This window comes from Salmo salar, chromosome 18 (genome assembly GCF_965601325.2).
Source record: "Salmo salar chromosome 18, fSalSal1, whole genome shotgun sequence".
NCBI classification, from domain to species: Eukaryota; Metazoa; Chordata; class Actinopteri; order Salmoniformes; family Salmonidae; genus Salmo; species Salmo salar.
This window is the reverse complement of record NC_138308.1, coordinates 98,255,202-98,323,660: the sequence shown is the minus strand read 5'-3', so window position 1 is coordinate 98,323,660 and position 68,459 is coordinate 98,255,202. Positions and strand designations below refer to the sequence as shown.

The 68,459-nt window shown below is 44.9% G+C and overlaps 3 protein-coding genes across 3 annotated transcripts in view; 2 read left to right on the top strand and 1 right to left on the bottom strand.

Annotated features, from left to right (window-relative positions):
- LOC106578188 (type II inositol 3,4-bisphosphate 4-phosphatase) overlaps positions 1 to 279 on the top strand; it is a 58,762-nt gene extending 58,483 nt beyond the window's left edge. Inside the window, exon 22 of the mRNA XM_082964604.1 lies at positions 1 to 279. This exon is cut by the window's left edge and continues 1,401 nt beyond it. The gene's annotated coding sequence lies outside the window, so the exon portion shown is untranslated.
- An 8,050-nt stretch (positions 280 to 8,329) lies between these two features.
- On the top strand, positions 8,330 to 32,365 carry rnf150b (ring finger protein 150b). The gene is made up of 6 exons (XM_045711381.2): positions 8,330 to 9,173; positions 16,718 to 16,968; positions 20,486 to 20,640; positions 22,663 to 22,759; positions 24,423 to 24,660; positions 24,947 to 32,365. The coding sequence occupies exons 1-6, from the start codon at positions 8,726 to 8,728 to the stop codon at positions 25,069 to 25,071; spliced, it is 1,314 nt and encodes a 437-aa protein (XP_045567337.1). The 5' UTR covers positions 8,330 to 8,725; the 3' UTR covers positions 25,072 to 32,365.
- A 2-nt stretch (positions 32,366 to 32,367) lies between these two features.
- Positions 32,368 to 53,471, bottom strand: LOC106578192 (protein phosphatase methylesterase 1). Its single transcript, XM_014156826.3, has 13 exons — positions 53,093 to 53,471; positions 51,674 to 51,842; positions 51,245 to 51,302; positions 50,886 to 50,937; positions 50,632 to 50,786; positions 50,038 to 50,128; positions 49,648 to 49,713; positions 45,852 to 46,005; positions 38,336 to 38,453; positions 36,578 to 36,622; positions 35,231 to 35,295; positions 35,089 to 35,159; positions 32,368 to 34,218 (listed from the first exon to the last, which is right to left on the bottom strand). Exons 1-13 carry the CDS (start codon positions 53,332 to 53,334, stop codon positions 34,194 to 34,196), a joined length of 1,311 nt encoding a protein of 436 aa, XP_014012301.1. The 5' UTR covers positions 53,335 to 53,471; the 3' UTR covers positions 32,368 to 34,193.
- Positions 53,472 to 68,459: the final 14,988 nt, after the last annotated feature.

Here is a 68,459-nt window from a genome sequence, read left to right as displayed (position 1 = left end):
AATGAAGTTGTAGAAACATCTCAAGGATGATCAATGGAAACAGGATGCACCTGAGCTCAATTTCAGGTCTCATAGCAAAGGGTCTGAATACTTATGTAAATAAGGTAGTTCAGATCTTTAGTTTTTAATACTTTTACAAAGGTAGTTCTGTTTTTTATTTCGAATAAATTTGCACAAAAAAATTTGAATGTTCTGAATATTGTACTATAAAATAATGAATGAATAAAAATAATTAAATAATATAAAAAAATGTGTAATAAAAGTCTACACCCGCTTGAACGTTTTTCACATTTTGTTGCAAAGTGGGAAATAGATTAGATGGAGAATAGATTTCATTAGTAATGTTTTGATCTACACCACAATACTCTGTCAAAGTGAAAAGAAAATTCTACAAATTGTTAAAATTAATAAGAATGTTACTAAAATATCGTTGTTGCATAAGTATTCACCCCCCTTTTTGTTTAGGCAAACCTAAATGAGTTCAGAAGTAAAATAAGTTACGTAATCAGGGGTTGCCATGACGACCCCTTCCTCTGCCTCCTTTTTCCTCCAAACATAACGATGGTCATTATGGCCAAACAGTTTTATTTTTGTTTCATCAGACCAGAGGACATTTTTCCAAAAAGTATGATCTTTATCCCCATGTGCAGTTGCAAACCGTAGTCTGGCTTTTTTATGGCGGTGTCATGACGTTGGCCTGTGGGTAAGGTTTATGACCCCCCCATAAATACCTTTCTCCCTTCCCTCTCTCTCTTGACTCTACTGAAGGACTCTTGAATAGCCTTTGTTAAACATAGAGAGTCAGGGAACATCAAAAGGTGGGGGGAAAGGAACCATATTTCGGTAATAGAACCAGTTGAGAATATGCGTTGGTACTTAATGAATATGATGCCAGATCGGTTGTCATCTGAGACATTATGACTGATGACAGGACGACATAAACTGTACCTGGGAAAGTCTACACATTCTAGTTATCAGATTCACATGGATTTGTTGTGCAATTTAAATGTTTAAATATGAAACTATTTGGAATTTTAGCTTCTTAATGAGAGAATTGGGTTTTCATAAGGTTAGAGCTCTGCTCAATCAGTGGCCCGCCCCTGTGAAGAGACATTGGTTATAAACTATGAAACACACCCTTCTCTCCCCTCCACTATATACGAAAATATAACTTGCTGTTCTGGGTACATTAGGGCGACGGTTCGATGTCAGAAGGATTCAGATAATAAGCTGTTCTGGGGACGTGAGGACGACGGTTCCACGTTAAAAGGACTAACATGTCAACTATAGAACTAAGCCAACCTCAGCGTGACCTTTGGTTGCGAATGGTATGAACTTTGAACTCTTATTCACTACAGAAGTGATACCTCCTAGCCGTTGAGTTAGCAGTGGCCACTGTAAACGTGGGCTAGGAAAGGACGGACTACGTATCCAGTCTAACACACAATTACGATACTACAACGTATCCAGTTTACCACCAGAGACATTCTTCCGAGGACAGGAAGATCTGTTGGCCAACCCGGCCAGCATCTACGACCAACCTACCGAAGCGCAGCTCAGAGTAAATATTTATAGCGTTTTCCTTTTCCAAACGGGCGGTAATTTAGAATCCATATGATACTGTATTTACGAGATACTGTATCTCCCTTTGTTCCTCAGTCAAACCCAACCCCCTTTCCTTTGTGTAACCAGCCGTCATGTCGGCTCCGTCCACCAGGGATGTTTTCTGTATGACATCATTTGCATTCTGTGTATATGTAATTCTGTGTGATTAGTTAGGTATTTAGTAAATAAATAATTAAACCAAATTTTGTATTGCTGATTCAACTTGTTAGCCAGGGTTCGTGAAGATAACCAAGAATTCTACGATGTTCAGATGAGACTGAAATAAGGTGATGATTAATATTGACTGCTATTGATGTAAAATATTACTAGGTCTTTAAGAGTTTATTCGGAAGATAACAGCTCTATAAACACTCTTTCGTGGTGCCCCGACTTTGTAGTTAATTATCTACCTGATTAGCTTAATCAGGTAATATTAATTACAGAGAAAGGATTTTATAGAATAGCATGTCATATCACTTAATCCGGCATAGCCAAAGACACGACAGCGGTTTTGGAGCAGCAGCTTCTTCCTTGCTGAATGGCCTTTCAGGTTATGTCGATATAGGACTCATTTTACTGTGGATATAGATACTTTTGTAACTGTTTCCTCCAGCATCTTCACAAGGTCCTTTGATGTTGTTTTGGGATTGATTTGCACTTTTCACACCAAAGTACGTTCATCTCTAGGAGACAGAACGTGTCTCCTTCCTGAGCGGTATGACGGCTGCGTGGTCCCATGGTGTTTATACTTGCGTACTATTGTTTGTACAGATGAACGTGGTACCTTCAGGCGTTTGGAAATTGCTCCCAAGGATGAACCAGGTCTACAATTTGTTTTCTGAGGTATTGGCTGATTTCTTTAGATTTTCCCATGATGTCAAGCAAAGAGGCACTGAGATTGAAGGTAGGCCTTGAAATACATCCACAAGTACACCTCCAATTGACTCAAATTATGTCAATTAGCCTATCAGAAGCTTCTAAAGCCATGACATCATTTTCAGGAATTTTCCAAGCTGTTTAAAGGCACAGTCAACTTAGTGTATGTAAACTTCTGACCCACTGGAATTGTGATACAGTGAATTTTAAGTGAAATAATCAGTAAACAATTGTTGGAAAAATTACTTGTGTCATGCACAGAGTAGATGTCCTAACCAACTTGCCAAAACTATAGTTTGTTAACAAGAAATTTGTGGAGTGGTTAAAAAATGAGTTTTAATGACTTCAACCTAAGTGTATGTAAACTTCCGACTTTAACTGTATATTACGGTTTTATTTTTCATTCTTTTAAAGAAAAAATTAGAATTTTTGACAATGACAATTCAATTCTATTTTAATCCCACTTTGTAACACAACAAAATGTTAAGAAAATACAAAGTGTAGACTTTCTATATTTAACGTTACCCTCCTCTACACACCGAGACAGAGGGGAGCTGTTCAAATCAAACGTTTTTGTCACATGCGCTGAATACAACAGGTGTAGTAGACCTCACAGTGAAATGCTGAATACAACAGGTGTAGACCTCACAGTGAAATGCTGAATACAACAGGTGTAGTAGACCTCACAGTGAAATGCTGAATACAACAGGTGTAGTAGACCTCACAGTGAAATGCTGAATACAACAGGTGTAGTAGACCTCACAGTGAAATGCTGAATACAACAGGTGTAGACCTCACAGTGAAATGCTGAATACAACAGGTGTAGTAGACCTCACAGTGAAATGCTGAATACAACAGGTGTAGTAGACCTCACAGTGAAATGCTGAATACAACAGGTGTAGACCTTACAGTGAAATGCTGAATACAACAGGTGTAGTAGACCTCACAGTGAAATGCTGAATACAACAGGTGTAGTAGACCTCACAGTGAAATGCTGAATACAACAGGTGTAGTAGACCTTACAGTGAAATGCTGAATACAACAGGTGTAGTAGACCTTACAGTGAAATGCTGAATACAACAGGTGTAGTAGACCTCACAGTGAAATACTGAATACAACAGGTGTAGACCTCACAGTGAAATGCTGAATACAACAGGTGTAGACCTCACAGTGAAATGCTGAATACAACAGGTGTAGTAGACCTCACAGTGAAATGCTGAATACAACAGGTGTAGTAGACCTCACAGTGAAATGCTGAATACAACAGGTGTAGTAGACCTCACAGTGAAATGCTGAATACAACAGGTGTAGTAGACCTCACAGTGAAATGCTGAATACAACAGGTGTAGACCTTACAGTGAAATGCTGAATACAACAGGTGTAGTAGACCTCACAGTGAAATGCTGAATACAACAGGTGTAGTAGACCTCACAGTGAAATGCTGAATACAACAGGTGTAGTAGACCTTACAGTGAAATGCTGAATACAACAGGTGTAGTAGACCTCACAGTGAAATGCTGAATACAACAGGTGTAGTAGACCTCACAGTGAAATGCTGAATACAACAGGTGTAGTAGACCTCACAGTGAAATGCTGAATACAACAGGTGTAGTAGACCTCACAGTGAAATGCTGAATACAACAGGTGTAGTAGACCTCACAGTGAAATGCTGAATACAACAGGTGTAGTAGACCTCACAGTGAAATGCTGAATACAACAGGTGTAGACCTTACAGTGAAATGCTGAATACAACAGGTGTAGTAGACCTTACAGTGAAATGCTGAATACAACAGGTGTAGTAGACCTTACAGTGAAATGCTGAATACAACAGGTGTAGTAGACCTACCAGTGAAATGCTGAATACAACAGGTGTAGTAGACCTTACAGTGAAATGCTGAATACAACAGGTGTAGTAGACCTTACAGTGAAATGCTGAATACAACAGGTGTAGTAGACCTACCAGTGAAATGCTGAATACAACAGGTGTAGTAGACCTACCAGTGAAATACTGAATACAACAGGTGTAGTAGACCTTACAGTGAAATGCTGAATACAACAGGTGTAGTAGACCTCACAGTGAAATGCTGAATACAACAGGTGTAGTAGACCTCACAGTGAAATGCTGAATACAACAGGTGTAGTAGACCTCACAGTGAAATGCTGAATACAACAGGTGTAGTAGACCTCACAGTGAAATGCTGAATACAACAGGTGTAGTAGACCTCACAGTGAAATGCTGAATATAACAGGTGTAGTAGACCTTACAGTGAAATGCTGAATACAACAGGTGTAGTAGACCTTACAGTGAAATGCTGAATACAACAGGTGTAGTAGACCTCACAGTGAAATGCTGAATACAACAGGTGTAGTAGACCTCACAGTGAAATGCTGAATACAACAGGTGTAGTAGACCTTACAGTGAAATGCTGAATACAACAGGTGTAGTAGACCTCACAGTGAAATGCTGAATACAACAGGTGTAGTAGACCTTACAGTGAAATACTGAATACAACAGGTGTAGTAGACCTTACAGTGAAATGCTGAATACAACAGGTGTAGTAGACCTTACAGTGAAATGCTGAATACAACAGGTGTAGTAGACCTCACAGTGAAATGCTGAATACAACAGGTGTAGTAGACCTTACAGTGAAATGCTGAATACAACAGGTGTAGTAGACCTTACAGTGAAATGCTGAATACAACAGGTGTAGTAGACCTTACAGTGAAATACTGAATACGACAGGTGTAGTAGACCTTACAGTGAAATGCTGAATACAACACTGTTCTCTCTCTGTCCTGTCTGATCTCCTCTCTCTCTATGTTCTCCTGTGTTCTCTCCCTCTCTGTTGCTTTAGCAACAAAATCGACTAAATGTGCTATAGTAATAGCAAAAATCTGTGGTAAATAGCAAGCTAACAAAGTTTACCTCCAGTTCTCCTTCTCATCTTTACACTCTGAGCTCGCTGAAATAGAATTTCTTTGGACAAATCAAAAGTGCCACTGTACACAGACATGCTGCTTCTTCTTCTTCGGTGGTGTTTATCGGCGGTTGGCATCCAACGTTATGGTGCATTACCGCCACCTACTGTACTGGAGTGTGGGCCAGAGACATGGAGAAACAAAATCCTACCTGCCAGCACCGTTGCTCTTAAAAAAAGATTATCAAATATATGAGACTATATCTAACGATGTTCTACTCAATATATAATCTTTAAATAATCTATTATTATTTAAATATTATTAATAATCTATAATCTTTAAACTAATTTCCTGTTTCCCCTTCTCCCTCATACTAGATCTCAGCCTCTCTCTTTCCCTCTGATAATATCCACACTGTAGCAATACCTGCTCCACTGTCTCTATTTCCTGGCAATAACCACACTTTCCTGTTGGATGCTTTCCTATCACATGTAAAATCTTATTCAAACTGGCTGTGTCCCATCCCTTCATCTTGTAAATATAGCTTCCTCTCTTCTGTCCCTTCCTGCCGTCCTCCCCTCTCCGACTTTCCTCCGTACTTGAAATAAATGTCTGCCCTTAGTATCTCTATTCCACTGCTCCTACCATCACTGTCCATATCAGGCTTTTAACCTGCTCCTGCACCATCACTGTCCATAGTCAGGCTTTTAACCTGCTCCTGCACCATCACTGTCCATAGTCAGGCTTTTAACCTGCTCCTGCACCATCACTGTCCATATCAGGCTTTTAACCTGCTCCTGCACCATCACTGTCCATAGTCAGGCTTTTAACCTGCTCCTGCACCATCACTGTCCATAGTCAGGCTTTTAACCTGCTCCTGCACCATCACTGTCCATATCAGGCTTTTAACCTGCTCCTGCACCATCACTGTCCATATCAGGCTTTTAACCTGCTCCTGCACCATCACTGTCCATATCAGGCTTTTAACCTGCTCCTGCACCATCACTGTCCATATCAGGCTTTTAACCTGCTCCTGCACCATCACTGTCCATATCAGGCTTTTAACCTGCTCCTGCACCATCACTGTCCATATCAGGCTTTTAACCTGTTCCTGCACCATCACTGTCCATATCAGGCTTTTAACCTGCTCCTGCACCATCACTGTCCATATCAGGCTGTTAACCTGCCATCTCTGCACCATCACTGTCCATATCAGGCTGTTAACCTGCTCCTGCACCATCACTGTCCATAGTCAGGCTTTTAACCTGCTCCTGCACCATCACTGTCCATAGTCAGGCTTTTAACCTGCTCCTGCACCATCACTGTCCATATCAGGCTTTTAACCTGCTCCTGCACCATCACTGTCCATAGTCAGGCTTTTAACCTGCTCCTGCACCATCACTGTCCATATCAGGCTTTTAACCTGCTCCTGCACCATCACTGTCCATATCAGGCTTTTAACCTGCTCCTGCACCATCACTGTCCATAGTCAGGCTTTTAACCTGCTCCTGCACCATCACTGTCCATAGTCAGGCTTTTAACCTGCTCCTGCACCATCACTGTCCATATCAGGCTTTTAACCTGCTCCGGCACCATCACTGTCCATATCAGGCTTTTAACCTGCTCCTGCACCATCACTGTCCATAGTCAGGCTTTTAACCTGCTCCTGCACCATCACTGTCCATAGTCAGGCTTTTAACCTGCTCCTGCACCATCACTGTCCATAGTCAGGCTTTTAACCTGCTCCTGCACCATCACTGTCCATATCAGGCTTTTAACCTGCTCCTGCACCATCACTGTCCATAGTCAGGCTTTTAACCTGCTCCTGCACCATCACTGTCCATATCAGGCTTTTAACCTGCTCCTGCACCATCACTGTCCATATCAGGCTTTTAACCTGCTCCTGCACCATCACTGTCCATAGTCAGGCTTTTAACCTGCTCCTGCACCATCACTGTCCATAGTCAGGCTTTTAACCTGCTCCTGCACCATCACTGTCCATATCAGGCTTTTAACCTGCTCCTGCACCATCACTGTCCATAGTCAGGCTTTTAACCTGCTCCTGCACCATCACTGTCCATAGTCAGGCTTTTAACCTGCTCCTGCACCATCACTGTCCATATCAGGCTTTTAACCTGCTCCTGCACCATCACTGTCCATATCAGGCTTTTAACCTGCTCCTGCACCATCACTGTCCATAGTCAGGCTTTTTGCCTCTGCCTTGCTCGTTGAAACGACAACATCAATATCCCCACTACTTATTACCCACCCACCCAAAGCTCATGTTCCCAGCATGCCTGTAAAATCCCTTTCCGCAAGGATGAGATAACCCATGTCCCTGTAGGTTGACTCAATAATTCATTGCCAGCTTAGCTTTCCTCCTAAATCTGCAATGGATGGCATTTTTCCCCCACCTCCAGTGCAGTCACTGGGGGACGTCCTAAAACGCCCCACTACATATTCTGAGACCACAGACAGACATGTTGGTTTTAGGCAGCACTTAAAAAGGCCAGGGCTTATGATTTGGAGTATTTATCGGCAGTGTGTAATGAATGCAGTGTACCCGAGTTTGTTTCACATCATCCCAGTAGGGTAAAAGACTCAGGGCTGAGACAAAATCATTCCCAGCATGCCTGTAAAAATCGGAAAAGCCCGGGTCTAGTGACGTCAATGGTATTATAAATACCGTTATTTGTTCTTGAGGATGGGACTGTTTTTACTGTAACACAATGTACAGATCATGTTGTATTATATTATAGGAGTACACATACAAAACAAAATACATTTACAAAATTACATCTTAGAAATACGTTAAATTATTCTTTGTATGATAACTAGAAAACAATATATCGATAATTGTGCACATTTTTCGCCCCTAATTATTCATTTACGAAGTGTACAGGAAGAGACTTTTATTGTGAAAGTGGACAAAAAAAGGAACAGAGAAACACTTCGTGGACCCGTTACCGTTTATAACCAAAACAAAACTTTATAACGTCTCTGCAGAGGGTCAACTGGGGTCTCAAGGTAGCTCGGTACCGTTTCGTCGCGGTAGCTGGGAACAAACTATTAGTCTTTTGGTTTTTGTCGGATGTCTTCAACCCTACATTATCTAGTAGAGGAGGTGTTGTTGTGTTTACACAGAGAGACCGGGGGGAGGATGGAAAACAACCCACTCCTTATGGACCCGTTTACTAACAGGATCTACTTTTAGGTGTGGACGGTACCACAGAACATTTTACCGGACAGACAGAGAGACACAGAGAGACATATATATATATATATATATATATATATATATATATAATCATAAACCCAGATAGTCATGTCGCTGATCCAGGCCTGCCGCAGTTTAGCCCTGTCTACATGGCTCCTGTCGTTTTGTTTCGTTCACCTCCTGTGTTTGGACTTTACCGTGGCCGAGAGAGAGGAATGGTACACCGCTTTCGTTAATATCACCTACATAGACCCGGTCACGTCTGAAGTCCGGACGGAGAAAGCAGAATACGGGCGATACGGGGAACATTCGCTGAAACGCGAAGCGAAAGGAATCGTTGTACTTCCTTCTCTCACCCAGGATAGACAAGCCTGTGATCCCGGTACCCGGTTCACTGTTCCGGTCCAAGACAGTGCGTGGATAGCTCTGATTGCCAGGGGAAACTGCACATTTAAAGATAAAATACGAAATGCATCGAGTCAAAACGCATCGGCCATCGTTATATTCAACGTTGGATCGAGCAACTCCAACGATACAATCACAATGCCACATTCAGGTATTGTCCCGTCGGTCGGCCAGACCGTCATATGATTTAACGGGTTGTTATGCATAGATCAATGACTTGTTTACTGCGATCATCCAGGGCGTGGGTGTTATGTCTCGTCTTGTCTTGTGTGTAACTAGCTGTGTATAATTATGTCAAAACCATTTTAGAATCAGGACCCAGACAATCACGAACTTAGTATAATCTGGAAATCAGAACAATAGCAGATCCTTGATTCAGGTGTTGGTTTCATACACTACAGTTACTTTCAATTCTATTGAGTCTACGGAAAGCCAGAAGTTAAATACATTTACGTTTCAACTTACTGTGCCAGTGGACGGACACACACACACACACACACACACACACACACACACACACACACACACACACACACACACACACACACACACACAGCATCCTCTACTCTCTACAGACACACAGCATCCTCTACTCTCTACAGACACAGAGCATCCTCTACTCTCTACAGACACACAGCATCCTCTCCTCTCTACAGACGCACAGCATCATCTACTCTCTACAGACACACAGCATCCTCTACTCTCTACAGACACACAGCATCCTCTACTCTCTACAGACACACAGCATCCTCTACTCTCTACAGACACACAGCATCCTCTACTCTCTACAGACAGACACACAGCATCCTCTACTCTCTACAGACAGACACACAGCATCCTCTCCTCTCTACAGACAGACACACAGCATCCTCTACTCTCTACAGACACACAGCATCCTCTACTCTCTACAGAAACACAGCATCCTCTCCTCTCTACAGACACACAGCATCCCCTACTCTCTACAGACACACAGCATCCTCTACTCTCTACAGACAGACACACAGCATCCTCTACTCTCTACAGACCGACACACAGCATCCTCTACTCTCTACAGACAGACACACAGCATCCTCTACTCTCTACAGACACACAGCATCCTCTACTCTCTACAGACACAGAGCATCCTCTACTCTCTACAGACACACAGCATCCTCTCCTCTCTACAGACGCACAGCATCATCTACTCTCTACAGACACACAGCATCCTCTACTCTCTACAGACACACAGCATCCTCTACTCTCTACAGACACACAGCATCCTCTACTCTCTACAGACACACAGCATCCTCTACTCTCTACAGACAGACACACAGCATCCTCTACTCTCTACAGACAGACACACAGCATCCTCTCCTCTCTACAGACAGACACACAGCATCCTCTCCTCTCTACAGACAGACACACAGCATCCTCTACTCTCTACAGACACACAGCATCCTCTACTCTCTACAGAAACACAGCATCCTCTCCTCTCTACAGACACACAGCATCCCCTACTCTCTACAGACACACAGCATCCTCTACTCTCTACAGACAGACACACAGCATCCTCTACTCTCTACAGACCGACACACAGCATCCTCTACTCTCTACAGACAGACACACAGCATCCTCTACTCTCTACAGACACACAGCATCCTCTCCTCTCTACAGACAGACACACAGCATCCTCTACTCTCTACAGACAGACACACAGCATCCTCTACTCTCTACAGACAGACACACAGCATCCTCTACTCTCTACAGACAGACACACAGCATCCTCTAGTCTCTACAGACAGACACACAGCATCCTCTACTCTCTACAGACACACAGCATCCTCTCCTCTCTACAGACAGACACACAGCATCCTCTACTCTCTACAGACAGACACACAGCATCCTCTACTCTCTACAGACAGACACACAGCATCCTCTACTCTCTACAGACAGACACACAGCATCCTCTAGTCTCTACAGACAGACACACAGCATCCTCTACTCTCTACAGACAGACACACAGCATGTGTGTCACTGCAGGGAGTATAGAATGCTGTGTGTCACTGCAGGGAGTATAGAATGCTGTGTGTCACTGCAGGGAGTATAGAATGCAGTGTGTCTGTCACTGCAGGGGGTATAGAATGCAGTGTGTCTGTCACTGCAGGGGGTATAGAATGCAGTGTGTCTGTCACTGCAGGGAGTATAGAATGCAGTGTGTCTGTCACTGCAGGGGGTATAGAATGCAGTGGGTCTGTCACTGCAGGGGGTATAGAATGCAGTGGGTCTGTCACTGCAGGGGGTATAGAATGCTGTGTGTGTCACTGCAGGGGGTATAGAATGCTGTGTGTCTGTCACTGCAGGGGGTATAGAATGCTGTGTGTCTGTCACTGCAGGGGGTATAGAATGCAGTGTGTCTGTCACTGCAGGGGGTATAGAATGCAGTGTGTCTGTCACTGCAGGGGGTATAGAATGCTGTGTGTCTGTCACTGCAGGGGGTATAGAATGCTGTGTGTCTGTCACTGCAGGGGGTATAGAATGCAGTGTGTCTGTCACTGCAGGGGGTATAGAATGCAGTGTGTCTGTCACTGCAGGGGGTATAGAATGCAGTGTGTCTGTCACTGCAGGGGGTATAGAATGCAGTGTGTCTGTCACTGCAGGGGGTATAGAATGCAGTGTGTCTGTCACTGCAGGGGGTATAGAATGCAGTGTGTCTGTCACTGCAGGGGGTATAGAATGCAGTGTGTCTGTCACTGCAGGGGGTAAAGAATGCAGTGTGTCTGTCACTGCAGGGGTATAGAATGCAGTGTGTCTGTCACTGCAGGGGTATAGAATGCTGTGTGTCACTGCAGGGAGTATAGAATGCTGTGTGTCTGTCACTGCAGGGAGTATAGAATTCTGTGTGTCACTGCAGGGAGTGTAGAATGCTGTGTGTCACTGCAGGGAGTATAGAATGCTGTGTGTCTGTCACTGCAGGGAGTATAGAATGCTGTGTGTCTGTCACTGCAGGGAGTATAGAATGCTGTGTGTCTGTCACTGCAGGGAGTATAGAATGCTGTGTGTCTGTCACTGCAGGGGGTATAGAATGCAGTGTGTCTCTCACTGCAGGGGGTATAGAATGCTGTGTGTCTGTCACTGCAGGGGGTATAGAATGCTGTGTGTCTGTCACTGCAGGGGGTATAGAATGCTATGTGTCACTGCAGGGGTATAGAATGCTGTGTGTCACTGCAGGGAGTATAGAATGCTGTGTGTGTCACTGCAGGGAGTGTAGAATGCTGTGTGTCACTGCAGGGAGTGTAGAATGCTGTGTGTCACTGCAGGGAGTGTAGAATGCTGTGTGTCACTGCAGGGAGTGTAGAATGCAGTGTGTCTGTCACTGCAGGGAGTGTAGAATGCAGTGTGTCTGTCACTGCAGGGGGTATAGAATGCTGTGTGTCACTGCAGGGTGTGTAGAATGCTGTGTGTCTGTCACTGCAGGGAGTGTAGAATGCTTTGTGTCACTGCAGGGTGTATAGAATGCTGTGTGTCTGTCACTGCAGGGGGTATAGAATGCTGTGTGTCTGTCACTGCAGGGAGTATAGAATGCTGTGTGTCTGTCACTGCAGGGAGTATAGAATGCTGTGTGTCTGTCACTGCAGGGGGTATAGAATGCTGTGTGTGTCACTGCAGGGGGTATAGAATGCTGTGTGTCACTGCAGGGGGTATAGAATGCTGTGTGTGTCACTGCAGGGGGTATAGAATGCTGTGTGTGTCACTGCAGGGGGTATAGAATGCTGTGTGTGTCACTGCAGGGGGTATAGAATGCAGTGTGTCTGTCACTGCAGGGGGTATAGAATGCAGTGTGTCTGTCACTGCAGGGGGTATAGAATGCTGTGTGTGTCACTGCAGGGGGTATAGAATGCTGTGTGTGTTCACTGCAGGGGGTATAGAATGCTGTCTGTCACTGCAGGGAGTATAGAATGCTGTGTGTCACTGCAGGGGGTATAGAATGCTGTGTGTCACTGCAGGGAGTATAGAATGCTGTGTGTCACTGCAGGGAGTATAGAATGCTGTGTGTCTGTCACTGCAGGGAGTATAGAATGCTGTGTGTCACTGCAGGGGGTATAGAATGCTGTGTGTCACTGCAGGGAGTATAGAATGCTGTGTGTCTGTCACTGCAGGGAGTATAGAATGCTGTGTGTCTGTCACTGCAGGGAGTATAGAATGCTGTGTGTCTGTCACTGCAGGGAGTGTAGAATGCTGTGTGTCACTGCAGGGAGTATAGAATGCTGTGTGTCACTGCAGGGAGTATAGAATGCAGTGTGTCACTGCAGGGAGTAGAGAATGCTGTGTGTCTGCAGGTAGTATAGAATGCAGTGTTTCACTGCAGGGAGTAGAGAATGCTGTGTGTCTGCAGGGAGTATAGAATGCAGTGTGTCACTGCAGGGAGTATAGAATGCAGTGTGTCACTGCAGGGAGTATAGAATGCTGTGTGTCACTGCAGGGAGTATAGAATGCTGTGTGTCACTGCAGGGAGTATAGAATGCTGTGTGTCACTGCAGGGAGTATAGAATGCAGTGTGTCACTGCAGGGAGTAGAGAATGCAGTGTGTCACTGCAGGGAGTAGAGAATGCTGTGTGTCTGCAGGGAGTATAGAATGCAGTGTGTCACTGCAGGGAGTAGAGAATGCTGTGTGTCACTGCAGGGAGTAGAGAATGCTGTGTGTCACTGCAGGGAGTATAGAATGCTGTGTTTCACTGCAGGGAGTATAGAATGCTGTGTGTCTGTCACTGCAGGGAGTATAGAATGCTGTGTGTCTGTCACTGCAGGGAGTATAGAATGCTGTGTGTCACTGCAGGGAGTATAGAATGCTGTGTGTCACTGCAGGGAGTATAGAATGCTGTGTGTCACTGCAGGGAGTATAGAATGCTGTGTGTCTGTCACTGCAGGGAGTATAGAATGCAGTGTGTCACTGCAGGGAGTATAGAATGCTGTGTGTCACTGCAGGGAGTATAGAATGCTGTGTGTCACTGCAGGGAGTGTAGAATGCTGTGTGTCACTGCAGGGAGTATAGAATGCAGTGTGTCACTGCAGGGAGTAGAGAATGCAGTGTGTCACTGCAGGGAGTAGAGAATGCTGTGTGTCTGCAGGGAGTATAGAATGCAGTGTGTCACTGCAGGGAGTAGAGAATGCTGTGTGTCACTGCAGGGAGTAGAGAATGCTGTGTGTCACTGCAGGGAGTATAGAATGCTGTGTGTCTGTCACTGCAGGGAGTATAGAATGCTGTGTGTCACTGCAGGGAGTATAGAATGCAGTGTGTCACTCCAGGGAGTATAGAATGCTGTGTGTCACTGCAGGGAATATAGAATGCAGTGTGTCACTGCAGGGAGTATAGAATGCTGTGTGTCACTGCAGGGAGTATAGAATGCAGTGTGTCACTGCAGGGAGTATAGAATGCTGTGTGTCACTGCAGGGAGTATAGAATGCAGTGTGTCACTGCAGGGAGTATAGAATGCTGTGTGTCACTGCAGGGAGTATAGAATGCTGTGTCACTGCAGGGAGTATAGAATGCTGTGTGATACAGGGAGTAGAGAATGCTGTGTGTCACTGCAGGGAGTGTAGAATGCAGTGTGTCTGCAGGGAGTAGAGAGACCCTACCACGCAGTTCAATCGAGTAGTACAGTCTTAACCGAATGACAGCAGACGAAATAATACAATCTGGATGTTTATTGAATAGTTTGTGTTCGGTCTCGTCTCCGAGGAATGCTCCTCAGAGACAGATGTTGATGACGGGCTTTCAGGTTATTATGCCGGTGGTGGGAAGGTGAAAGGTCATTGGAAGACTGTTGCAGAAAAACATAAAGTGACAGACGTGGGATGAGTTGACATAAATAACTCCCCTAGATTTATGCCCATTGGTTGACAGAAAGGGGAGTGATTATTGCATAATTGAGCCCATAGGTTAATCAGCGAGCGTTCCGGAATGTCCTCAGTGTGCCGTGCTCATAGGCTGAACTTAAATAGTGATTGGCATTCTGCCTGCTTGCTATTGGTAAAGAGGAGGAGAGACTTGACACTATTCTGATGAGGTAACATTCTAACCTCTACCCTGTTAATACCAGGGTCTACAGAGAACAATAGGAGAAACTCCCCAAATACAGGTGTGCCAAGCTTGTAGCTTCATACCCAAGAAAACTCGAGGCTGTAATCGCTGCCAAAGGTGCTTCAAACAAAGTTTTGAGTAAAGGGTCTGAATACTTATGTAAATGTGAGATTTCCATTTCTTAATTTTTTAAAAATAAATTTGCAAAAATTTCTTAACCTGTTTTTGCTTTGTCCTTATTATGGCGTATTGTGTGTAGATTGATGAGTAAAACATATTTTAATAAATTTTAGAATAAGGTTGTAACCTAACAAAATGTGGAAAAAGTCCAGGGGTCTGAATACTTTCAGAATGCAATGTCTAGTGTATGTATGCATGTCCATCACACACACTCACACACACACAGGGACTTAACGTGTACCAGGGAAACATTATTACACCTCCGCCACCCGCCTGTACCGTTGACACCAGGCAGGATGTGGCCGTGGAGCCTCTTCTTTCTTTAACTGAGAGGAGTGGAACCCGGTGTGGTCGTCTGCTGCAATAGCCAATCCGTGACGAGGATCGAGGTGTCCTGAGATGCCGTTCTGCACCACTGTTGTACTGCGCCGTTGTCTGTTTGTGGCTCCGCCTGTTAGCTTGCACCATTCTCCTTCGACCTCTTACATCAACGAGCTGTTTTCACAGGACAGCCGCTGACTGTATGTGTGTTTTGTTTGTCGCGCCCTTCTCGGTAAACCCAAGACACTGTACGTTTTTTTTGTTTGTCGCGCCCTTCTCGGTAAACCCTAGACACTGTGTGTGTTTTGTTTGTCGCGCCCTTCTCGGTAAACCCAAGACACTGTACGTTTTTTTTGTTTGTCGCGCCCTTCTCGGTAAACCCTAGACACTGTCGTGCGTGAAAACACCAAGTGGCCGGCCCGTTTCTGAGATACTGCATTCGGCGTGCATGACACCAACGATCATACATCGCTCAAAGTCTCTTAGGTCACTAGTTTTCTAACGTTCAATCAAACAGTAACTGAATGCCTGGATGCCTGTCTGCCTGCTGTATATAGCAAGCCACGGCCACGTGACTTACTGTCTGTAGGAGCGAACCATTTTCGTGAACGGGCTGGTTTACCTAATAAACTGGCCATGGTGTATGTGTGTGTGTGTGTGTGTGTGTGTGTGTGTGTGTGTGTATGCCTTGCTGTTTGTGTCTATTATCAGACTGTGTTCTCTATCTGGTCTGGGGATCAATAAGTGTGTGTGTGTTCAGTGATGATAAGTGTTGGGTAGTCCAGGCCCCATGAATACACCTGGAACATTCCTCTCTGCGTTCTTGACGTTCCGTGGTGGAGTCAGGAATTTCACAAATGGCCCTGTCGCACTCCTTCTTCACGCCATTTAGAGAGACTAATGAGGTTTATGTTAGGATGGAACACTCAGGAGTTCTGTTTACAGTCCCAGTGTTCTTAGAATCTACGTGGAGGTTCTAAATTCTGCCACAGGAGACGAGTCAGGTCCCAGACCAGACAGTCACAAGGCTTCTTCTGCTGAGCAGTGAAGACACACACACACACACACACACACACACACAGAGAGTCTGTTTTATTTCTATTCCTGTCCTAAAATCTCCCCTCCCTCCTTCTCAGGTATGGGTGATGTGGTCGCCATCATGATCCCCGAGCCTAAAGGTCGCGAGGTCGCTGCTCTGCTAGAGCGGAACGTCACGGTAACCATGCACATCACCATAGGAACGCGTAACCTCCAGAAGTACGTGAGCAGGACGTCGGTGGTGTTCGTCTCCATCTCCTTCATCATCCTGATGATCATCTCTCTGGCCTGGCTCGTCTTCTACTACATACAGAGGTTCAGATACGTCAACGCACGAGACCGCTACCAGGTACACACAGGGCTGGTACAATTACCCTAGAACCAGCCAGGTACACACAGGGCTGGTACAATTACCCTACAACCAGCCAGGTACACACAGGGCTGGTACAATTACCCTAGAACCAGCCAGGTACACACAGGGCTGGTACAATTACCCTAGAACCAGCCAGGTACACACAGGGCTGGTACAATTACCCTAGAACCAGCCAGGTACACACAGGGCTGGGAACCTGTAACCCTGGTAATATGACTGGTAAATAGACCAGGCTGGGAACCTCTAACCCTGGTAATATGACTGGTAAATAGAACAGGCTGGGAACCTCTAACCCTGGTAATATGACTGGTAAATAGACCAGGCTGGGAACCTCTAACCCTGGTAATATGACTGGTAAATAGAACAGGCTGGGAACCTCTAACCCTGGTAATATGACTGGTAAATAGACTGGGAACCTGTAACCCTGGTAATATGACTGGTAAATAGAACAGGCTGGGAACCTGTAACCCTGGTAATATGACTGGTAAATAGACCAGGCTGGGAACCTCTAACCCTGGTAATATGACTGGTAAATAGACTGGGAACCTGTAACCCTGGTAATATGACTGGTAAATAGAACAGGCTGGGAACCTGTAACCCTGGTAATATGACTGGTAAATAGACCAGGCTGGGAACCTCTAACCCTGGTAATATGACTGGTAAATAGAACAGGCTGGGAACCTCTAACCCTGGTAATATGACTGGTAAATAGACCAGGCTGGGAACCTCTAACCCTGGTAATATGACTGGTAAATAGAACAGGCTGGGAACCTCTAACCCTGGTAATATGACTGGTAAATAGACTGGGAACCTGTAACCCTGGTAATATGACTGGTAAATAGAACAGGCTGGGAACCTGTAACCCTGGTAATATGACTGGTAAATAGACCAGGCTGGGAACCTCTAACCCTGGTAATATGACTGGTAAATAGAACAGGCTGGGAACCTCTAACCCTGGTAATATGACTGGTAAATAGACTGGGAACCTGTAACCCTGGTAATATGACTGGTAAATAGACCAGGCTGGGAACCTGTAACCCTGGTAATATGACTGGTAAATAGACTGGGAACCTGTAACCCTGGTAATATGACTGGTAAATAGACCAGGCTGGGAACCTGTAACCCTGGTAATATGACTGGTAAATAGGCTGGGAACCTGTAACCCTGGTAATATGACTGGTAAATAGACCAGGCTGGGAACCTGTAACCCTGGTAATATGACTGGTAAATAGACCAGGCTGGGAACCTGTAACCCTGGTAATATGACTGGTAAATAGACCAGGCTGGGGACCTCTAACCCTGGTAATATGACTGGTAAATAGACCAGGCTGGGGACCTCTAACCCTGGTAATATGACTGGTAAATAGACCAGGCTGGGAACCTGTAACCCTGGTAATATGACTGGTAAATAGAACAGGCTGGGAACCTGTAACCCTGGTAATATGACTGGTAAATAGAACAGGCTGGGAACCTGTAACCCTGGTAATATGACTGGTAAATAGAACAGGCTGGGATCCTGTAACCCTGGTAATATGACTGGTAAATAGACTGGGAACCTGTAACCCTGGTAATATGACTGTTAAATAGAACAGGCTGGGAACCTGTAACCCTGGTAATATGACTGGTAAATAGACCAGGCTGGGAACCTGTAACCCTGGTAATATGACTGGTAAATAGAACAGGCTGGGAACCTGTAACCCTGGTTATATGACTGGTAAATAGAACAGGCATTGTATTAAATGAAATGTAGTATTATGGCAGCAGTATGCAGTCAAGAGTGGAGGAGAGGAGAAATGTGTGTGTTTGCTATTTGAACGGTTATTATGGAGACAGCGAAATAATCCCCAAATCCTAAATTCCATGGCCGTCACAGCCCTACACACATTACAGCCTGATTCTAAAATGTATTAAATGTTTTTGCCTCCCCTCATCAATCTACACACAATACCCCATAATGACATCACAATACCCCATAATGACATCACAATACCCCATAATGACATCACAATACCCCATAATGACATCACAATACCCCATAATGACAAAACATTTTTGCAAATTTATAAAATAAATATAGACATTTACATAAGTGATCAGACCCTCTCTCTCTCTCGTTTCCCCGCCCCCCTCTCTCTCGTTTCCCCGCCCCCCCCTCTCGTTTCCCCGCCCCCCCCTCTCCTCTCTCTCTCTCTCGTTTCCCCGCCCCCTCTCTCTCTCGTTTCCCCGCCCCCCCTCTCCTATCTCTCTCGTTTCCCCGCCCCCCTCTCTCTCCCCCTCTCTCTCGTTTCCCCGCCCCCCCCTCTCTCTCGTTTCCCCGCCCCCCTCTCTCTCGTTTCCCCGCCCCCCCCCTCTCTCTCGTTTCCCCGTCCCCCCCTCTCCTCTCTCTCTCTCTCGTTTCCCCGCCCACCTCTCTCTCATTTCCCCGCCCCCCCCCTCTCGTTTCCCCGCCCCCCCCCGCCCCCCCCCTCTCTCTCTCTCTCGTTTCCCCGCCCCCCCTCTCCTATCTCTCTCGTTTCCCCGCCCCCCCTCTCTCTCGTTTCCCCGCCCCCCCCCCTCTCTCTCGTTTCCCCACCCCCCTCTCTCTCGTTTCCCCGCCCCCCCCTCTCTCTCGTTTCCCCCCCCTCTCTCTCCCTGCCCCGCCCCCCTCTCTCTCCCCCTCTCTCTCGTTTCCCCGCCCCCCCCGCTCTCTCGTTTCCCCGCCCCCCCTCTCCTCTCTCTCTCGTTTCCCCGCCCCCCCTCTCCTCTCTCTCTCGTTTCCCCGCCCCCCCCTCTCTCTCGTTTCCCCGCCCCCCTCTCTCTCCCCCTCTCTCTCGTTTCCCCGCCCCCCCCTCTCTCGTTTCCCCGCCCACCCCCTCTCTCTCGTTTCCCCGCCCCCCCCTCTCTCTCGTTTCCCCGCCCCCCCCCTCTCTCTCGTTTCCCCGCCCCCATCTCTCTCCCCCTCTCTCTCGTTTCCCCCCCCCTCTCCTCTCTCTCTCTCTCGTTTCCCCGCCCCCTCTCTCTCTCGTTTCCCCGCCCCCCCTCTCCTCTCTCTCTCGTTTCCCCGCCCCCCTCTCTCTCCCCCTCTCTCTCGTTTCCCCGCCCCCCTCTCTCTCCCCCTCTCTCTCGTTTCCCCCCCCTCTCCTCTCTCTCTCTCTCTCGTTTCCCCACCCCCTCTCTCTCTCGTTTCCCCGCCCCCCCTCTCCTCTCTCTCTCGTTTCCCCGCCCCCCTCTCCCCCCCCCTCTCTCTCGTTTCCCCACCCCCCCCTCTCTCTCGTTTCCCTGCCCCTCTCTCCCCCTCTCTCTCGTTTCCCCGCCCCCCCTCTCCTCTCTCTCTCCCCCTCTCTCTCGTTTCCCCGCCCCCCTCTCTCTCCCCCTCTCTCTCTCGTTTCCCCGCCCCCCCTCTCCTCTCTCTCTCCCCCTCTCTCTCGTTTCCCCGCCCCCCTCTCTCTCCCCCTCTCTCTCGTTTCCCCGCCCCCCCTCTCCTCTCTCTCTCCCCTCTCTCCCCTCTCTCCAGAGGCGTCTGGGAGATGCAGCTAAGAAGGCCATTAATAAACTGCAGGTCAGGACCATCAGGAAAGGAGACGGGGAAACGGAGTCAGATTTTGATAACTGTGCTGTGTGTATCGAGGGCTACAAGCCGAACGATGTGGTCAGGATTCTACCCTGCAGGTAAATAAGACCGTTAGAAACACTTAAAGGGTAATGAGGCCTTTTATTCTACTTATTGAACTGTTGGATACCACTTTTAGGTCTGTGTCCAGTATGAAGGAAGTTGAGGTAGTTTTGAGATACCAATATTTTTTTAAACATTTTTTTTTTTAAATGTAACCTTTATTTAACTAGGCAAGTCAGTTAAGAACAAATTCTTATTTACAATGACGTCCTACCCCGGGCCAACGCCAGACGACGCTGGGCCAATGGTGTGCGCCTCCCTATGGGACTCCTAATCACGGCCGGTTGTGATGCAGCCTGGAATCGAACCAGGGTCTGTAGTGATGCCTCTAGCACTGACATGCAGTGCCTTAGACCGCTGTGATACAGCCTGGAATCGAACCTAGTTAGTTAGCGACTTCCCCCAAACTGCACAACGCTAGTTAGCGACTTCCCCCAAACTGCACAACGCTAGTTAGCGACTTCCCCCAAACTACACAACGCTAGTTAGCGACTTCCCCCAAACTACACAACGCTAGTTAGCGACTTCCCCCAAACTGCACAACGCTAGTTAGCGACTTCCCCCAAACTGCACAACGCTAGTTAGCGACTTCCCCCAAACTACACAACGCTAGTTAGCGACTTCCCCCAAACTACACAACGCTAGTTAGCGACTTCCCCCAAACTGCACAACGCTAGTTAGCGACTTCCCCCAAACTGCACAACGCTAGTTAGCGACTTCCCCCAAACTATACAACGCTAGTTAGCGACTTCCCCCAAACTGCATTCAGAGACATAAGACTGTAAAAACACCTGGAAATCAGCTCCAAGTGATTTTTGATTGAAGAAATTTGTTCCAACGCACAATAGAAAGACATGATCGTATACAAAAGTAAGTAAGGTTTGAAATAATTATGTTTTACTAAAAACATCTGTTTTGGTGGATTCTTGTTTTGGTGGATTCTTGTTTTGGTGGATTCTTGTTTTGGTGGATTCTTGCGGTCAAACTTTTTCTTCTTTCTCTCTTGAGCGGATGGTCGGGGTCCAGAACATAATTTGTAGACTGCAAATTGACCGCAAGAAGCCCCGAAACAGATATGTTTTACTAAAACATAATTATTATTAAAACATAATTATACTTTTGTATAAGATCATGTCTTTCTATTGTGCGTTGGAACAAATTTCTTCAATCACAAATCACTTAGAGTTGATTTCCTGGTGTTTTTTTACAGTCTTATGTCCTCAAAAAATAAATACAAATGTTTTTTTGAATTTATTTTTTTTTACTTGGGGGCAGGGCAAATAAAACCACACGTGGGCCAAATTTGGCTCGCAGGCCGCCAGTTGGGGAACACTGTACTATAAAGGGTAAAAAAAATACATATTGATTAAATTCTTTTTACACAACTGCAAACTTCACGTCGGGAATCTGTGATGTCATCGGCCTCCCCACTTGCTTGAGGAACAATCGAGAACTAAAGAAGAAAGGCTCCACCCCCTTGTGATGTCATGACCTACCTGGAACACCTCTGGAGATGTGCCTTCTGTTAAGTAACTCAGGTGTCAAACGAGGCTAAAAGGAGACTGGCTTGTCACTTTATCACACCTGTTTTATAACACATTTGTAAACCCTTTTTTATAAACACTTGGGAAACTGTTATAAACACTTTACCCTGCTGGTAAACCTACCTTAGCACTCGTGTTGTAAACCACCTGTTATAAACATGTTACAGACCCGTTATAAACTGTTTTATAAAGCCATGTTTGTGTTTCTCCTCTCAGACATCTGTTCCATAAGAACTGTGTGGACCCCTGGCTGTTGGATCACAGGACCTGTCCCATTGTTATAGACCTGTTATAACCTGTTATAGACCTTTTTATAAACATGTTATAACCTCTATCTCCTCTCAGACATCTGTTCCATAAGAACTGTGTGGACCCCTGGCTGTTGGATCACAGGACCTGTCCCATTGTTATAGACCTGTTATAACCTGTCATAGACCTTTTTATAAACATGTTATAACCTCTATCTCCTCTCAGACATCTGTTCCATAAGAACTGTGTGGACCCCTGGCTGTTGGATCACAGGACCTGTCCCATGTGTAAGATAGACATCCTCAAAGCCCTGGGCATCGCTGTGAGTCATTTCAGAATCAAAGTCACTCATTCAAACGAATCAAAAGCTGCTTTTTTTCTTCTTCTGTTTGTCACCATCAGAATTGAATTGACTCAAATGAATTTAAACTTCACTCCCTCGCACCAACACGATTTGAATATGTTTGAACTGAACCCACATATACTGAACTGTTTCTCTCTCTGCTCTTCCTCTCCTCGCTACCCCTCTCACCCCCTCCCTGTCTCTCGCCCCCTCCCTGTCTCTCGCCCCCTCCCTGTCTGTCATCCCCTCCCTGTCTCTCACCCCCTCCCTGTCTCTCACCCCCTCCCTGCCCCTCCCTGTCTCTCGCCCCCTCCCTGTCTCTCGCCCCCTCCCTGTCTCTCGCCACCTCCCTGTCTCTCGCCCCCTCCCTGTCTGTCATCCCCTCCCTGTCTCTCGCCCCCTCCCTGTCTCTCGCCCCCTCCCTGTCTCTCGCCCCCTCCCTGTCTCTCGCCCCCTCCCTGTCTCACCCCCTCCCTGCCCCTCCCTGTCTCTCGCCCCCTCCCTGTCTCTCGCCCCCTCCCTGTCTCTCGCCCCCTCCCTGTCTCTCGCCCCCTCCCTGTCTCTCGCCCCCTCCCTGTCTCTCGCCCCCTCCCTGTCTCTCGCCCCCCTCCCTGTCTCTCGCCCCCTCCCTGTCTCTCGCCCCCTCCCTGTCTCTCGCCCCCTCCCTGTCTCTCGCCCCCTCCCCGTCTCTCGCCCCCTCCCCGTCTCTCACCCCCTCCCTGTCTCTCTCTCTCTTCCTCTCTCTCTCTCTTCCTTCCCGTCTCTCTCTCTCCCTGTCTCTCTCTCTCTTCCTCTCTGTCTCTCTCTCTCTTCCTCTCTGTCTCTCTCTCTTCCTCTCTGTCTCTCTCTCTCTTCCTCCCGTCTCTATCTCTCTTCCTCTCCGTCTCTCTCTCTTCCTCTCCGTCTCTCTCTCTTCCTCTCCGTCTCTCTCTCTCTCTTCCTCTCTGTCTCTCTCTCTCTTCCTCTCTCTCTCTCTCTCTCTTCCTCTCTGTCTCTCTCTCTCTTCCTCCCGTCTCTATCTCTCTTCCTCTCCGTCTCTCTCTCTTCCTCTCCGTCTCTCTCTCTTCCTTCCCGTCTCTCTCTCTCCCTGTCTCTCTCTCTCTTCCTCTCTGTCTCTCTCTCTCTTCCTCCCTGTCTCTCTCTCTCTTCCTCTCTCTCTCTTCCTCTCTGTCTCTCTCTCTCTTCCTCTCCGTCTCTCTCTTCCTCTCTGTCTCTCTCTCTCTTCCTCTCTGTCTCTCTCTCTTCCTCTCTGTCTCTCTCTTCCTCTCTCTCTCTCTCTCTCTCTCTCTTCCTCCCTGTCTCTCTCTCTCTTCCTCTCTGTCTCTCTCTCTTCCTCTCTGTCTCTCTCTTCCTCTCTCTCTCTCTCTCTCTCTCTCTTCCTCCCTGTCTCTCTCTCTCTTCCTCTCTCTCTCTCTCTCTCTTCCTCTCCGTCTCTCTCTCTCTTCCTCTCTGTCTCTCACCCCCTCCCTGTCTCTCGCCCCCTCCCTGTCTCTCGCCCCCTCCCTGTCTCTCACCCCCTCCCCGTCTCTCACCCCCTCCCCGTCTCTCTCTCTCTTCCTCTCTGTCTCTCTCTCTCTTCCTCTCTGTCTCTCTCTCTCTCTCTTCCTCTCCGTCTCTCTCTCTTCCTCTCTCTCCTCTCCAGTTAAATGCAGACTGTCTGGATGACCTGCCCTTGGACTATGAGATGGTGGGTGGGGTTGGGGTGGAGGGCCTGGTCCTGGAGGCTGTGGTGTCGGCGGGGTCCAGTGACGGGACCCTCAGTGAGGGGGGGTCGGTGGTTCTAGACCCGGGGATGCGGAGGGTGGGGCTACCACAAGACTACCACAACCCAGACCCTCTGAGGGATAGTCCCATTACTGTTACTACTGATACCCACACAGGTGAGAGAGAAAGGGTGGGGGTGCTGCACTCATAGTGCCAACTTTATGAATTGCACCCTCTCCCTCATCTCACCCCTCTCTCTCGCATCCCCCCTCTCTCTCGCATCCCCCCCTCTCTCTCGCCTCTCCCCCCTCTCTCTCGCCTCTCCCCCCTCTCTCTCTCCTCTCCCCCCTCTCTCTCTCCTCTCCCCCCTCTCTCTCGCCCCCCCCCCCTCCCTCCCCCTCTCTCCCCTCTCTCTCGCATCTCCCTCATCTCCCCCCTCTCCTCTCTCATCCTTCTCTCTAGGTGAACTCCTGCCCATGACGAGCAGTGCATCTGTGGCGTCCCTGGTGATCGCTGTAGAAACAGGGCTGTCGGACGAAGACCTTTCACTGGAACAACCAGCCCCTACTGGGGACAACAAGTCCTGAGACCCGGGCCACACCAGGACCAGAACAAGGTCTTACCGGGGTAAGTCTGGGTTACCTTGGTTCTCTATTGTCTTGACTATACCTGGGACAAATCTAACTTGGGACAGAGGACAGCGATATACCTGTAGGCTGGAATGGGCCTACCTGGATTAACCAGCCTGGAATGGGCCTACCTGGATAAACCAGCCTGGATTGGGCCTACCTGGATAAACCAGCCTGGAATGGGCCTACCTGGATAAACCAGCCTGGATTGGGCCTACCTGGATAAACCAGCCTGGATTGGGCCTACCTGGATAAACCAGCCTGGAATGGGCCTACCTGGATAAACCAGCCTGGATTGGGCCTACCTGGATAAACCAGCCTGGATTGGGCCTACCTGGATAAACCAGCCTGGAATGGGCCTACCTGGATGAACCAGCCTGGATTGGGCCTACCTGGATGAACCAGCCTGGAATGGGCCTACCTGGATGAACCAGCCTGGATTGGGCCTACCTGGATAAACCAGCCTGTGAGTGATTCCAGATGAAACCAGGACAAAAAAAGAACCACAATTTATGGGATTTTCTAGAAATTGTATCCATAGAATGGACCTTTTTCTGGAAGGATTATTGACATATTTAACATTTTGTATCTAAAAGCATAATAATAAATAAAAAAATACGATTTAAAAAAAAGTATTAATCAAATGTGGCATATTTCTGACATTTTAACCTTTATCCAGTCCTTCTGGAAGACTCTATAGTGTTTAATCCAAAGCAACAATTGGTGTGTTTTGTAATACGAGTCGTACCTACCTGGATAAACCCTATATGGGATGGGACACCATGGACAGTGTACACTAGAGATTCAACTCTGCGGCTTTGCCTACGTAGAGAATAGACTCACCTGGTTATGAAGCGATCTGACTGTTTAGTTCCTGTTACCTGGTGGAGTATTCTGTGTCAATGGACGGTACCTGTCACCTGGAGCCCAGGAAATGTTTCACAATAAGAGTTCTGATCTCACACACACACACACACACACACACTGAGCAGTATGGAATCAACGGAACCTTTTTGTGAATCTATAAACCAGATTTCTAAAACTACCATTTTGAAACAGAACTTCAAGAACTGGACCATATATGACAGGGACATTTTTGTTTTGAAAAAGCCTCAAAGACCTCTGGGAGATGTAGTCAGTGAACTGTGCAGCATCTTCCCTTTACTAAGTGTTTCAGTCTGGAATGACACGGTCTCTACTACTGTAACCATGGATAAGGTCACACCACTACATAGTGCAGTATTGTTGTAGTAATGCTATTTTAAAAGTAGAACTTCAGTATTCTCTCTTTCAGTCTACCTGTGTATATTCTATGGTCATATATCTGGAAGAAGTACATTCCTTTAGCCTCCGTCTGTCCGTCCATCTGTCTGTCTGTCTGTACGATGATCTCACAGTAAAGCATTGTTTTATTTCCTGTTTGTTTTTTTACTACCTATTTCTGTCTTAACTGGCCAATCAGTTGGTTGTGTTATTTATGGTGTTGCCAATAACTCCACTTTTTGACAATCAGATGTTACAGCAATGCTCTGGAACCTCCTCCGGAACATTCTAGAATCCTTCTCAGAACCTCCTCCGGAACGTTCTAGAATCCTTCTCAGAACCTCCTCTGGAACGTTCTAGAATCCTTCTCAGAACCTCCTCTGGAACGTTCTAGAATCCTTCTCAGAACCTCCTCTGGAACGTTCTAGAATCCTTCTCAGAACCTCCTCTGGAACGTTCTAGAATCCTTCTCAGAACCTCCTCTGGAACGTTCTAGAATCCTTCTCAGAACCTCCTCCGGGAACGTTCTAGAATCCTTCTCAGAACCTCCTCTGGAACGTTCTAGAATCCTTCTCAGAACCTCCACTGGAACGTTCTAGAATCCTTCTCAGAACCTTTCTTCAACATTATATGTTGGGTGTTTTGGGTGGGAGGGACTGGCTGCAAAATAACATGTCTGTGTAATCTCAATGGCACCATATTCCCTATATAGTGGTACTACTTTAGACCAGAGCCCAATGCTCCCTGAATAGGGAATATGATGCAGACTGACTGACTGATAGGAAAGAGAAATAGAGTCAACTATTTTGATTAAAAACATACTTTTTTTTTTTAATATTTGTAACGACACAAAGAGAGAGTGACAGTATCACTGACCTGAAACAAACAGCTCGAGGATGAATCAATAAAATATATTCTATATCGAGTAGACAAACGATCGAAAAACAATTTGTGTGTGTGTGTGTGTGTGTGTGTGTAGATAGATAGATAAATAGCCAAGCATGAGTTGGACTCTGCACTTGTTCAGTCCCCTCGGGATTCTGAAGGTATTGGAGGCGTCTGAACATGGGTTGGAAGTAGTTTCCAATGAGAGGAGATACAGATCTGATACGCTCCAGTGTTTTGCAGCAGCAGGAATGAGATTCTATATTTATTATGGCTCAAGTGAACCGACTCACCGGGACACTGCAGCTGCACTGCAGGGGCTGTGTGTATAACGATAACCAGTTCGGTTAAGAGCACACATACAGAGAGAGGTCCCTCCCCTGAGGAACAACCATATTGAGGTTATACACACAGAGAGAGAGACTAGACGAAAGATGTGTAGAAAAAGGCCTGTTTCAGTGTGGAGATCCCCCATCTCTCTGAGGGCCCCTGTACCTCCTCTCTGTGCTCCGGCCCCCATCTCTCTGAGGGCCCCTGTACCTCCTCTCTGTGCTCCGGCCCCCATCTCTCTGAGGGCCCCTGTACCTCCTCTCTGTGCTCCGGCCCCCATCTCTCTGAGGGCCCCTGTACCTCCTCTCTGTGCTCCGGCCCCCATCTCTCTGAGGGCCCCTGTACCTCCTCTCTGTGCTCTGGCCCCCATCTCTCTGAGGGCCCCTGTACCTCCTCTCTGTGCTCCGGCCCCCATCTCTCTGAGGGCTGCTGTACCCTGTACTTCCTCTCTGTGCTCCGGCCCCCATCTCTCTGAGGGCTGCTGTACCCTGTACCTCCTCTCTGTGCTCCGGCCCCCATCTCTCTGAGGGCCCCTGTACCTCCTCTCTGTGCTCCGGCCCCCATCTCTCTGAGGGCTGCTGTACCCTGTACCTCCTCTCTGTGCTCCGGCAGTGGCCCATGCCGGAGCACAGAGGGTGCGATGGGTGCTGTGTCGTCACACACTAGGGGCTGGGGGATTTATGTCAAGTTCATTTCAATTGTATGTTTTTTTTTGTGTGATATTCCAAATGCCTGTATTGCCAGAATCAAATGTTGCTGGGGTTTTTTTTTTTTTCATTTTTTTTCTTCATTTTTTATTTTCTTTGGTCTGAGCGTTTGTCAGCTTGTTCTCATGTTGTCTTTTTTTTAGTCTTGTCTTCGTCGCTCCTTCTGCTGTGTGCACCTTCGCTCATTTTAGCCAAGTACTGTTCTACTTGCTGTTTAGTCTTTTATTTTTTATTTTTATTAAAATGTGCAATAAGCATAAAGCACTATTCTATAAGGAATTGGCAACTCGTTCTCACTCTCGAGAAATAAGGTAGGCCACTCGATTTTCAACGTGACCGTGTGGACAAGCTCGCGTGCTGTTCCAACAGTCCAGCGTGTTTTCATAACAATTCAGTTGAGTTTTACCTTGTTAACTAACAACTTGTTTTTTCAAGTTGGATGAACTTTTACATGTTTAAAGATTAGCTGGCACGTAGGATTGTACTTGAGAGATTGTTTACGAGACCTGTTGTTAATTTTCTATAATGCCTGCTACCAGAAGTTAGTCATTATGCATGGTACTGGTTACATTTCTAATAAAAAGGATGTTTTCATAGACTTACAAGCTAGATCATTGATTATTGCAACAACAAAACTAAACTAAAAAGCAGTTTTAAACTATTTTGATAAAATAATACAGTTATTAGTGGGTTTTATGCTTGTGAAAGGCTTATATTTAGTAATTATAATTTCACAAGACCAGAATTTATAAGACTATTGCTGACTGTTTGTATTTGTACAGTGTATTTGAAAGAAAACCATAAAAAAAAAAATGTTTAGGTATTATTTTTAGGTCGTATTACCACAGCCTGGTCACCCGTGACAGAAGTCATTATTCGACGTCCATCCATGTCTGAGGATGTTGGGAAATGATGTGGGAACCGACCACTAGGGGGCAACAGTGAGCACATCTAGGATGATGGGAAATGATGTGGGAACCGACCACTAGGGGGCAACAGTGAGCACATCTAGGATGATGGGAAATGATGTGGGAACCGACCACTAGGGGGCAACAGTGAGCACATCTAGGATGATGTGAAATGATGTGGGAACCGACCACTAGGGGGCAACAGTGAGCACATCTAGGATGATGTGAAATGATGTGGGAACCGACCACTAGGGGGCAACAGTGAGCACATCTAGGATGATGGGAAATGATGTGGGAACCGACCACTAGGGGGCAACAGTGAGCACATCTAGGATGATGGGAAATGATGTGGGAACCGACCACTAGGGGGCAACAGTGAGCACATCTAGGATGATGTGAAATGATGTGGGAACCGACCACTAGGGGGCAACAGTGAGCACATCTAGGATGATGTGAAATGATGTGGGAACCGACCACTAGGGGGCAACAGTGAGCACATCTAGGATGATGGGAAATGATGTGGGAACCGACCACTAGGGGGCAACAGTGAGCACATCTAGGATGATGTGAAATGATGTGGGAACCGACCACTAGGGGGCAACAGTGAGCACATCTAGGATGATGGGAAATGATGTGGGAACCGACCACTAGGGGGCAACAGTGAGCACATCTAGGATGATGGGAAATGATGTGGGAACCGACCACTAGGGGGCAACAGTGAGCACATCTAGGATGATGTGAAATGATGTGGGAACCGACCACTAGGGGGCAACAGTGAGCACATCTAGGATGATGGGAAATGATGTGGGAACCGACCACTAGGGGGCAACAGTGAGCACATCTAGGATGATGGGAAATGATGTGGGAACCGACCACTAGGGGGCAACAGTGAGCACATCTAGGATGATGGGAAATGATGTGGGAACCGACCACTAGGGGGCAACAGTGAGCACATCTAGGATGATGGGAAATGATGTGGGAACCGACCACTAGGGGGCAACAGTGAGCACATCTAGGATGATGGGAAATGATGTGGGAACCGACCACTAGGGGGCAACAGTGAGCACATCTAGGATGATGGGAAATGATGTGGGAACCGACCACTAGGGGGCAACAGTGAGCACATCTAGGATGATGTGAAATGATGTGGGAACCGACCACTAGGGGGCAACAGTGAGCACGGTTACCTTCAGGTAGGTAACGGCCGCCTCTGATTCCAAAGGTTGCATGTTCTAATCCAGCAATAATGTTGTTGTTTTTTAAATAAATGTTTTGTTTTAAGTCTATCCCAAACCTTGACCCTTACCTTTTTTAAGCTAACCATTCAGAGTTAATGCCTAAATGTTTAAGGTTAGCCACTAACTCTGAATGGTTAAGGTTTAGGAACGAACTGTGAATGGCTAGCTTAAACACTTTTTTTTTAAAACGTTTTTTAACGTTTGGAACAACTTCAACATTGTGACATTTTGAGAAACATGGATGAACATCCAATTGCGACGTGAGACTGAGAGAGTTTGTAAATCACCCCGCCCTACGTCACAGGCCGGGAGCGAATCACACGCTGGAGACGCATCTCCTGTGATCAGAAGGGCTCTGGCTTTTGACAGGACAGGTAATGAAGCTTGCCTGTGCTTGGCGATCATCAGCGAGACGATAGACGGCTAATTACGGCACGTCTCAGCATGTGTCTCCCCGTCAAATGAGCTTCATAGACATACAGATCCTTGGGAATGTCTTTCATTCTAAACAGCTGGGCTCAGCTGCGTAAGCTCCTATGTTCTCCGCCCCCCCTGCTTTTCAAATGACTTCACTCCCAAAGGATTTGACTGTGAGATCAGAGAATAGACCTGGTCACCTGTCAGGCAGAGCGCCAACAGCAATCTTCACACAGACACACTACTGCACGGATGTGGAATCGTATATCAGGGCCAGTAGTCATAAAGCCTCTCCGAGGAGGAGTGCTGATCTAGAATCAGGTTAGTATTTTAGATCACGATGGCCTGCGTTTACACAGGCATCCCAATTCTGATCTATTTGGCAATAATATATATGTATATATATTTTTTTTTACTTATCAAATCTTTCACCAGTAACTGGAGAAAAAAAATCTCAGAATTGGTCTGCCTGTTTTTAATGCAGACAATGAACAAGATGATATAAACAAACGGGGACCTGATCCCTGATCAGCACTCCTCCTAGGAGAGGCTTTATGAATACAGGCCCAGGACATGTTGGCTGAAGCACAATCTGATCCCAGATCAGCACTCCTAGTCTGAAACGATTGATACATGCCACCTCTGGACATTTGATTTTTTTTAACCTTTTATTTAACTAGGCATGTCAGTTCAGAACAAATTCTTATTTACAATGACGGCCTACACCAGCCAAAGCCGGACTACGCTGGGCCAAATTGTGTGCCCAGCGTCTATGGGACTACCAACCACGGCCGGTTGTGATTCAGCCTGGATTCAAACCAGGGTCTGTAGTGAAACCTCTAGCCTGAGATGCAGTGACTTAGACCGTTGTGCCACCCGGGAATCCCGAGGGGGGACCTGACGAGAGAGATTATAGGAGCCCCGAGGGGGGGACCTGACGAGAGAGATTATAGGAGCCCCGAGGGGGGGACCTGACGAGAGAGATTATAGGAGCCCCGAGGGGGGGACCTGACGAGAGAGGTTATAGTTCCCTCCTTCCTCAAGTACTCCCTTTTAGGATTCTGAAAGTATTGGAGGGGGTCTAAACATGGGTTGGAATTAATTTTCAATGAGAGGAGTGGGTACGTTTCCACCGTGTTTCTTGCCTGAATCCGTTACATTCAAATCGATGAGGGAGAGGGAACAAGTGCAAGTTTAGAGAATTGGGTAGGCATCCCTAGAGTCATTCATATATAAAGGGGAGCGGATCATCAAGGCTCCCTGCGATCCGAGAGGCTGAGAGTTAGTGACGACCCCCCCCCCCCCCCCCCCCCCATGGTGTTTGTAACCATGGTAACGGCACGGTTGGTGTTTTGGGGGCATCCAGAATTAGTAGTATGGATGTTACACACACACACATACACTTACCCTCTGTGTGTATTGTATGTAATATACAACAGCTGTGGGGTATTTTTGATTGTCTGTAAAATGTTACACGTGTTCCAATAAATTGTATGGCATGTTTTGTTTTTTTGTTCACGTCTCTCTTTTAATGAATAAAACCTTAGAGGAACATTACAGATTAACAGGAATAAACCCTTAGTGAGACATGACAGATTAACAGGAATAAACCCATAGTGAGACATTACAGATTAACGTGAATAAACCCTTAGTGAGACATGACAGATTAACAGGAATAAACCCTTAGTGAGACATTACAGATTAACAGGAATAAACCCTTAGTGAGACATGACAGATTAACAGGAATAAACCCTTAGTGAGACATTACAGATTAACGTGAATAAACCCTTAGTGAGACATTACAGATTAACAGGAATAAACCCTTAGTGAGACATTACAGATTAACAGGAATAAACCCTTAGTGAGACATGACAGATTAACAGGAATAAACCCTTAGTGAGACATTACAGATTAACAGGAATAAACCCTTAGTGAGACATGACAGATTAACAGGAATAAACCCTTAGTGAGACATTACAGATTAACGTGAATAAACCCTTAGTGAGACATTACAGATTAACAGGAATAAACCCTTAGGGAGACATTACAGATTAACAGGAATAAACCCTTAGTGAGACATTACAGATTAACAGGAATAAACCTTTAGGGAGACATTACAGATTAACAGGAATAAACCCTTAGTGAGACATTACAGATTAACAGGAATAAACCCTTAGTGAGACATGACAGATTAACAGGAATAAACCCTTAGTGAGACATTACAGATTAACAGGAATAAACCTTTAGGGAGACATGACATGACAGATTAACGTGGAAGGACAGTACAAGCGAAATGAGCCAGGTTTCTATTTGCAACAGCACACCGGTTTCCAAAACAGATTCAGCCCATATTCCAGGACTAGGTTTATCAGAAACCAGTCTGTATTCTAGGACTAGGTTTATCAGAAACCAGCCATATTCCAGGACTAGGTTTATCAGAAACCAGCCATATTCCAGGACTAGGTTTATCAGAAACCAGCCATATTCCAGGACTAGGTTTATCAGAAACCAGGCCATATTCCAGGGCTAGGTTTATCAGAAACAAGACCATATTCCAGGACTAGGTTTATCAGAAACCAGTCCGTATTCCAGGACTAGGTTTATCAGAAACCAGCCATATTCCAGGACTAGGTTTATCAGAAACAAGACCATATTCCAGGACTAGGTTTATCAGAAACCAGTTCGTATTCCAGGACTAGGTTTATCAGAAACCAGCCCACATTCCAGGACTAGGTTTATCAGAAACCAGTCCACAGTCCTGCTACTGCATGTTATTGTTGTCTTTCTAGCGTCCTTTAAAACATGGCTTCCTTCACACAACAGGAAATGCAACCTTTATGGAAATATCATCCCTCCCCACCTGAATCATATTACTGTGTGTGCCTGCTTTCCTTAGTGTCTGTGTGTGTGTGTGTGTGTGTGCGCATGCCTGCTTTCCTTAGTGTGTGTGTGTATGTTTGTGTGTTAGTGATCGTTACATTCCTCTCCCATGAGAGCTGTTTACCCACACATGTTTGAGTCACAGTTCAACTAAACATTTTATTACATACGTTGAGTCACAGTCCAACTAAACACATTTTACTACATATGTAACACCATCCCGCTGCCCATACTACTGGGGCTTCTACCTTAAAACACTGCAATATGTTTACTGAACTACACTACGACTGTAAACGATGGAATTCTAAGTGACTAAGATGCTAAAATAATGTAACCAAGGTTAATACTAAAACATTCTAAACTGTTGGAAAGTAAAATATGAAAATTATTGATTAAAACATTTGTTGTTCAGGACACAGAAAGACTGGATGTTCTCTGTAGGCCTGCTGACTTCACCGCGTGAAAGGGTAGGAAGAGCTGAAAGAGAGTGAGTTAGCATGTTTCTATAGGTTTACAATAGGTTCAGGGTCAGTTAGCATGTTAGCATGTTTCTATAAGTTTACAATAGGTTCAGGGTCAGTTAGCATGTTTCTATAGGTTTACAATAGGTTCAGGCTAAGTTAGCCTGTTAGCATGTTTCTATAGGTTTACAATAGGTTCAGGGTCAGTTAGCATGTTTCTTTAGGTTTACAATAGGTTCAGGGTCAGTTAGCATGTTAGCATGTTTCTATAGGTTTACAATAGGTTCAGGGTCAGTTAGCATGTTTTCGTTAGATTCACTATAAGTTCAGGGTCAGTTAGCATGTTTCTATAGGTACAGGGTCAGTTAGCATGTTTCTATAGGTTCAGGGTCAGTCAGCATGTTTCTATAGGTTCAGGGTCAGTTAGCAGGTTAGCATGTTTCTATAGATTCACTATAGGTTCGGGGTCAGTTAGCATGTTTCTATAGATTCACTATAGGTTCGGGGTCAGTTAGCATGTTTCTATAGATTCAATATAGGCTCAGGGTCAGTTAGCATGTTTCTATAGATTCACTATAGGCTCAGGGTCAGTTAGCAGGTTTCTATAGGTTCAGGGAGAGTTAGCATGTTAGCATAATTCTATAGATTCACTATAGGATCAGGGTCAGTTAGCATGTTTCTATAGATTCACTATAGGATCAGGGTCAGTTAGCATGTTAGAATGTTTCTATAGATTCACTATAGGTTCAGTTAGCATGTTAGCATGTTTCTATAGATTCACTATAGGTTCAGTTAGCATGTTAGCATGTTTCTATAGATTCACTATAGGTTCAGTTAGCATGTTCACTATAAGTTCAGGGCCAGTTAGCGTGTTAGCATGTCTCACCTCGTGCGCTGACCTCTGCTGGCCTCAGCAAACTTGTGTCTGAACAGAAAGCTGGCCAGAGCATCTGCAACCTGCACAACAGACAACATGCATGTTAGTGTGAGTGTGTGTGCGTGCGTATGTGCATGTGTGTGTGTCTTACTTTGTCTGGTGTGTCCTCGTGCACTGCGTGGCCACTAGGGGGCAGCACCTGCATCATGAATTTGCCTGAGGAGAATAATATAACAGGTGGTCTTCAGTCAGAGAGCACACACTCCACTCTCTTTCTCACACACACACACTCCACTCTCTTTCTCACACACACACACACACACACTAGCTCTCTCTATCACACACAGTCTTGTACAGCTAACCTTGTACAGCTAACACACAATTTAGTCCCATTCAAAATACTATTTTCCCTATCCCTAAACCCAACCCTAGCTCCTAACCCTAGCTCCTAACCCTAGCTCCTAACCCTAAAACTAACCCTAGCTCCTAGCCCTAAAACTAACACTAGCTCCTAACCCTAAAACTAACCCTAGCTCCTAACCCTAAAACTAACCCTAGCTCCTAACCCTAAAACTAACCCTAGCTCCTAACCCTAAAACTAACCCTAGCTCCTAACCCTAAACCTAACCCTAGCTCCTAACCCTAGCTCCTAACCCTAAAACTAACCCTAGCTCCTAACCCTAGCTCCTAACCCTAAAACTAACCCTAGCTCCTAACCCTAAAATTAACCCTAAAACTAACCCTAGCTCCTAACCCTAGCTCCTAACCCTAAAACTAACCCTAGCTCCTAACCCTAAAACTAACCCTAGCTCCTAACCCTAGCTCCTAATCCTAGCTCCTAACCCTAAAACTATCCCTAGCTCCTAACCCTAAAACTAACCCTAAAACTAACCCTAGCTCCTAACCCTAAAACTAACCCTAGCTCCTAACCCTAGCTCCTAATCCTAACCCTAAAACTAACCCTAAAACTAACCCTAGCTCCTAACCCTAAAACTAACCCTAGCTCCTAACCCTAGCTCCTAATCCTAACCCTAAAACTAACCCTAAAACTAACCCTAGCTCCTAACCCTAGCTCCTAATCCTAACCCTAATTCTAACCCTAAACCTAACCATAAACCTAATTCTAACCGTAGCACTATTTTTAACCCTAAACCCCTTAGAAATAGAAATCGTATTTGACCTCATGGGGGACCAACAAAATGTCCCCAGTTGGTCACATTTCTGTTCATATACTAATCTTGTGGGGACTTCTGGTCTTAAAGTATAGTTTAAACACACACACGCACACACGCACGCACGCACGCACGCACGCACGCACGCACGCACGCACGCACGCACGCACGCACACACACACACACACACACACACACACACACACACACACACACACACACACAGTAGTTTGGTTGTACACTGTGGGGCAATCTGTATAAGGCTGTGTAGACCCACCTTGTACACTGTGTTGCTCTACAGTTTGTTTAATGCTGTTTAGACCTACCTTGCATTTGGCCTATAGTCAGGTCCCTGTCCAGACGATCTACACCTGGTGACAAACACACATCCTTCGTCATTATTTTACCTCGCGGGTTTCTTTTAAAGGGAAACACACTCCAGACATACAAACTACCTCTAACTTCCTTCATACTGGACACAGAGACATACAAATGGTTTCCAACAGTTCGTCTGACTCTCTGGGAATCAGACGGTGCACTATCGTTTTAAGATTACAGCTCTATGACGTATGGCCAAGGTGCAGCCAAAATGGACAACAAATGAGAAATGCAGGCACGATTCCTGCCTATGGAGTAGGATGTACCCAGTAGGTTACCCAGGTTACCTGGGGTAAAGGACGGATTAGACTGTAGTGTCATGTACCTGGGTACCTGGGGTAAAGTAAGGACGGATTAGACTGTAGTGTCATGTACCTGGTTACCTGGGGTAAAGTATTATAGTACCTGGTTACCTGGGGTAAAGGACGGATTAGACTGTAGTGTCATGTACCTGGGTACCTGGGGTAAAGTAAGGACGGATTAGACTGTAGTGTCATGTACCTGGTTACCTGGGGTAAAGTATTATAGTACCTGGGTACCTGGGGTAAAGTAAGGACGGATTAGACTGTAGTGTCATGTACCTGGGTTACCTGGGGTAAAGGATGGATTAGACTGTAGTGTCATGTACCTGGTTACCTGGGGTAAAGGATGGATTAGACTGTAGTGTCATGTACCTGGGTTACCTGGGGTAAAGGATGGATTAGACTATAGTGTCATGTACCTGGGTTACCTGGGGTAAAGTAAGGACGGATTAGACTGTAGTGTCATGTACCTGGTTACCTGGGGTAAAGGATGGATTAGACTGTAGTGTCATGTACCTGGTTACCTGGGGTAAAGGATGGATTAGACTGTAGTGTCATGTACCTGGTTACCTGGGGTAAAGGATGGATTAGACTGTAGTGTCATGTACCTGGGTTACCTGGGGTAAAGGATGGATTAGACTGTAGTGTCATGTACCTGGGTTACCTGGGGTAAAGGATGGATTAGACTGTAGTGTCATGTACCTGGGTACCTGGGGTAAAGATGGATTAGACTGTAGTGTCATGTACCTGGGTTACCTGGAGTAAAGTAAGGACGGATTAGACTGTAGTGTCATGTACCTGGGTTACCTGGGGTAAAGGATGGATTAGACTGTAGTGTCATGTACCTGGGTTACCTGGGGTAAAGTAAGGACGGATTAGACTGTAGTGTCATGTACCTGGGTTACCTGGGGTAAAGGACGGATTAGACTGTAGTGTCATGTACCTGGGTTACCTGGAGTAAAGTAAGGACGGATTAGACTGTAGTGTCATGTACCTGGTTACCTGGGGTAAAGGATGGATTAGACTGTAGTGTCATGTACCTGGGTTACCTGGGGTAAAGGATGGATTAGACTGTAGTGTCATGTACCTGGGTACCTGGGGTAAAGTAAGGACGGATTAGACTGTAGTGTCATGTACCTGGGTTACCTGGGGTAAAGGACGGATTAGACTGTAGTGTCATGTACCCAGGTTACCTGGGGTAAAGACGGATTAGACTGTAGTGTCATGTACCTGGTTACCTGGGGTAAAGTATTATAGTACCTGGGTTACCTGGGGTAAAGGATGGATTAGACTGTAGTGTCATGTACCTGGGTTACCTGGGGTAAAGACGGATTAGACTGTAGTGTCATGTACCTGGGTTACCTGGAGTAAAGTAAGGACGGATTAGACTGTATTGTGACATACCTGCTAACAGGAGCAGTTTGGGCAGGTTACATCCTAGGAACAGATTAGAGATTCCTCTGAACCATCCGTCCCAGTACTTCTCTGCTTTGGACAGGTCTATACGCCAGCTATACACACCCTGATAACACACCAAAGGGTTAAAACCGTCACCAGGTTTAACTAGAAGAACACACTTGAATGCATCGGTCACTTCTGCCTCTCCTGGAGTGTGTAAACTGAACAGAAAATCGAAATACTGGTCACACTGAAATGTGAGACCAGCGACATACATGTTCACAGGAGGAGGATTTTACAGACCTTGTAATAAGTATACACAACGCTGTGTTGAGAATGGATCATTGAACTGTAAAGAGAATATCACGCCCCTTTAAAAAGAACATCTCACTCTGAACAAGGTGGACTTTAAAGCTGAATGCTGCTTTTGATGCCACACTGTTAAACTATCACTATCACTGACCGTCACTGGCGCTCGACGAGACTGGAGTCCTCTACATTAGCTGCTGTGGATTCTATCATGAATATGGACCAGGAGACTGGAATCCTCTTTCTGTAGCTGCTGTGGATTCTATCATGAATATGGACCAGGAGACTGGAATCCTCTTTCTGTAGCTGCTGTGGATTCTATCATGAATATGGACCAGGAGACTGGCGTCCTCTTTCTGTAGCTGCTGTGGATTCTACCATGAATATGGACCATGAGACTGGAATCCTCTTTAAGGTAGCTGCTGTGGATTCTTCCATGAATATGGACCAGGAGACTGGCGTCCTCTTTAAGGTAGCTGCTGTGGATTCTTCCATGAATATGGACCATTTTCCCGGGTTGACACTTCCATCCGACGAGAGCTGGAGATCTCCTGCTTTTTACTCTACTCCTTCGGAGTCAAGTTGGAGTCGAGATGGAGGTAGGAGAGTAAGATATTCCCAAAGCATCCTCCCCCTGCCTTCTCGTACAGACCTGCGGCTATCAAACCATTTTGCGGGCCCAGACCCCTCTGTCTTTTGCGGCAGCAGGTAGCCTAGTGTTTAGAGTGTTGGGCCAGTAACCGAAAGGTTGCTGGATTGAGCTGACAAGGTAAAAATCTGTCATCTGTCCCTGAACAAGGCTGTAGTAGGCTGTAGGCTGGATCTCACTGTAGTAGGCTGTAGTCTGCATCTCACTGTAGTAGGCTGTAGGCTGCATCTCACTGTAGTAGGCTGTAGGCTGCATCTCACTGTAGTAGTCTGCATCTCACTGTAGTAGGCTGCATCTCACTGTAGTAGGCTTCATCTCACTGTAGTAGTCTGCATCTCACTGTAGTAGGCTGCATCTCACTGTAGTAGGCTGTTGGCTGCATCTCACTGTAGTAGGCTGTAGGCTGCATCTCACTGTAGTAGGCTGCATCTCACTGTATTAGGCTGTAGGCTGCATCTCACTGTAGTAGGCTGCATCTCACTGTAGTAGACTGCATCTCACTGTATTAGGCTGTAGGCTGCATCTCACTGTAGTAGACTGCATCTCACTGTATTAGGCTGTAGGCTGCATCTCACTGTAGTAGGCTGTAGGCTGCATCTCACTGTAGTAGGCTGCATCTCACTGTATTAGGCTGTCGGCTGCATCTCACTGTAGTAGGCTGCATCTCACTGTAGTAGACTGTAGGCTGCATCTCACTGTAATAGACTGCATCTCACTGTAGTAGGCTGCATCTCACTGTAGTAGGCTGCATCTCACTGTAGTAGGCTGCATCTCACTGTAGTAGACTGCATCTCACTGTAGTAGACTGCATCTCACTGTAGTAGGCTGCATCTCACTGTAGTAGGCTGCATCTCACTGTAGTAGGCTGCATCTCACTGTAGTAGGCTGCATCTCACTGTAGTAGGCTGCATCTCACTGTAGTAGGCTGCATCTCACTGTAGTAGGCTGCATCTCACTGTAGTAGGCTGCATCTCACTGTATTAGGCTGCACCTCACTGTAGTAGGCTGCATCTCACTGTAGTAGGCTGTAGGTTGTATCTCACTGTAGTAGGCTGTAGTCTGCATCTCACTGTAGTAGGCTGTAGGTTGTATCTCACTGTAGTAGGCTGTAGTCTGCATCTCACTGTAGTAGGCTGTAGGCTATATCTCACTGTAGTAGGCTGCATCTCACTGTAGTAGGCTGCATCTCACTGTAGTAGGCTGTAGTCTGCATCTCACTGTAGTAGTCTGCATCTCACTGTAGTAGACTGTAGGCTGCATCTCACTGTAGTAGTCTGCATCTCACCTTAGTAGGCTGTAGGCTATATCTCACTGTAGTAGGCTGCATCTCACTGTAGTAGGCTGTAGTCTGCATCTCACTGTAGTAGGCCTACAGGCTGCATCTCACTGTAGTAGGCTGCATCTCACTGTAGTAGGCTGCATCTCACTGTAGTAGGCTGCATCTCACTGTAGTAGGCTGCATCTCACTGTAGTAGGCTGTAGGCTATATCTCACTGTAGTAGTCTGCATCTCACTGTAGTAGGCTGCATCTCACTGTAGTAGGCTGCATCTCACTGTAGTAGGCTGTATCTCACTGTAGTAGGCTGTATCTCACTGTAGTAGGCTGCATCTCACTGTAGTAGGCTGCATCTCACTGTATTAGTCACATGCTAGTCACATGCTAATGTAAAAAGCTGGTTTTTGATATAAATATGAACTTGATTGAACAAAACATGCATGTATTGTATAACATAATGTCCTAGGGTTGTCATCTGATGAAGATCATCAAAGGTGAGTGCTGCATTTAGCTGTCTTCTGGGTTTTGGTGACATTATATGCTGGCTTGAAAAATGGGTGTCTGATTATTTCTGGCTTGGTACTCTGCTGACATAATCTAATGTTTTGCTTTCGTTGTAAAGCCTTTTTGAAATCGGACAGTGTGGTTAGATTAACGAGAGTCTTATCTTTAAATGGCTGTAAAATAGTCATATGTTTGAGAAATTGAAGTAATAGGATTTTTAAGGTTTTGAAAATCGCGCCACAGGATAGCCGTGGCTGTTACGTAGGTGGGACGAATTCGTCCCGCCTAGCCTAGAGAGGTTAAACTCAAGAGAAATAAAAACAGACTGTCGTTTTACTATTAAACTCAAGAGAAATAAAAACAGACTGTCGTTTCACTATTAAACTCAAGAGAAATAAAAACAGACTGTCGTTTCACTATTAAACTCAAGAGAAATAAAAACAGACTGTCGTTTCACTATTAAACTCAAGAGAAATAAAAACAGACTGTCGTTTTACTATTAAACTCAAGAGAAATAAAAACAGACTGTCGTTTCACTATTAAACTCAAGAGAAATAAAAACAGACTGTCGTTTCACTATTAAACTCAAGAGAAATAAAAACAGACTGTCGTTTCACTATTAAACTCAAGAGAAATAAAAACAGACTGTCGTTTCACTATTAAACTCAAGAGAAATAAAAACAGACTGTCGTTTCACTATTAAACTCAAGAGAAATAAAAACAGACTGTCGTTTTACTATTAAACTCAAGAGAAATAAAAACAGACTGTCGTTTCACTATTAAACTCAAGAGAAATAAAAACAGACTGTCGTTTCACTATTAAACTCAAGAGAAATAAAAACAGACTGTCGTTTCACTATTAAACTCAAGAGAAATAAAAACAGACTGTCGTTTCACTATTAAACTCAAGAGAAATAAAAACAGACTGTCGTTTCACTATTAAACTCAAGAGAAATAAAAACAGACTGTCGTTTCACTATTAAACTCAAGAGAAATAAAAACAGACTGTCGTTTTACTATTAAACTCAAGAGAAATAAAAACAGACTGTCGTTTCACTATTAAACTCAAGAGAAATAAAAACAGACTGTCGTTTCACTATTAAACTCAAGAGAAATAAAAACAGACTGTCGTTTCACTATTAAACTCAAGAGAAATAAAAACAGACTGTCGTTTCACTATTAAACTCAAGAGAAATAAAAACAGACTGTCGTTTCACTATTAAACTCAAGAGAAATAAAAACAGACTGTCGTTTTACTATTAAACTCAAGAGAAATAAAAACAGACTGTCGTTTTACTATTAAACTCAAGAGAAATAAAAACAGACTGTCGTTTTACTATTAAACTCAAGAGAAATAAAAACAGACTGTCGTTTCACTATTAAACTCAAGAGAAATAAAAACAGACTGTCGTTTCACTATTAAACTCAAGAGAAATAAAAACAGACTGTCGTTTTACTATTAAACTCAAGAGAAATAAAAACAGACTGTCGTTTCACTATTAAACTCAAGAGAAATAAAAACAGACTGTCGTTTCACTATTAAACTCAAGAGAAATAAAAACAGACTGTCGTTTCACTATTAAACTCAAGAGAAATAAAAACAGACTGTCGTTTCACTATTAAACTCAAGAGAAATAAAAACAGACTGTCGTTTCACTATTAAACTCAAGAGAAATAAAAACAGACTGTCGTTTCACTATTAAACTCAAGAGAAATAAAAACAGACTGTCGTTTTACTATTAAACTCAAGAGAAATAAAAACAGACTGTCGTTTTACTATTAAACTCAAGAGAAATAAAAACAGACTGTCGTTTCACTATTAAACTCAAGAGAAATAAAAACAGACTGTCGTTTCACTATTAAACTCAAGAGAAATAAAAACAGACTGTCGTTTCACTATTAAACTCAAGAGAAATAAAAACAGACTGTCGTTTCACTATTAAACTCAAGAGAAATAAAAACAGACTGTCGTTTCACTATTAAACTCAAGAGAAATAAAAACAGACTGTCGTTTTACTATTAAACTCAAGAGAAATAAAAACAGACTGTCGTTTCACTATTAAACTCAAGAGAAATAAAAACAGACTGTCGTTTTAATATTAAACTCAAGAGAAATAAAAACAGACTGTCGTTTTACTATTAAACTCAAGAGAAATAAAAACAGACTGTCGTTTCACTATTAAACTCAAGAGAAATAAAAACAGACTGTCGTTTCACTATTAAACTCAAGAGAAATAAAAACAGACTGTCGTTTCACTATTAAACTCAAGAGAAATAAAAACAGACTGTCGTTTCACTATTAAACTCAAGAGAAATAAAAACAGACTGTCGTTTCACTATTAAACTCAAGAGAAATAAAAACAGACTGTCGTTTTACTATTAAACTCAAGAGAAATAAAAACAGACTGTCGTTTCACTATTAAACTCGTTTTACTATTAAACTCAAGAGAAATAAAAACAGACTGTCGTTTTACTATTAAACTCAAGAGAAATAAAAACAGACTGTCGTTTCACTATTAAACTCAAGAGAAATAAAAACAGACTGTCGTTTTACTATTAAACTCAAGAGAAATAAAAACAGACTGTCGTTTCACTATTAAACTCAAGAGAAATAAAAACAGACTGTCGTTTTAATATTAAACTCAAGAGAAATAAAAACAGACTGTCGTTTTACTATTAAACTCAAGAGAAATAAAAACAGACTGTCGTTTCACTATTAAACTCAAGAGAAATAAAAACAGACTGTCGTTTTACTATTAAACTCAAGAGAAATAAAAACAGACTGTCGTTTCACTATTAAACTCAAGAGAAATAAAAACAGACTGTCGTTTTAATATTAAACTCAAGAGAAATAAAAACAGACTGTCGTTTTACTATTAAACTCAAGAGAAATAAAAACAGACTGTCGTTTCACTATTAAACTCAAGAGAAATAAAAACAGACTGTCGTTTTACTATTAAACTCAAGAGAAATAAAAACAGACTGTCGTTTTACTATTAAACTCAAGAGAAATAAAAACAGACTGTCGTTTCACTATTAAACTCAAGAGAAATAAAAACAGACTGTCGTTTCACTATTAAACTCAAGAGAAATAAAAACAGACTGTCGTTTCACTATTAAACTCAAGAGAAATAAAAACAGACTGTCGTTTCACTATTAAACTCAAGAGAAATAAAAACAGACTGTCGTTTCACTATTAAACTCAAGAGAAATAAAAACAGACTGTCGTTTTACTATTAAACTCAAGAGAAATAAAAACAGACTGTCGTTTCACTATTAAACTCAAGAGAAATAAAAACAGACTGTCGTTTTAATATTAAACTCAAGAGAAATAAAAACAGACTGTCGTTTTACTATTAAACTCAAGAGAAATAAAAACAGACTGTCGTTTCACTATTAAACTCAAGAGAAATAAAAACAGACTGTCGTTTCACTATTAAACTCAAGAGAAATAAAAACAGACTGTCGTTTCACTATTAAACTCAAGAGAAATAAAAACAGACTGTCGTTTCACTATTAAACTCAAGAGAAATAAAAACAGACTGTCGTTTCACTATTAAACTCAAGAGAAATAAAAACAGACTGTCGTTTCACTATTAAACTCAAGAGAAATAAAAACAGACTGTCGTTTTACTATTAAACTCAAGAGAAATAAAAACAGACTGTCGTTTCACTATTAAACTCAAGAGAAATAAAAACAGACTGTCGTTTCACTATTAAACTCAAGAGAAATAAAAACAGACTGTCGTTTTACTATTAAACTCAAGAGAAATAAAAACAGACTGTCGTTTTACTATTAAACTCAATACTGTTTCTGTTTTAAATTCGTAAAACAGCTTGTGTTTCTTAACCAGTCAAAGGGTAGCTAACAAGAAGGTTGGTGGTGACTGGTTAGCTAAGGTGAAGCAAGAGAGTAGCCTGTATAATCGGAGGCAGAGCCGGAGCATAGCTTGTCTGCCCACACTCATCACTTGCTCCCCTGCAGCTCACCAGCTGATGTCGCCTGTGTGCCGGGTGTGGCTCTTTCTTCCCACTGCTCAGCGCATCTGTGCTGCTAATATTAATTGTGTTTATCACGATGTGAAAAATTCTCAATATCTCCAAAAACTATTGTCCACTCCACTTACATTTACATTTTTACATTTTAGTAATTTAGCAGACGCTCTTATCCAGAGTGACTTACAGTAGTGAATACATACATTTCATTTCATGCATTTTTTTTTTTGTACTGGCCCCCCGTGGGAATCGAACCCACAACCCTGGCATTGCACGCAGTAGTCAGATTTTAGTCACAGAGATAATATCGTCTCGTTTTAGTCAAAATGTAAATATTTTTCATTTAACTATAGTTTTTTTCTGGATCTATTTAGTCAGTTATAGTATCATCAAATATTTTTGTCTACGAAATTAACACGAACTACGTAAGTAAATCCTCTTTCAGTTTTAAAGCACTTCATTGCTGGATCCAACTACACAATGCAATGTTCTGGCAACTAAAAATGGACCTTCTTACTTGTTGAATAGTGGGTTGTAATTTACTGGTTTTCTATTACATTCTACATTTTGGTTTGATAATGTATATATGATAGTGTATATTTGCTCCCTTGTGAAAGATACCCTCGTCTCAATGGTGAGTCCCCTGCTTAAATAAAGGTAAAACAACAAACAAAATGGTGGTTAGTGTGTGTGTGTGTGTGTGTGTGTGTGTGTGTGTGTGTGTGTGTGTGTGTGTGTGTGTGTGTGTGTGTGTGTGTGTGTGTGTGTAAAGGACGTTGGTTTCTTACCTCGGGTTCTGGGATGCTCACCTCTGGCGTACCGTCTGGCTTGTCGCTAACGTAGCTCGGGTCAACGTAGATCTCCTCGTTTCCCTCGACGACTACGTCACTAACAGGGATGGCCTGCTCAGGTGATTCAACAACATCCTCCACCTCTACATGCCTACAGAGTACAGGTGTGACATTTTGAGACGTCTAAATTGGATCCTTGGCATGTCCAACTCTGATGTCACCCCGTTGAAGTTTAAATTTTAAATGGTTAAAGTGGAACTCGAGTCTCTGTTTAACCTCGTTTAACTCCTGATTTACTTAATAGAAGGCACATCTCAATAGGTGGTCCAGGTAAGTCATGATACAGATCACAAATTCCCTATGTGAAGTTTGCAGTTGTGCCAAAAAAAAAAAAAAAAACTATTTTGCTCAGAGTTTTTTTATTATTTTATTTTACCCTTTAGTCTACTTTACTGTATTTATACTTGGAATATCGCTTTTCAACAGTAAAAGTTCCAAAATCGCTGGAGGACGTCTTTAAGGTTAGGGTTAGGGTAATCTTGTTCCCAGACAATTCTGGCCAAATGCGTGAAGAGTCTGGTAGAGCAACACGTCAAACTTGGCCTTCGTTAGCCAATACAGAAAGACTGGGAGAAAACTCATAGGCATTGGCTTAATCTACCAACCATTATAAAATGGCGTGTTCGGCTACTGGAAGCTGATTGGTTAATAGCAGGGAGTTATAGCACTACAATCTCCGTATTCCCCCGGGGTAATGCCAGTTCACAGTTCCATTAGCTGTATCAATGCACATCCACTAGCCCACAGCCCAGCCAGTCAATTTATAAACTTCATCTCCCATGTAAAAACGTGTCTAGACATTATTTCCTCAAGCTACTAGGCTAGCATTCGGATTGCGACAGTTAGGGTTTGTCTAAACCTTGCTGGGTTTCTTTTTCAATCTCCACTGTGTCATGAATATGAACGTGACGAGACTGACAGCTTCTGTGAGCCAATTTATAAGGATCGTTATAATGGATATATCCAATTAAATGTCAATAGAAAAAAAAGGTAAAAGAAAGGAAAGTGCACATAGTTTGCTGTAATTTCAGATGCTTGATGCGATCATGTGTTAACTTTAGTTGGCTTGCTAGAAAATTAGTAACTAGCCTCTATAGCTACATGCCGATTATTTTTTATTTGCATAGCAACCATTGCAGATAGAATGGATAGAATGAACTTCCGAATCTCAGAACTAATGACTGGCTTTTGTTAAAATGTATATACAATTTATTAAAAATAAAAAACGGAAATATCACATTTACATAAGTATTCAGACCCTTTACTCAGTACTTTGTTGATGTACATTTGATGTACATTTGGCAGCGATTACAGCCTCGAGTCTTGGTTATGACGCTACAAGCTTGGCACACCTGTATTTGGGGAGTTTCTCCCATTCATCTCTGCAGATCCTCTCAAGCTCTGTCAGGTTGGATGGGGAGCATTGCTGTACAGATATTTTCAGGTCTCTCCAGAGATGTTAGATCTGGTTCAAGTCTGGGCTCTGGCTGGACCACTCAAGGACATTCAGAGACTTGTCCCGAAGCCACTCCTGCGTTGTCTTGGCTGTGTGCTTAGGGTCGTTGTCCTGTTGGAAGGTGAACCTTCGCTCCAGTCTGGGGTCCTGAGTGCTCTGGAGCAGGTTTTCATCAAGGATCTCCCTGTACTTTGCTCCATTCATCTTTCCGTCGATCCTGACGAGTCTCCCAGTCCATTCTGCTGAAAAACTTCCTTACAGCATGATGCTGCCACCACCATGCTTCACCGTTAGGATGGTGCCAGTTTTCCTCCAGACGTGACGTTTGGCATTCAGGCCAAAGAGTTCAATCTTGGTTTCATCAGACCAGAGAATCTTGTTTCTGATGGTCTGAGAGTCCTTTAGGTGCCTTTTGGCAAACACCAAGCGGTCTGTCATGTGCCTTTTACTTAGTAGTGGCTTCCGTCTGGCAACTCTACCTATAAAGGCCTGATTGGTGGGGTGCTGCAGAGGTGGAAGGTCTCCCATCTCTACAGAGGAACTCTGGAGCTCCTCCAGAGTGACCATTGGGTTCTTGGTCACCTCCCTGACCAAGGCCCTTCTCCCCTGATTGCTCCGTTTGGCTGGGCGGCCAGCTCTAGGAAGAGTCTTGGTGGTTCCAAACTTCTTCCATTGAAGGATGATGGAGGCCACTGTGTTCTTGGGGACCTTCAATGCTGCAGAAATGTTTTGGTACCCTTCCCCAGATATGTGCCTCGTCACAATCCTCTCTCGGAGCTCTACCGGCAATTCCTTCAACCTCATGGCTTGGTTTTAGCTCTGACATGCTCTGTCAACTGTGGGACCTTATATAGAGAGGTGGGTGCCTTTCCAAATCATGTCCAATCAATTGAATTTACCACAGGTGGACTCCAATGAAGTTGTAGAAACATCTCAAGGATGATCAATGGAAACAGGATGCACCTGAGCTCAATTTCAAATTCTCATAGCGAAGGGTCTGAATACTTACGTAAATAAGTTATTTTTGTTTCTTATTTTTAACAAATTTGCAAAACAAAATAATGAAACCTGTTTTCACTTTGTCATTATGGGGTATCGTTTGTAGATTGATGAGGGGAAAAAAATTATTTAATACATTTTAGAATACGTCTGTAACGTAAACAAAATGTGGAAAAAGTCAGCGGACGAGGGTAGAAGTTATATTTTAGGGACGTCCCGGATAACTAACTGAAGTTTACATTGAATATGAACGCTGTGTTATTTCGTATACTGCTTATGCAACAACCAGCAACGACAAGAGGGCTTTACTTCTTCAAAGCGGTATCAATAAATTAGCCAGCTAACATTGATAAACAGATTTTCTGGTTCATTAGGAAAGATAGATAAATTAAGATATGTGTTTGGGTCAGATCAGATTTTGTAAAGTTATTTCTCAGAATATTTAGGCGGCTGTGCAGTATACCCCTCAGGTTCCATTAAACTAGGATTAGCATGGTTCCATTAGCATGGTTCCATTAAACTAGGATTAGCATGGTTCCATTAGCATGGTTCCATTAGCATGGTTCCATTAAACTAGGATTAGCATGGTTCCATTAAACTAGGATTAGCATGGTTCCATTAAACTAGGATTAGCATGGTTCCATTAAACTAGGATTAGCATGGTTCCATTAAACTAGGATTAGCATGGTTCCATTAAACTAGGATTAGCATGGTTCCATTAAACTAGGATTAGCATGGTTCCATTAGCATGGTTCCATTAGCATGGTTCCATTAAACTAGGATTAGCATGGTTCCATTAGCATGGTTCCATTAAACTAGGATTAGCATGGTTCCATTAAACTAGGATTAGCATGGTTCCATTAAACTAGGATTAGCATGGTTCCATTAGCATGGTTCCATTAAACTAGGATTAGCATGGTTCCATTAGCATGGTTCCATTAGCATGGTTCCATTAAACTAGGATTAGCATGGTTCCATTAGCATGGTTCCATTAAACTAGGATTAGCATGGTTCCATTAAACTAGGATTAGCATGGTTCCATTAAACTAGGATTAGCATGGTTCCATTAGCATGGTTCCATTAAACTAGGATTAGCATGGTTCCATTAGCATGGTTCCATTAGCATGGTTCCATTAAACTAGGATTAGCATGGTTCCATTAAACTAGGATTAGCATGGTTCCATTAGCATGGTTCCATTAAACTAGGATTAGCATGGTTCCATTAGCATGGTTCCATTAGCATGGTTCCATTAGCATGGTTCCATTAGCATGGTTTACCTCTTGATCTGTCCCACCATGGATACTCGTGCTGATTCCCGGTTCCTGATCTGACCGCTCTTAACACTGAAGGAGAGAGCACACACACACACACGCACGCGCGCGCACACACACACACAGACACACACACACACACACACACACACACACACACACACACACACACACACAGACACACAGACAGACAGACAGACAGACAGACAGACAGACAGACAGACAGACAACAGGAACTGTTGAAAAACAGCACTACCAACACTGTGAAACGTAGCGTAGCATAGCACTCTATGGAACAGACAGATAATAATAATAACAATACATTATATTTCTATAGACTGTCTTTTGAAACGCTACCTAACGTTAAGGAGTGGTGTATTGCTGAACGTTCCTCACCTCCACTCTATGGCATGGGCAATAGACTCAAAAGACTTGGGTCGTCCTTTCAGGAAGTTCTGCATGCTGTGTAGCATCTCCATGGCACTGCCTAGAGAGAGAGAGAGAGAGAGAGAGAGCCCCACAGAGCCCCAGGACAGCAACACAATTAGACCCTACCAAATCATTAGAAAACAAAAAGATAATTACTTGACACATTGGAAAGAATTTATAAAAAAACTGAGCAAACTATACTGCTATTTGGCCCTAAACAGAGAGTACACAGTGTCAGAATACCTGACCACTGTGACTGACCCAAACTTAAGGAAAGCTTTGACTATGTACAGACTCAGTGAGCATAGCCTTGCTATTGAGAAAGGCCGCTGTAGGCAGACCTGGCTCTCAAGAGAAGACAGGTTATGTGCAACACTGCCCACAAAATGAGGTGGAAACTGAGCTGCACTTCCTAACCTCCTGTCCAAATGTATGACCATATTAGAGACACATATTTCCCTCAGATTACACAGATCCACGAAGGTCTTGAAAACAAATCCAATTTTGGCCCTACCAGTAGTGGGGAGGAACCTGCTGCTAACAGTATGGACTGGTTCTTACCTTCCACCACGTCTATCACCACCAGTCCTACAGTAGTGGGGAGGAGCATGCTGGAGGCGGTGTGAACAGCGATTGCCCCGCCCATACTGTGACCAACCAGGACGATGGGGGGAGGGGCCTCTCCGTAGCACGCTCGCACCACATTGGCCACATCCCTAAGAGTGGCGGGACAAGAGAGACAGGTGATGTACAGGTAGAGAGGTAGAGGGACAGGAAGTTATTTCTTTATGTTTTACAGGAGTGTTTCTTCTTACCTAGACATGGTCTGTGTGGAGAGGTCGTCTGACTGACGTACCTGGGTGGAACCTGGAGAGAAGGAGAGGTAAAATATGTTCTGTAAACATTGGGTTTTGAAGTCTTTATGATGTGACTATACAAAATGTGACTGTACAATTATTATTTTTTTAAATGCATGAAATGAAATGTATGCATGCACTACTGTAAGTCGCTCTGGATAAGAGCGTCTGCTAAATGACTAAAAATGTAAATGTAAATGTGACTATATAAAACACTATGGACGGATCTAAAATGGCAACCTTATTGCCATGACTAGTCCACTACAATCAAATAGAGTGGCATTCTGATGATGACCTTTTTTGCTCTCTGAACTCACCGTGACCCCTTAGGTCCATGGCCAGCACCCTGCAGGTCACCCTACTTGCTATGGCTGTCTGGAGACCCGAGGAGATGGAGCGACAGACAAAACAAGAAAAACGGGTATTATAACAGGAATGGAAATCTGAAATGCTGGTCAGGTGATGAGCCCAGAGTTTATAGATGATGTGGAGACCGTATGAACAGTTTAGACAGAAACTAAAAAAAAATATATATATATTTCTTTTTTTTTTACAAGAATGGAAAGTGTCAAATACTGGTCAGTAAAAACACACACACAAAAAAAAATGATGGATTTATTGTTTAGACAGTTTAGATTAACGGGCCAGGCAGGACTGAACCCTGTGGAACACCATGTAACCTTACAGAGTTCTGAACATTGTTCACCAAGCTGTAGATAGTATTGTAAAGGATAGTACAGACTCACAGTAAAAACAGCCCAAGACAGGGCAGAGTGTCCTCCTCCGTGCAGCAGAACCAGTAGAGGTCCATCAGTTCCGTTCCTGTAGACCCTGAACACATCTCTGGTCTCTGATGGTCCTACTGGGATGTCCTCCGACTGGTCAAAATACTGCCTCCACGACACCGCTGAGTAACTGGTGGACGACAATACACACAGTTAGTGTGTGTGTGTGTGTGTGTGTGTGTGTGTGTGTGTGTGTGTGTGTGTGTGTGTGTGTGTGTGTGTGTGTGTGTGTGTGTGTGTGTGTGTGTGTGTGTGTGTGTGTGTATAGCCTGTCTGTGAAATGTGGATCTGATATGATCGATTATCAATAACTCTTACAAGAACCAATTTTAACGACGGTGAAATATATCATTTATCAGCTTTCTGCCGGTGATTCTATCCCATTCTAGAATGCAGACAGATCCCTCTAGATTAGAACACTAGACTAGAACGTAGACAGAACCCTCTAGATTAGAACACTAGACTAGAACGTAGACAGAACCCTCTAGATTAGAACACTAGACTAGAACGTAGACAGACCCCTCTAGATTAGAACACTAGACTAGAACGTAGACAGATCCCTCTAGATTAGAACACTAGACTACAACACAGACAGAACCCTCGATAACTCAGAACATTAGAACACAGACAGAACACTTAGTCTTAAACACAGAACATTAGACTATTACACCGACAGAACCTTCGAGAACACAGAACACTAGACTATAATATAGACAGAACCCTCTAGAACACAGAACACTAGACTATTATATAGACAGAACCCTCTAGAACACTAGACTATAATATAGACAGAACCCTCTAGAACACAGAACACTAGACTATAATATAGACAGAACCCTCTAGAACACTAGACTATTATATAGACAGAACCCTCTAGAACACTAGACTATTATATAGACAGAACCCTCTAGAACACAGAACACTAGACTATTATATAGACAGAACCCTCTAGAACAGAGAACACTAGACTATAATATAGACAGAACCCTCTAGAACACAGAACACTAGACTATAATATAGACAGAACCCTCTAGAACACAGAACACTAGACTATAATATAGACAGAACCCTCTAGAACACTAGACTATTATATAGACAGAACCCTCTAGAACACAGAACACTAGACTATAATATAGACAGAACCCTCTAGAACACTAGACTAGAACACAGAACACTAGACTATAATATAGACAGAACCCTCTAGAACACAGAACACTAGACTAGAACAGAGACAGAACACTCAAGATTAAAACAACTGAACACTCTAGAACACAAAACCCCCAAGACTAAAACATTTGACAGAATACTCAGGAAACAGAACACTTTAGAACACAGAACACTGGACGGAACACAGACGGAACCCTCTAGAATATAACTCACTTCTCTGTGTCGAAGCTGTCCTCCCACATCCTCCTGGGTGGCAGTGGACAGGTGTCAGGCTCAGCCTGGGTCTCTGGCTGGCGGTCCTCAGGTACCTTCAGGGGCTCTTCTCCAGGTAGCTGGGGCTCTGCTACAGGCAGCGTAGGGTCTGCAGCAGGGTGTGGTAGCTGAGGGTAATCTGCCAGCTGTGGGGCTCCTAGACCTAGAGAACTAGTCTCCACCTCACTGCGTACCTCTGCCATCGACCAAATGACATCTAACCGTGTGGCACGAAGCCTAAGTACCCACCAAGTACACTACGAGTACCTGACAGGACAATGCGTGGGCTTCGTTCCCAAACGGCACCCTTTTCCCTGTATAGTGCACTACTTTTGACCAGGGTCATCGGGTCAAGCAGCGCATTATTTAAGAAAGAAGTGCACTACATAGGGAATATGCTACCATTTGGGATACAGTCCTAGACAGATGGTGCAGACAGGTAGCATCTGGGATAGAGCGTCCTATTGGTTAAGGGCCCTGGGCAGTGTGTGACTTAGCTGACTGCTGACCAATGGTGTACCTCCAGAGAAGGCTGTGTGAGACGGTGTGATGGGCTGGGAGAGAATTCTAGAACTAAGGGATGATTTTAGAATCTAACGTTTGGGAATTAAAGGGGAAATCAGCAGTTGTTACATACATTTTTTTTTTAAACTTATAACTTCATTATATATATATATATCCATTGATTGTTGAAGAATATAACTTATAAATGCCTCATGAGCTTAGTTCAACTGTCACACTCCATGACAACCTGAAATATAAACTTGTTTTACTCCAATGTTTGTAAACAAAGTAAATATAAACAAACACTATATACAAACACTAACAAAACACGGTTAAATGATCATATCGAGCTTTTATTAGTCCTACGGGGTCACAGCCAGCCGTTATCACAACTCCCCCTTCTGGGGGCGGGGTCACAGCCAGCCGTTATCACAACTCCCCCTTCTGGGGGCGGAGTCACAGCCAGCCGTTATCCCAACTCCCCCTTCTGGGGGCGGAGTCGCAGCCAGCCGTTATCCCAACTCCCCCTTCTGGGGGCGGAGTCGCAGCCAGCCGTTATCCCAACTCCCCCTTCTGGGGGCGGAGTCACAGGCAGCCGTTATCCCAACTCCCCCTTCTGGGGGCGGAGTCGCAGCCAGCCGTTATCCCAACTCCCTCTTCTGGGGGCGGAGTCAAAGCCAGCCGTTACCAACGGCAACCCTGGAGCAATCAGAGTTTTGTTTCTAGGGTAGATGGGCAGATTTTTCACCTTGTTGGATTCAGGGATTTGATCTAGCAACATATTAATTACTGGCCTCGTGCTCTAACTGCCACGCCACCTGCTGGCCATATCATGACCGGTCAGACCTCGCATTCATACCTCCTGTTTATTAGGAATTTCAGAGTGGTTACATTACTCCAGCCCCATCCCTCAGTTTTTTTTTTTTTACCAAAACAGGGGCGGGGAACATGCTTTGTTATTGTTTCTACTCCCCATTGCACCTTTAATTAAGGATTTAATAAATTGTGAGTATGATTTTTTTTTTTTTATACCAGATAGATATACAGTTGAAGTCGGAAGTTTACATACACCTTAGCCAAATACATTTAAACTCAATTTTTCACAATTCCTGACATTTAATCTTAGTAAATATTCCCTGTCTTAGGTCAGCTATGATCACCACTTTATATTAAGAATGTAAAATGTCAGAATAATAGTAGAGAGAATGATTTATTTCAGGTTTTATTTCTTTCATCACATTCCCAGTGGGTCTGAAGTTTTCATACATTCAATTCGTATTTGGTAGCATTGCCTTTAAATTGTTTAACTTGGGTCAAACGTTTCGGGTAGCCTTCCACAAGCTTCCCACAATAAGTTGGGTGAATTTTGGCCCATTCCTCCTGACAGAGCTGGTGTAACTGAGTCAGGTTTGTAGGCCTCCTTGCTCGCACACGCTTTTTCACTTCTGCCCACAAATGTTCTATAGGATTGAGGTCAGGGATTTGTGATGGCCACTCCAATACCTTGACTTTGTTGTCTTTAAGCCATTTTGCCACAACTTTGGAAGTATGCTTGGGGTCATTGTCCATTTGGAAGACCCATTTGCGACCAAGCTTTAACTTCCTGACATATGTCTTGAGATGTTGCTTCAATATATCCAGATAATTTTCCTCACTCATGATGCCATCTATTTGTGAAGTGCACCAGTCCCTCCTGCAGCAAAGCACCCCCAAAACATGATGCTGCCACCCCCGTGCTTCACGGTTGGGATGGTGTTCTTCGGCTTGCAAGCCTCCCCCTTTTTCTTCCAAACATAACGATGGTCATTATGGCCTAACAGTTCTATTTTTGTTTCATCAGACCAGAGGACATTTCTCCAAAAAGTACGATCTTTGTCCCGATGTGCAGTTGCAAACCGTGGTCTGGCTTTTTTATGGCGGTTTTGGAGCAGCAGCTTCTTCCTTGCTGAGCGGCCTTTCAGGTTATGTCGATATAGGACTCGTTTTAGTGTGGATATAGATACTTTTGTACCTGTTTCCTCCAGCATCTTCACAAGGTCCTTTGCTGTTGTTATGGGATTGATTTGCACTTTTTCGCACCAAAGTACGTTCATCTCTAGGAGACAGAACGCGTCTCCTTCCTGAGCGGTATGACGGCTGCGTGGTCCCATGGTGTTTATACTTGAGAACTATTGTTTGTTCAGATGAACGTGGTACCTTCAGGCATTTGGATATTGCTCCCAAGGATGAACCAGGTCTACAATTTGTTTTCTGAGGTATTGGCTGATTTCTTTTGATTTTCCCATGATGTCAAGCAAAGAGGCACTGAGATTGAAGGTAGGCCTTGAAATACGTCCACAGGTACATGTCCATTTCATGGCCCTAGAACATTCTCATAGTCACACACCCACACCCACACCCACACCCACCCACACACACACACACACACACACATACATGCACACGCACACACACACGCATACACACACACACACACACACACACACACACACACACACACTCACACACACACACACACACACACACACACACACACACACACACGCGCACACAGACATACATGCACATACACACACACACAGACATACACATGCACACACAGACATACACACACATACGCACGCACACACACACATACACATGCATACACACACACACACACACACACACACACACACACACACACACACACACACACACACACACATACACACGCACACACATACATGCACACGCACACACACACACGCATACACACACACACACACACGCACACAGACATACATGCACATACACACACACACACAGACATACACACACATACGCACGCACACACACACACACACACACACACACACACACACACACACACACACACACACACACACACACACACACACACACACAGGTGGTCGTGACAGTCATGGCTGGTTTCTAAGCAACAACGGACCTGTTAGTATAAACAGGATGATGGCAGAGTAGAGATATACGGACTTGAAATTCATATTACAGACATAATACATTCATTGAAATACATACATCTACATATCTTTCCATCTCAATACATAGATAAACATTAAAGAATGGGTATAGGATTTGGGTTGTCACGTCTACTCCAGCTCCTCCTCTCCGGCGTTTCGACGTCGCCGGTATACTAACCACCGGTCCTGGAATCCATCACGTCATCACGGTACTCACCTGGACTCCGTTACCTTCCTCCCTTTAATCTGTCACTCCCTTGGGTTCCTTCCTCAGTCAGTATTGTTCCTGCATTATCGCTGTTATTGTTGTCTTGTTTCATGTTTGTTGTTTTATTAAACGTTTCACCTGCTTCTCGACTCACAGCGTCTCCGTTACAGAAATACCGACTCAAACTATGGAAGCAGCAGGAAAATGTAATATCTCTCAGACGGTCGACGAACGGGGTACCTTCTACGTCAACACCATGACCAGCTGGCACTACTGGGGACGGCTATGGAGGACGTTCTTCACAGTTTGCAACGTCTCGAACACCCCCCGGGAGGTGTTCCCTTCATCCAGCGGAGGATACTCTAGAACCAGCCTACCCAGTGAACCAGCCCAACAACCCATTCAGCCAACCCGCTCAGGTCTGCGATGCCCGTTTATCCCTCAAGGATAAGTATGACGGTACACCACCCAAATGCCGTGGCTTCCTACTTCTGTGCTCCCTCTACTTTACACACCAGATGGGAGCCCCCACCACTGAGAGGTCCAAGATTGCCACGATTATTTCTCTGCTAACTGAGCGGGCGTTGGAATGGGCTACGGCCGTCTGAGAGAGAATGGAGAGGAGGAGCTAGATTCCTATGAGGGGTTCATGGATATGTTTAAATCTATTTTCGATCATCCCCCGGAGGGCAGAGAGGGTAGGTGATTGGCTACTGAGTACACGCTCACCTTCCGGACAGTAGCAGCATTCAGCGGATGGAATGAGTCGGCGCTTCATACACTATTCAGAAGATGTTTGCTTGAAGAGGTCCAAACGGAACTGATCTGTCGAGATGACAACCTCTCATTGGACGCACTCATTGCGATGGCAATCTGTCTGGATAGCCTACTTCGGGAGTGTCGGTACTCTCATTGCTTCTCTCCCTCCCTCGGTGAACACTCTGGATCAGAGCCTGAACCCATGGAGTTAGGGGTCACTCGCCACCCCCGCGGCGGAGCGCCGTTGACGGACACAGCTGGGGCTCTGTTTGTACTGTGGACAAGGAGGGCCCAAGCTCCAGAGGTGTCCGGCATATCGGAATCCGGGATCCACAAGAGCAGAGGGATGGTCACGTGATCTTCCACCCCCCTGGGGCAGGAGTGAGTATTCCATCTTCATCCCTGTCGGCTCTTTTTGGTGTCCATCACACTAGCTGACTGTCCCTCATGTACTGTGTTTACAGCTTTAGTGGATTCCGGTGCCGCGGGGAACTTTATTGACCAGACCCTTGCCTCCTCCCTTAACATCGTCTCATACCCGCTCTGCTCCCCTTTTCCGGTTCAAGTCCTTGACAGTCGGCTTTTAGGATCCGGAACCATCACCCACACCGTGGAGTCCATTCATCACCCACACCGTGGAGAACATCCCTTTCTTCACTACCAGTTCACCAGTCCACAAGATCATCCTCACGCTTCCCTTGGCTTCAACGCCATAACCCTATCTTCTCATGGTCGAAGATGAGAATTACAGACTGGTCACCCAAATGTCGGAGGACCTGCTTCCCTCTCCCCTTGTGGTTCCATGTCGATTGAGGGGTCCTAATGGTTGCCCTTCAGCCTAACATCCTGGAGGTATACCAGGACCTGCGGGAGATATTCTCCAAGACTCGCGCCACCTGTCTTCCACCTCATCCCCACCTGGGACTGTACCATTGACCTGCTTGCAGGTTCAGCACCTCCGCGCAGACGCATCTACCCTCTGTCCGTGGCTGAGACCCAGGCCATGGAGGATTACATCCGCACATCCCCTTCCCCTGCGTCGGCATTTTTTTTTCTCCGTAGCCAAGAAATATGGAGGGTTACGTCCCTGCATTGACTACAGAGGACTCAACGAAATCACCACAAAGTATCGGTACCCTCTCCCATTGGTGCCGTCAGCCGTTGAACAGCTCTGCGGGGCCCGGTTCTTTACCAAACTGGACCTGCGGAGTGCTTACAATCTCATCCGCATCCGGGAGGGGGATGAGTGGAAGACTTCGCATTTAGCATGATGTCTGGGGACTGCGAGTACTTGGTGATGCCATTTGGTTCAGTCAATGCTCCGTCAGTATGCCAGGCATTCGTTAAGGAGGTGTTCAGAGTCTCGGTCTCCAGGTGGTCGTGTATACTTAGCTCCATTGGTCTGGGACCTAGATGCGGACATCCGCCAAGCTCTGGAGAGGGAGCCCGCACCCACTAATTGTCCTCCCAAGCGCATTTACGTTCCCACTGGGATAAGGGACCGGCTGCTGACCTTAGACGCACACAGCTGTCGACGCTGGACATCCAGGTATTTCTTGCACTAACCAATCCATCTCTGGGAAATACTGGTGACCCACCTTAGCGCATGATGTCACTCACAACGTCAACTCCTGTTCTGTATGTGCTCAAACAAAATCCCCCCCGGAACGCTTCATCGCGGAAACTCCTTCCCCTTCCCGTGCCTCAGCGTCCCTGGTCACATCTTTTCATTGACTTTGTAACTGATCTCCCCTCCTCTGATGGTTTCACCACCATTTTGGTGGTTGTGTATAGATTTTCAAAGTCATGTCATTTAATCCCTCTTTCTGGTCTCCCTACTGCTCTCCAGGTTACCGAGGCACTCTTCCAGCAGGTCTTCTGGCATTATGGCCTTCCGGAGGACATCATCTCTGACCGTGGCCCCCAGTTCACATCACGGGGAATGGAGAAGCTCGGGGTCACGGTCAGCCTCACTTCCAAGTACATGCCTCAATCCAACGGGCAGGTTGAGAGGATGAACCAGGAGCTTGGGAGGTTCCTGAGGAGTCACTGTCAAGACCGGCAGGGAGAGTGGGCGCGATTCCTTCCGTGGGCAGAGTACGCCAGGAACTCGCTACGTCACTCCTCCACTGAGTTGACCCCCTTCCAGTGTGTTCTAGGATTTCAGCCGACCCTGGCCCCGTGGACTCTGGGCCAGACCGAAAGCTCCTGCGGTTGATGAGTTGTTCCAGCACGCAGAAGAAGTGTGGAGCGACACTCACGTGAGACTCCAGCGCGCCCCGTCCACCGTTAAAAAGGAGCAGGCAGACCGCCACCGCAGTGCAACACCTGTGTTCCAACCTGGCTCTCTACCAGGAACCTCCCCACTCCTTCTGCCCTGCAAGAAGCTGAGCCCCCGGTTTGTGGGGCCGTTCATTGTTCTCCAGAGGGTCAGCGAGGTGACGTATAGGTTACAACTGCCGTATCTCACCCTCTTTTCATGTCTCCCTTCTCAGGCCGGTGGTTCCTGGTCCCCTTAGCTGATGCTGTCCCCTACGACACCCCTCCACCCCCCCCTGGACATCGAGGGGAGTCCGGCGTATGCTGTCAGATCCCTATTGAACTCCCGGCGTCGAGGGGGGCCGGCTCCGGTACCTGGTGGACTGGGAGGGGTACGGTCCAGAGGAGCGGTGTTGGGTTCCGGTGGGAGCCTCCCTCTGGATGGTGTCGTCCTGCAGCGAGAGTACCTGGTGGACTGGGAGGGTTATGGCTAAGAGTATAGTATACTGACGTCGCCGGTATACTAACCACTGGTCCTGGGATCCATCGTTACGCACACCTGCAGATCATCATGATACTCACCTGGACTCCATTACCTTCCTGATTACCTCCCCTTTATCTGTCACTCCCTTGGGTTCCTTCCTCAGTCAGTATTGTTCCTTGGTTCATGCATTATCGCCACTGTTATTGTTGTCTTGTTTCATGTTCGTTGTTTTATTGAACGTTTCACCTGCACCTGCTTCTCAATTCACAGCGTCTCCGTTACAGTGGTGTGATTTGGGCTGGTTTTGATAAGCCAACAGGTTAAACTTCAAGCTGGTGTGATTTGGGCTGGTTTTGATAAGCCAACAGGTTAAACTTCAAGCTGGTGTGATATGAGTAATAATAGGTTTATATAAACTACAGCATCTAGAAGGTCTAGGGGGTTAGTTTAGGTTCTATTGATGTTACAGTGTTACTTCCTTACTTCCTTCCTGTTTCTTCTGCTTAGGGGGAAATGTAATTTATTTATTACAAAGCTAAACGTTTGAATACCAAATAGTCAAGTTGCCGAATTAATTATGCATTCAACTCAAGAGGGGAAGAGAATAGGAGAAATGTCAGACAGTTAGAATTTAAAAAAATTAAATAGAATAGAATGGTCCTATATTGATACGCAAGATAAGTAGCATTCAGGGCAGGTAGCGCAGAGCCCCAGCTGTTTTGAGCCCCACCTGTTCAGCAAAAAAATACATAATATACACAGCACCTGTCAAAAGATTGGACACACCTACTACATTGTAGAATTATAGTGAAAACATCAAAACTATGAAATACCACATATGGAATCATGTAGTAACCAAAAAAGTATTAAACAAATCAAAATATATTTTATATTTGAGATTCTTCAAAGTTGGCACCCTTTTCTTTAATGACAGCTTTGCACACTCTTGACATTCTCTTAACCAGCTTCACCTGGAATGCTTTTCCAACAGTCTTGAAGGAGTTCCCACATATGCTGAGCACTTGTTGGCTGCTTATCCTTCACTCTGCCGTCCAACTCATCCCAAACCATCTCAACTGGGTTAAGGTCGGGTGATTGTGGAGGCTAGGTCATCTGATGCAGCACTCCATCACTCTCCTTCTTGGTCAAATAGCCCTTTCACAGCCTGGAGGTGTGTTGGGTCATTGTCCTGCTGAAAAACAAATGATAGTCCCACTAAGCGCAGATCAGATGGGATGGCGTATCGCTGTAGAATGCTGTGGTAGCCATGCTGCCTTGAATTCTAAATAAATCACAGACAGTGTCACCAGCAAAGCACCCCCACACCATCACACCTCCTCCTCCATGCTTCACAGTGGGAACCACAAACGCAGAGATCATCCGTTCACCTACTCTGCGTCTCACAAAGACACGGCGGTTGGAACCAAAAATCTTGAATTTGGACTAATCAGACCACCGGTCTAATGTCCATTGCTCGTGTTTCTTGGCCCAAGCAAGTTTCTTACTTTTATTGGTGTCCTTTAGTCTCCTCTGAACAGTTGATGTTGAGATGTGTCTGTTGAGATGTGTACTTGAACTGTGTGAAGCGTTTATTAGGGCTGCAATCTGAAATCTGCAGTTAACTCTAATGAACTTATCCTCTGCAACAGAAGTAACTCTGGTTCATTCTTTCCTGTGGCGGTCATCATGAGAGCCTGTTTCATCATAGCGCTTTGATTGTTTTTGTGACTGCACTTGAAGAAACCTTCAAAGTTCTTGACATTTTACAGATTGACTGACCTACTGACCTTCATGTCTTAATTAACCTCTTACATTTAGACGTTCCGCTAGCGGAACACCTGCTCCAATATCCAATGATAGGCGTGGCGCGAATGACAAATTCCTCAAAAATACAAAAACGTCAATTTTTCAAACATATGACTATTTCACAGCATTTTAAAGACAAGACTCTCCTTTATCTAACCACACTGTCCGATTTCAAAAAGGCTTTACAGCGAAAGCAAAACATTAGATTATGTCAGCAGAGTACCAAGCCAGAAATAATCAGACACCCATTTTTCAAGCTAGCATATAATGTCACAAAAACCCAGAAGACAGCTAAATGCAGCACTAACCTTTGATGATCTTCATCAGATGACACACCTAGGACATTATGTTACACAATACATGCATGTTTTGTTCAATCAAGTTCATATTTATATCAAAAAACAGCTTTTTACATTAGCATGTGATGTTCAGAACTAGCATACCCCCCGCAAACTTCCGGGGAATTTGCTAACAATTTACTAAATTACTCACGATAAACTTTCACAAAAAGCATAACAATTATTTTAAGAATTATAGATACAGAACTCCTCTATGCACTCGATATGTCCGATTTTAAAATAGCTTTTTGGTGAAAGCACATTTTGCAATATTCTAAGTACATAGCCCAGGCATCACGGGCTAGCTATTTAGACACCCGGCAAGTTTAGCACTCACCAATATCAGATTTACTATTATAAAAGTTTGATTAACTTTTGTTGTCTTCGTCAGAATGCACTCCCAGGACTGCTACTTCAATAACAAATGTTGGTTTGGTCCAAAATAATCCATCGTTATATCCGAATAGCGGCGTTTTGTTCGTGCGTCCCAGACACTATCCGAATGGTAAAGAAGGGTTGTGCGCATGGCGCAATTCGTGTCAAAGAAAATCTAAATATTCCATTACCGTACTTCGAAGCATGTCAACCGCTGTTTAAAATCCATTTTTATGCCATTTTTCTCGTAAAAAAGCGATAATATTCCGACCTGGAATGTCCATTTAGCTAAACTGAGGAAAGAAACAAAGCTTTCGGTCGACGCGGGCATGAGCCTGAGTCTCACAGTACTGTAACCAGCCACTACCCAAACGCGCTACTTTGTTTCAGCCAGAGCCTGCAAAGCCACGATTCCGCTTTTTGCCGCCTTCTGAGACCCTATGGCAGCCGTAGGAAGTGTCACGGGACAGCTAAGATCCTCACTCTTCAATAAACAGAGACAAGAAGAACGACACCTTGTCAGACAGGCCACTTCCTGCATGAAATCTTCTCAGGTTTTTGCCTGCCGTATGAGTTCTGTTATACTCACAGACACCATTCAAACAGTTTTAGAAACTTTAGGGTGTTTTCTATCCAAAGCCAATAATTATATGCATATTCTAGTTACTGGGCAGGAGTAGTAACCAGAATAAATCGGGTACGTTTTTTATCCAGCCGTGAAAATACTGCCCCCTAGCCATAACAGGTTAAAGTAATGATGGACTAATTTCTCTTTGCTTATTTGAGCTGTTCTTGCCATAATATGGACTTGGTATTTTACCAAATAGGACTATCTTCTCTATACCACCCTTACCTTGTCACAACACAACCGATTGGCTCAAAGGCATTAAGAAGGAAAGAAATTCCACAAATTAACTTTTAACAAGGCACACCTGTTAATTTAAATGAATTCCATGTGACTACCTCATGAAGCTGGTTGAGAGAATGCTAAGAGTGTGCAAAGCTGTCATCAAAGGATGGCTACTTTGAAGAATCTCCATTCTTTTTTGATTGTTTAACACTTTTTTTTGGTAACTACATGATTCCATATGTGTTATTTCATGTAGAAAATAGTAAAAATAAAGAAAAACCCTTGAATGAGTGTTTGTGTACAAACATTTGACTGGTATTGTTTATGATATAATTTTTTTGTTGCCTGATTTGCATGTTATTTTGGCATTAATATGTGTCACATATCAGTTTGAAGCATAATAATCATTGAGTTAATAAACGTACAAATTTGATCTCTTTTTTGTTTTCTTGACTAAAGCTTCAAACTGCTGGTGTTTCAGCCTAGCTCAGTGCTTTCTGTGGTGGTGGGGCAGCCAGCGGAAAATACGGAGCGTAGGGGTTGGTAATGTTCTATAGTTGCGCCATGATTGGCTCAGTATTCTGTCACTCATGGAGACACTACGTCACCGCAAAATCTACGGTCGGAGCTTGAAAATTCAAGCCCCTTGGGTGCTGCCATAGAGTCACATTAGAAGTGCCCATCCAAGAAAGCTCAAGGTCATTGGCCACAGATAAAATTATATCAAATCACGTTATATCTACAGTAGCTTTTATTGAACTGTACATGTTAACGTCATACTTTCCAAAATCTTAGCTAGCAAGCTAGACAAGCAATCATCATCATGAATGAAATTGACAATCTACTGGCAAATCCTTTTCAATCCTTGAAAATAAATGATGGATAAAACGTATCGGTGCTCATCGGCCGTTGGACATAAACATTACACAAGTTGGAAATCGCAAATTCAACAATGAGTGGTTTGGAAGGAATCAGTGGCAAACTGCAAGCGTTGCATAGCAATCATTAGCCTGCTATTCAGGGAAGTAGGTGTGTGGTCACAAGTTTGGGTTTAAGAGTCTCTTTTCCAAGCTTAAAAGCATAAACATTCACACGCCATGGGCAAGAAAAGGTTGAATACTTTGGCCATGCTGTCAATCCAGCATGACTTCTGCCGCATTCAAAACAACAAGAAACTCAGAACTGGGAAATCGCAGGCTTCAGTGAGTTCATGACAACTGGGAACTTGGAAAAGAACGAGCTCCGACTGGGAAAATACGTTTTGAACGGTCATCCAACTCGGAATTCCAAGTCGGGAACTCTGACATTTCTTGTGCTCTGACCTGAAGATCACTGACGTCATGATTCAACCTTGTTTTTTCAGAGTTCCCAGTTGTCTTGGAATCACCATAAATGCAGAGAATGCCAGACTTTGATGACAATGTTTGATGACAAAATTTGCCCACAAGGATCGCTGTGAGCACAGCACAACAAGGTGAGTCCAAAAATGTATTGTATGCTGCTGCATAAATGATGTAATGTGCCAGGGAGATATGTATACTGTAGCTAAGAAAGTAATACTAAGTGCATGTTGTGTAGTAAGCTCTTAGGAGGCCATGTGCTTCACCCTAATAATTTGGTCCCTTTCCCCCTCATAACTTAGCCTATTGTTCTGACTTGGTGATGTACATGTAGCCTATAACCTGTTTAATTAAGAGAAATCATATCATCGAATATTGTAAGAGCTTTCATTGTGTTTATATACCCCCTTTATTTATTATACGGTTCTGACTTGGTGTACAGGGAGAATACTGTAAGAACAGCCCGTGTTCTGAATTCTGTTGCTGCCATTCAAAAGTGCTGAACAAATAGTTATATTGACTACGTCCGTGTCTTAATAGAAATTACGGATAGCCTTTTATCCGTTTATCTTCCCCTTATGCCATAGTTTGTACATCTCAACTGTCAGTAGAAACCACAAGTCAGCCATACCAGCTATGTTTTCTTTTTAAAGGTAGTAAATGGGTCTGAATGAACGGTTTCGCTAATAGCCAGGTGTAGCAGTGGTAAGGATTCATTCCATGGTGCTGGAAAGAAAGCTCTGCTGTTGGGACAGCTTTATGTAGACCCTAACAATTTGTGGGCACCGTTTGTCACCGTTATAGTGCAATTAATGTATTGTTCAGTGTTGTGTCGCGGCTTTGCTAGGATGCATTTACAACATTTTGGGGAGCTTTCCCCAACAAGATTTACATGCTAAAATCGCCAATGTGTAGCACCAAGACCCCTTTAAAAATGATCAATACACTTCTTGTGTAGGTTATACTAAACCCTCCTCTTAGGAAACCCTGATGGTTAAATAGATTATAGAATATGTGAGACGCGCGACCTAGATAGCTCGGGTTCTCTTCTATTTTCCGCTCTCTGCCCCGTGATGTTTTCGTGTATCCATCCTTGAAGGCGTGGTGGCACCCCGCCGCTCTCTCTCTCTCTCTCTCTCTCTCTCTCTCTCTCTCTCTCTCTCTCTCTCTATCTCTCTCTCTCGCCTCCCTCCCGACTCTAGGATCTCCCATCTCCGTCTCTGTCTCCGCCCCAATGAATGCATCGTTTCATTCATTCATCTATCTACTGTATGCAAAGGGTAGCGAGTCGCGTTCGCTGACAAATGAACGACGCACCAAGAAAGACACGCATTGCAAGTGTATCGTAATCGCTTTGACAAAAACTAACAAACGATTCAAAATAATCGTTGATTTCTGCTAAATAACTGCAAGAAAACGCGATCTTTCTAAGGCGTTATGTGCCTCCCTATAGGCTGATATGGATTCCTTGCCAAGGTCGACAGTAACTTCAGGTAGTGGAATTCGAGCGGGGAGAAAGGTGCGTATGTATGGAGGCGTGTGGTTTAGTTTATTACCAGTTGATTGTGTGTAAAGCTGTTTCCCTTTCCGATATAAACGTTAATTTAGATGAATATATGTTTTATATAACTCACAGTATGTTTCAGGGATGTTTATATATAACCTATAGCCTATAGATGAGGTGAATATATGGGCTGGTGTCAATGATGGTCCTGATAAGCTTTAGATTTGCAGGAAGATACCCCAGGAGAGGAGGGGAGGGGAGAGGAGATGAGGAGAGAAGGGGAGAGGAGGGGAGGGGAAAGGAGAGGAGATGAGGGGAGAGGAGGGTAGAGGACAGCAAAGGAGAGGAGGGTAGAGGACAGGAAAGGAAAGGAGAGGAGAGGAGGGGAAAGGAGAAGAGATGAGGTGAGGGGAGAGGAGAGGAGAGGAGAAGATGGGAGGGGAGAGGACAGGAGGGGATATGAGGGGAGGTGAGGGGACAGGAGAGGAGATGAGGGCAGGGGAGAGAAGTGGACAGGAGAGGAGGGGAGATGAGGGGAGAGAAGAGAAGTGGACAGGAGAGGACAGGAGAGGAGGGGAGAGGAGATGAGGGAGGGGAGAGGACAGGAGAGGAGGGGAGATGAGGGGAGGTGAGGGGACAGGAGAGAAGATGAGGGGAGGTGAGGGGACAGGAGAGGAGATGAGGGGAGGTGAGGGGACAGGAGATGAGGGGAGGTGAGGGGACAGGAGAGGAGGGGAGATGAGGGGAGGTGAGGGGACAGGAGAGGTGATGAGGGGAGGGGAGGTGAGGGGACAGGAGAAGAGAGGAGATGAGATGAGGGGAGGTGAGGGGACAGGAGAGAAGATGAGGGGAGGTGAGGGGACAGGAGAGGAGATGAGGGGAGGTGAGGGGACAGGAGAGGAGATGAGGGGAGGTGAGGGGACAGGAGAGGAGATGAGGGGAGGTGAGGGGACAGGAGAGGAGATGAGTGGAGGTGAGAGGACAGGACAGGAGAGGAGAGGAGGGGAGGTGAGGGGACAGGAGAGGAGATGAGGGGAGGTGAGGGGACAGGACAGGAGAGGAGGGGAGGTGAGGGGACAGGAGAGGAGATGAGGGGAGGTGAGGGGACAGGACAGGAGAGGAGGGGAGGTGAGGGGACAGGAGAGGAGATGAGGGTAGGTGAGGGGACAGGAGAGGAGAGGAGGGGAGGTGAGGGGACAGGAGAGGAGATGAGGGGATATTTAGTTTAGTCACATCTGTATTTCAGAGTATCATCAGTGACAGCAAATGTATAGTCCTGTCACAAATGTGTGTTGAGAGAAATCATATCTATTTTCCTATTTCTAACTTTGAAATAATAACACATTTATTGTTCTGCAATTCAAGTAGGCCTATTGACTATAATATACATTTGGTAATTCTTCACCAGGTTATCAATGTGAAGATCAACCATTGACTCCAACCAATCAATTCACTTCTAACTGTACCTGAGGGGTTCTAGAAGACAACGCCATTGCCATGGAAACGCCCCCGGGTTCCAAGCGGAGGACGGTGGTCGCACAGATGGAGTCGCCCCGCGCAGGGGGCGTGGCTATGCTTGCCGTCCTCGGCAACACAGAACCCAACGCCAACCGGGGGGTGGAGCCTAAACTCAATCTCCAACTGTCGCCAGGCGAGGCCTCGCCCCATGTCGCCGCGGATACCAGGAAGTTGAATGGAGGACGTGGAAGTGGCACCTCCCCTTCCTGTCTGAGGGCTGATTGCACGGGAAAGGAGGGATCATGGCAGAGCAAAGGAGGGAGTATAGATGGGAGAGGAGGAGGGGTATTAAAACCACTAACAACGCCTGAGAGAGAGGAAGTTAAGAAAAGCAGGATCCCTACTACCACTACCAGCAGCGACCGAAGGCTGAGGTCTCCCAACATCAAACACACCACGAGC

Excerpts from the sequence above, each read along its gene's own strand:
- rnf150b (XM_045711381.2), top strand. The coding sequence starts at position 8,726 with ATGTCGCTGATCCAGGCCTGCCGCAGTTTAGCCCTGTCTACATGGCTC. Across the intron at positions 20,641-22,662 it reads GTCAGGATTCTACCCTGCAG|ACATCTGTTCCATAAGAACT; the intron begins GTAAATAAGACC and ends ATCTCCTCTCAG. Across the intron at positions 22,760-24,422 it reads TCAAAGCCCTGGGCATCGCT|TTAAATGCAGACTGTCTGGA; the intron begins GTGAGTCATTTC and ends TCTCCTCTCCAG.
- LOC106578192 (XM_014156826.3), bottom strand. The coding sequence starts at position 53,334 with ATGGCAGAGGTACGCAGTGAGGTGGAGACTAGTTCTCTAGGTCTAGGA. Across the intron at positions 50,787-50,885 it reads TCCACACAGACCATGTCTAG|GGATGTGGCCAATGTGGTGC; the intron begins GTAAGAAGAAAC and ends CGCCACTCTTAG. Across the intron at positions 38,454-45,851 it reads TGAGCATCCCAGAACCCGAG|GGTGTGTATAGCTGGCGTAT; the intron begins GTAAGAAACCAA and ends GTGTGTTATCAG.